Raw genomic sequence first — 51,821 nt, 5'->3', positions numbered from 1 at the left:
CACACTACCACATAAAATGAAACGATTACAAACACGAGTACACTAGAAACAGGGGAGCTTGATGAATGTGCTCCCACACTTCGCCCGCCCATCCTTGACCCTTAAGTCCTAACATAACCATAAATCATCATAAGGGCCCCACATCCCACAGACACTTACCTCACGACTGCCTACACTACCTTTCCTCTCTCACAAACAAAAATTAGAACATCATAATTATTCAATACAATCACACAAAGAACATATTTATTGAGGAATTAAACATATTTAAACCTAACGAATAATTAACTTGAAAACTTAACACCAACAATCACAATTATTTATTGAGTCAATTCTTAGATTACCATTTTTTTAACGTATAGCAACGCATATTTTAAGGCCAACCTGGGCCAATCCTAAATATTATTAAGACCTGCCTAATAGAGCTCTGTTAGTGGTTTTTGAGACTCATTTCTTTGTCTCTAGAAAAAAACCAAATTTATAGAAATTTAGGCTAAACGTTTTAAAGGGCAACCCTACACTCGCATTTAGAACAAATTGGCGTTAACTTCCCTCACAATCAATAAAAAGAATATAATTAGAATGAACACTTAGGACAACACAACTTAACCTAGTTATTTTTAGTTATGCATTATAAAAATTTTAGTTATCAATATTTTTGTATGTTAATTTTCCTTTTAATTAATTTCTGGTACTTATCAATTTTTTAAAACATCATTTTTTCAATTTCTTTCATTTCAGTGGCTCAGCCGTTGCACAGTTTTGCGGACACCTCACAAACAAATGGTAAAGATGGTTATGTACACGCCATAGACATCAGTGGTATTCATCTGACATCGTCACCCAATCGACATCAAAATTATTGCCGTCTTTCAAACATCAAAGGAGTTTTGGTTGAAATCAATTTACGGCCGTTATTAATAAATGAAGCTGACCCCCTCCTTTGTAACGGCTGAGGAGGTCAGTGAAGGTCTGGTTTGGCTGAGTGGCGTACACTTTAAATAAATAAAGAACACAAAAATACAACTATTTATACACAGTCACCGCATACAATATTCTCTAAACTTACAATTTTTATCACGCCCACAACAATTACAAAAACGAGACTTTCAAGTCTTTTAATAAAAAGGCACATCAATTGCAAAACAAAATGTCTGTGTTTTTTTTTTACTTCTTTCTAGTTTGTTGGTTATATTTTTAAATCACAAGTTTGGGGGTTTTAATTTGCCGGCACCACTTTGGAAATGAAAATGGTCTGAGTTTGGTCTTTTTCCCCTTTTATATCAAGAAAAAGGACGCTGAATCTCCCTCCTTTTCCTGATTTCCATAATTTTCCGACATTTCTTTTCGTTCGTTTTGGTTTTGTTCTGTCTAAACATCTGTTCGCTCTGTCATGAAGGCAGAGCTGTATTTTTTGAGTGCGTTACTTAAGCACTAACCTACATGCATTAATAATATTGGCAGCACTGTTTTCAGCCATGACCCTGAGTGCAAAACTGTTTCCGTTTTCACTCTTTTCATGGCCGGCAGCTACATTCAACATTTTTACGGCTTTAAAAGGCCGGCCCGAAATTACAGAAAATAAAAAAAACTCCTACAGATACACGCAACATGCTTAAGTGTTCCATACGTATATATATATATAATTGTTCCGCAAACATCCCAAGCGGGACAAGGGAGACTTCTCTCATATCAATGAATGCACCCCGATTCATATTAAGCTCAATGATATGGAACCTACAATTTATAGCCGAGTTCGAACGGCGTGTCCTAAGACACCACTTGTAGAGAAGATTTACATGGCTGAAATACTTCTGCGTGTAAGGCGGGTGTGCATACCATTGCACCACGGTGGCACCCTAGAATGTACTTGCAAAAAACACAGAAATATATGTTGGAATATAAAAGTTATAGAGAAATTTTTAAAAATTGAATTTTTGTCGAATTGTTTCATATCCACACTTATGACACAAATGTAAAATATAGTGTATCACATCCTAGCCAGCATTTTTTGAAAATTTTAATCAAATTCGAGTCTTTTTTGATCCGACTGCACGATTAAAAAGCTGGAATATGAGCTCATTTTCTGATCATAAATGACTCCTTTGTCGGGAGGAAAACGTAACCTCAGGCGACTCTTCTAAACAAACCACAAATGAGTCTTCCTCTGCATTAGTTTCGAGTCGTTTTTGCCCATTTTCTAATGGTATATAAAGTCTTTTTCGAGTCGTATTTCAATCATTTATTGGCGATTTGTTTAATCAACAATTGGGACTATTTTTCGAGTCATGTTTTTAATCGGTTATGAGTCTTTAGGGAGTCATTTATGAGTCTTTTTATTAGACGAAATAAATTAAAAGAATTTTTTATATTGTTTTTTTTTTTTTTTTTTTTGTTTCTTTCCTTTGTTTTGTAGTCTTTTCTGCTTTGTTATGTCTTTTAATTATCCTCTACAGCTTCTTCATTTCACTTGGCAAAACCTGAACATGTGTTGTGTTTGTCTAAACACTTAATATTATACGTTACATTTATATCAAAGTTTTATAGAAAGTGTATATGGGAACTATTTACAACCAAACAAAAATAAAACAAAACAATCAGTTTTTAATCACCTATCTGTTCAAAATATGAGCAGAAGATATATAATTATACAGGCATGTCACAGATTCCGATCGGAATGGTTTCAATTCCGTAATTTCATTTCGATCGTTTTTGCTTTAAAGCTGAAAGCACATACAACGTTTGAGTAAAGTTTTGCGTTGGGCATTGACAAAAAAACAACAACAACAGGGCGACGCCGACACTAAAGTCCGGCGTTGATGTGTTTGCCGGCATATATTTCAAATGAATTTGAATTTTTTGGCATCATGCCCAACAGTGTAAAAACGGCCAAAACGACACAAAACTTTACCCAAACGTTGTATCTGTTTACAGCTTAACTCTTCAGATTCCGATCGATTTTGTGAAATCGGAAAACTTAACTATTTAGTTTAAATATGAAATTAAATGTAAATTTGTTAATAAAACAACATTTTTATTATTTTTAAGTGCTTTTAGAGTGTTTTAAAGTGGCAAATTAAAAAAAAATTAAAATACAATTCCGTTTGCAAAATCAAAAGTGGTTTCATTCCGGAGTGGAATTAATTCCACTTTCGATCGGAATTCCTTTCTGTGACATGCCTGATAATCACTTTTCAAACACCTGCATGACCCGTTTTTGATTAAGCATTTTTCAATCTTCATGAAGATCAAAATGTGACAATAAATAACGAAAAAATAGCCACATTTTAAACGCCTCAAAGATTTATTTGTGATTGCTACACATTTGTTGTTGTATTTTAAATTGAACTCTTTTTATTCATTACAGGGAGTCACTTTCGAGTCCCTTTCTGATCATACAAGCGACTTAATCAATTTTTGATCACCAAAAGGAATCTAAAAAGACTCCGCAATGTGATTTTTGATAAAACAATCTTCCAAAAGCCAGCTGGGATGGAACAAAGTGACAAAAAAATTTTGCCATCTTTGCCTCAATAAATTCAAAACTTCTAAATCAAAAATTAAAGTTCTGATTTTTGAAATATGTTTTTAAACTTGTAAGTTATTACAATATTAATATAATTTCTGAAGAAACCGTCGAAACGTTGATATCGCGGAAACTAGAGCAAATAGAAACACGCCAATCAAAAATTCTGAAAGAGCATGCCGGAAAACCCTAGAAACCACCTGTATCTCAAAAAGTCAAAAATTGCGTATGGAACACTTAAGCATAAAAACGACGATATATTGTATGAAAATGACAACTTAAATCAACTGGATTTGTGAAATCCAGCATAGTCTAAATGGGCAATGAGTAAGGTATTCAAACCAAATGGATTAGGAAATAAATAAGTTTAAAGAAGAGTGCGAATTCTATTCTTGTTTTGCTCATCCGACAAAAGCTCTGTATGTAGGTTAGGGTGGGGTGATTTGAACGCCTTAAGTCCCGGTCGGCCCGCACTAGAGCGAAATTATGCGTCCATAGATCGAGTTCCATAGTAGAGTAATGTCATGAAATTACTGTATTGGGGATCTCGATCTAAGAACGCCTAGTTCCATGAAATCGCTTTTGTGTGGACCGGAACTAAGGGACGCTTCGCGTTCCTGATACTGAGCAAAAAAGTCCACTAGACCATACGTCAGTTTTGGCCTTGTGAAAGTGCAAATTTTTCTTGAAAATATAGATAAATTTACAAAATTTACACTTTAACAAGGCCAAAACTCCCTGAAAGAGTGTTCCAATGCTTTTGCCATGTACTAGGGAGTTATTAAATATTGTCTTGGCTACAATTTTTGTCTTAGTTTTAAATCCAGAATCTCAATGGTTTGATTGTTATAGACCAAAATATCCAAACAAATGTTCAGGGCAATCATGAAATGATGAAATTCTTTTTAAAATCAATGTTTTAAAATATTGAAAACTGCTAGAATCACTTAGTTATGGAATATTCTCGCCGAATCGACAAAAAATCGGGTATGTGATGGAAAACGATTCGACTCGTTTTGCCATAAATCAAAATCGTATATCTCTAATTTTGGTGAATATTTTAATGAAACTGAAAATGGAATTTTAGAATATTATTAAAATAAGGGCCTTTTGCGAAGCAATACTATATGTATCATCAACGGCACTCCGATTATATACCATTTCGATTCTGCAAATCGATTCGATTCGGTTTTCATCACATACCCGAATATTCCCTTTTTGACATAAATTTGGAAATTAAAAATTGTGAAATTGTTGAAAGGGAACAAATTCCACACAGAATTTTTATTCATGATAACAAGATAACAGTTAAGAAGTTTCCAGTACATCGCAAAAACATTGGAACGCTCTTTCAGACAGTTTTGGCCTTGTGAAAATGCAATTTTTTCGTGAAAATATTGATAAATTTACAAAATTTGCTTTTACAAGGCCAAAACTACATGAGAGTTCTTAACCATTGTCTTGGCTAAAATTGTTGTCTTAGTATTGGATCGAAAATCTCAATGTTTTGGCTGTTATAGGCCAAAATATTAAAAATGTGTTTCTACATTTCCGACTTTTTGATCATAAAAACGAAGGTTATTTTCTAAGTAATATGTTCAGAGAAATTGCAGACCGAGACAATAGGTACAACTTTACTTTTGAAAAAAATAAAAAAAAAATAGTTTACAAAATACGAGACCAAGAAAATTTTCAAAAAAAAAAAATAATAATAAAACAAAAATGGAAGTCAAAATGTAAAAGCTCGATTCTCACAGTACGCTCCCTCCAAGACTTTTTCATTCCATACTAATCGCCCCACCCTAATGTAGGTATAGTCGAGAAACGTATCATTTTACTTACCCTCATTTTCCATTAGAAAAATTAAAATATAAACCACAAAACAAAATATATATTTTTTTAGATAAGCTTCGAGTATAACCAAATATAGCTCACATTTATTTATAATATTTAGAATAATTACAAAATAAATTTTTGGTATAAAACTATATAAACTAAAAGCTGTTAATTATACAAAATAAACTAAAATAAAAAAACAGTGTCTTTTTGTTTATTGTTTTTAGGGGATAAAAATAAATTTAACTAAAAAATTAGTAAAAAAAAACAAATTATAATGAGAACTTATTTTATATAAGTACATTTAAATTGCAAAAAATATATAAGCTTTGAGCTACGGTAAACCGTCGTCAATACAAATTCGTTCATTTCTTAAATATTGCAAAAAAAACAGTTTTTTAAAAAATTTAACTTAAATATTTAAGTAACAATTATTTTTAATAAAAACTAAGAAATATTTTGGAAATATATTTATATGGCTATATATACTAAGAAATATATACATACAAATACATATACAGGTGTATATAAAAATGGCACTAAATTTTGTTTAAAAAATACTTGCTTTTCGATTTTGTTTAAACAATTGCATACAAAGCTTTGCAAACATTGGATGTTGGAGGAGGGAGATGCATAAATTATCCATCCATTCACTTTCCACAATCACTTTTTCGAGAACAATCGGTCAGTCAGTATTTACAATTTAACCTGCAGCTTCTTGATAAACTCCTGACCACCACACATCCAATGTTCTTTAAACCAAAATAAAAACTGGAAAAAATCAAGTCTTGTAAAATTTAAATTACTTGGTTTAAGTTTAAAGTTAAAGACGCATAACATTCCTGTAATGTATATACCTCTGTGTATGTTGTGTGTCTTTTATAAGTGTAAGATGGACGACAGTGAGTGAGGTGGGGTGTTAGGGCGTGGAAATAGTTGTTGTTGTTCGTTTTCTCATTGAAGCCTTAAAGAGAAAAATGTCGAGAATACATACTTGAAATCTAAAATATTGTAGATATTTTGTTGTTATGGTCTAGAGGGGCATTTTGTTTTATCAGTTGTTTTTTTTTAGCTAAATGCAATTAGCAGCAGTTTTCAAAATAGTATTTAAGACGGGGTTCAATGTGAGTATTATTATTTTTACGGGTTGAAGTTTTTTTCTTTTTTTTTTTAATTTCCATAATAATCTTAAATTTAATATGCGCTTATATTGTATTGGTTTTTGTTGTTGATTTCGTTATCGAAAAATTATGATTGATTTGTTCTTCTTCGTTTTGTTAGTTTGCTGTGGCTTAAAATGGCCTTTAACGGCTGGCTGGCGACCATTTAAAACACAACAAAGGAAATTTCTTTTTTATCAGTCTTTCATCTTTTTTTAAAAAAAGATAAATAGAAAACGTGAGCAATTTTCATTAATACTTTTTTTGTTTTGAATATAAAACTAAATCTCTGCTTCCTTCTTTTTGTTCATGGACAACGAATTCATTCATAATGAACTTGTTGTTGCCTTCCGTATTTGAAGTAGTTCGTAAATTGTATCTCAAAACGGCAAATGAAATTAAATAAATTCTATAAATGTTATTTAGTTTTTGTTTTATAAGCTGTTCTTTTGTTAGCTTTTTGAGCCAAAAATACATTTTTTCATGTTTTCTTGAAAGCCTCTTTTTGTTTGTTTGTCAATTGCAAAGCTTTATTCTGAAAGTTTATATTTATAATCTGATTTTTTTGTTTTGCCTAACTGCTGCCTATTAGAATACGCTATTATTTGTTATTTTTCGTTTGTTCTTCTAAGTTTGAGTAGTTTTTTTTTTTTCATCCTTTTTCTCTTAGTGAAAATTATACAAAATTAAGTTTTGTCTATTACTAATATTAATAATATAATTTCGTACGACCCTTAAAGCTTAATTTGAATAATTTATATTATTACTTTAGTATATATAGATTGAGAGTTTTAGATATAGATGGGCGTCTCTTGACCCGTTAATAAACGAAACATGGAAGTGGGCATTGTTTTCATTAAAATCTGTAAAGAGAAAGAATAAATAAATAAAAATTTCACTCTAAAACCTACATTAGGGTGGGGCGATTTGAACATCTTAAGGAGCGCTTCGCGTTCCTGATTCTTGCAATTATGTACTGTGTCAAAAAGTCCACTAGATCACACGTATGCGGTGAAAGTGGAGCTTCCACAATTTGACAAGCAGTTTTTTTTTTCTTTATTGGAAAATTTTCTTTGGCTCATATTTCGTAAAACATTTGAAATTTTGACTTATACCCCGGTTACACTTAACCGGATTAACCCAGTGGGTTTGGGTTTCAAATATCAATTCCATAGTGCAAACGTCAAATAAATCCCCATAAAGTGGGTTAACCCGGCAAATAACTCTGATGTAATCGTACTATTATTTTCAAAAGTAAAGTTGTAACTATTGTCTCGGGTTACAATTTCTCTGAACATAAAAACTTCGATTTCATGGTAAAAAATTGAAAATGTAGAATATTCACCAGTTTTTGTCAGGTTTTTGTTTTTGATATTTTGGCCTATAACAGCCAACATATTGATATTTTCGATTCAATACTGAGACAAAAATTGTAGCCAATAGTTAAGAACTCTCTAGCACATTGCAAAAGCATTGGAATCCATCGGCAGTTTTGGCCAAAGTGCAAATTTTGGTAATTTGTCAATACTTTACGAAAAATTTGCACTTTTACAATTCTGCCTGAAGGAGCGTTCCAATGCTTTTGCGATGTACTAGAGAGTTATTAATCACTATCTTGGCCACAATTGGATCGTATTGGATCGAAAATCTCACTGGTTTGGCCGTTATAGGACAACAAAAAAAACATGTCAAAATTTGTGAATTTTCTACATTTTCGACTTTTTTTAAGTAACACGTTCAAATAAATTGCAGTCCGAGGCAATAGCTACAACTTAACTTTTGAAAATAAGTCTACAGTTCAAATAGTTTACTAAATATGAGCCCAAGAAAATTTGTAAATTTTTTGCAAAACAAAAAAAGAAAAAAAACTGCAAGTCAAAATGTGAAAACTCGGTTTTCACCATAAATTTATGGTCTAGTGTAAATTTTGTTCAGTACAATCTCAAGAATCTGAATCATTAAGATTTAGTCCTTCCATACTAATCGCCCCACCCTCTAGGCCTATTCTGTAACTTTTGTCGATAGAAAAGTTGTTAACATTTCTTTTGTTTTTGTAACAACTACAAAACAAATGAAATTGTTGTAAAATAAACAATGAGTGAAGTTGTTAAAAAGTTACTGAATAGGGGGGCAGCCCCACATACATACTTGTAAATAAGTAAATAACATGTAATAAAGGATCAGTCGGCGTTGCCGACAGAGATACACCCTCGGCCTGCGTGAATTGAAATATTCATCTAAGGGCAGTTCGACTACCGGCTACACAACCAAAATACTGGCCTAGTTTCAGAGATCTGCTCAAACCTTCTTATGTTCGGGTAGCAGAAAGGACGTTCCGTGACATCATCACTGCTGCAGGCGGTTCGCCATATACCTACAGGCCGACCCTCCAAAGTGCGAATAAACTTTCGAGCAGAGGCGACAGGATTAGCAAATGAGCGTGATGATCTTCGTCGTGCCAACCCCAGTGACCCCCGAGTCACGGAGCTGACACTGGAAGTTAACAGGTTGGTCGGCGAGTATTAGCGGAACAACAAGTGGTTAAATCATCTGAAGAATTCCAACATTGGTGTTGGTATAAGTGAATTGTGGGCAACGGTTAAATCACTCTCGAAACCTCGCAAGAAGGATGACAGGACCTCAGTCACGTTTGGCAAAGATACGCTGACTGACCCGAAGAGGTGTGCAAGCCTAGCCCATGAGCGTGATGAGATTCGTCGTGCCAACCACAGGACCCCCGAGTCAGGGAACTGACACTAGAAGTTAACAGGTTAGGTTTAGGATGCGTAACTGTCGTGCTGGCAGCCACTCCACGCGGAGAGGTGCATTGTGATCATCCAGACTATTGAATTATGTGTATTGTAGAGAAGATGTTGTTGTGATGTGATGGTGTGTACATTGGGTTATTTGTTTGTAGTTAACAGGTTGGTCGGCGAGTATAAGCGGAACAAGTGGTTAAATCATCTGCAGAGTTGCAACATGGGAGCCGGTATAATTGAATTGTGGGCAACGGTTAAATTACTCTCGGACCCTCGAAAGGAGGAAGACAGGACCTCAGTCACGTTTGGCGACAATACGCTGACTGACCCGACGAATAGGTGAGCAAGTTATTTCAGTCGCCAGTTTGTCGAACACCCCGGGAGCGACAGGGCGAAGAGTACTACGTTCATATAGATCTCCCACTGCCGAGGATTAACCTCCACAATTTATAATGGATAATGTTGGGAATGTCGTCAGGAAAGCTAAGTAATCCAAAGCGTTGAGCCCTGATGGAATCTCCATGGTAATGTTGAAACAGCTGGATGTGCCGGGAGTCGAATATCTCACTTAAGTTTTCAAACTGTCGGTAGCCACCCACATCGTTCCTGAAGTCTGGGAAATGGGCAGGGTGGTCCCGCAACTGAAGCCGGCAAGGATGCCAGCAAAGGTGAATCGTACGGACCAATTTCGTTTTTTTTTTCGCCCGTAACAAACACTCTTGAGGCTTTAGTCCTCCCCAGCATTAGAAGTAACTATCCAGTTGCTGATCATCAGCATGGGTTCTGTAAGCAGGCAAGCACGACAATAGCGCTGCACGCCATCTCACACATATTCGTGGAGGGCTCAACCAGAGCATGCCGGATAATAGAACAGTGATGATGACGCTTGACTTATCAAAAGCCTTTAACACTGTCAAGCACTTCACTCTGTTTGAGCACATCGAGCAGACTAACTTCCGATCATGTTTGAAACGTTGATTAATCAATTATATGTGTGGAAGCCAGTCGTACGTGGAATTCAGGAACAAGAAACAAGAACAAGCCCGGTAGAGTGAAACAGGAAGTTCCCCAAGGTGTAGTGATATCTCCGGAACTGTTTAACATCTACCTCTCCTGTAATCCGCCCCCCAGACTGCATTGAGATCGTAACATATGCGAATGATTGTACGATCTTTGCGTCAGGTACCTTTCCTGATGTCGTTTGTGAAAGGCTGTACTCCTATTTGACCGATCTTACCAACTTTTTCCACGCGTGGAATTTTTATTTATTTATTCAATACAAAGAAAGCTACAATGCCAATTATACAATTGATATGCAAATATCCACCACATGGACGACAAAGGTGAGAACAGAGTTGAACGTCATGGTCGATGGTAGCGGATTCCGACCACAAACTAACCAAAGATGAGAGCCATCCTAAAATCCATATGGTGGATGGAATTTACTGATATAGAAAGAGTGGTCAAAGGTTACAAGAGGGAGGTTTTAATAGCATTAACATAGATGCAGTCGCAGATGCCATAAACAACCATCGGAGAACATCCTCCATTTATCGCAGTTGAGGAGTGTCTGCTGCCACGACAAACCAGAGCAGGTTTGGCACTGTGCAAAACTTCAGCGGCACAGGCCCCCACGACATCTTTTTAATTGCTTCTTTTGCTTTTGCAATTTTCGGAGGTTTGCGATGTCAGTGAATCATCCATATCATTGATGGATATTTCACTCTTGCCGTTCTCCTCCAGTGCTTTTTGCCTGATAACCAATGGTTTGTCGGATTTGTTCGATACTAAAATGTCTGGCCCAGTGGAATAAGTCGTTTCAGCAATCTTGCTCCCGGATTGGGTATCACTATCATGACTAGAGGTTGGGACATGGATCACTGTTGTGTCCATGTTATCTTTAGTCAGCGATAAATTCTCCAAGATATCATCAGGGATGCTCTCCTCCTTGAGAGTAAGGGGGATTATTTCCTCAATTAGGTTGAGGAGTAACCGACTCTGTCTGTTTAGACTGTCATTTATTTGGTCCTTTTCCCGTCTGCTTCTCTACAACACCAGAGATTGAGCTGCTGGCGATGGTATTGAGGGGTTCGTTGTCGGTGTCCATATTGATGGCCAGGGATAGAGAAGTTGATGCACTTGTCGGATTGAAGACTGAGGGTGACAAGAAATCCACTCCTACATCAGTCGAAAGTTTGTTTGTTGAGTTGTTGGTCTTTTTAATTAAACTTTGTATATCCATGAGTCATTGAGTGATGGAGGCGCTGAGGTCCACCTCGGCGTAGCCCACTTACGACGGCAAGATCTTGGCAACTAAACCTAATACTCGTTGAGTCGCCGAGGCTCCGTTCAAATACAGTTTGTTCCCTTTAAACACCGATAGGCACGTGGTCGGTGATAGGTGATCTCATTTAGGGTAGAAGATAACTACTTGAATCTATGTCGCTCGCCCAGAGATGCATTGTGGAATATCGTCTTGCGGCAATCCCTCCTCCTTTTTCAACCGGTCTTGGAACCGGTTTTGTCGGAGCATAGAAACATATCAAATACTGTTACAACAAAAACCACAAAACCACGCAGTGGAAATATTCAAACCTGCCACCTAATGACACCAGTAGAGCAACTTCATGAGGAGACGAACATTTTACAGATGCATCAGGTTGTTATTACCGCCATGAGCATCCCTGCTAGTGGATCTGGCTATACCGCAGTCATAAAGTCCTTCAGACCCAAAATTATGTTGTTTTTTTTTTTAACTTATATCAACTTACCTCACCCACGGACGATGACAAGAGCTTAACTATAGTGTCATGAGGCACAGCCACAACACTTTGATTGTTTATTTCAATAATACGATGACCAACACGAACTCCACCTCGTTCTGCTATGCCACCGCGTAAAAGGCTACAAATCTGCAAAAAGAGATTCAAATCGTTAAGACATTTTCAAAGACAAGACGACCTTCGTGATTACTTACCACACCATTTTGAACACTAAAACCCAATTGGAATAATGCTTTAGGACGCAATATTTTCACCTCCACGACGGGAGGACATGGTACAACAGTAAACTTAACAGCTGTTTGATTCTTAGCATTACGTATATAATTCTGACACGTGGACAAGGGAAGACCCACTAAACTAAGACCATTTATGGCTATCAATTGATCACCGATATTCAATTGGCCGCAACGTGCCGCTGCCCCGCCAGACATCAAATTTGCAATAACCACTGTGGGTAACATTGAACCCCAACCGGATTCAACAATGACTACACCCAAAATTTCACCTTTTGCCTTGGGTACAACAACCTCTTTTTGCAGCTCCTTTTTGGCGAATATTTCCAGTTCATCACCAAAAATTTCTTGACTATTCAATACCTCCTGATAGTCCATTTCTTTGGCTAGATTTTCATTTTCAATACCATTGGCTTTCAGGAATTCCATATAGGCCACTTGAAAGGCTTGACCAATGGATTGAGCTATAAATTGGGCCTCATCACTCTCAAAGACGTGGCATATCATTTTGGGCGTACGATTGTGTTTGTTGTTCGATGACGAAGAAATCGATGTTGATGATGTAGAGGTAGTATTTTCTTTGGAATCCTTGTCTTTGCCATTGGTGGTACCGCCACCACCATTGGTGCTTGCAATATCGGATGAATCTGCATTTGCACCTGAACCACCTCCACCACCAGTGGAATTACAAGGATCCGAATGGACAAATCTTCTGCGTGCCATTAATACAACTAAATCACCAATATCGGCAATGTAGGAAATGGTACGCAAAGCATGATCCATCATGATCTCTTTGAGATCAGTATTTAAAACCATTATCTTTTCGGTTGATATGAATAGATCCACTTCGGTGGAGGGTTGATTTTCACCCTCAGGGGCCTAAAAGATGATGAGAAAACCAAAGTCTTGTTTAATTTCTTGGCATTTACCATAGTTCTGGGGGAGAAGCAACACAACACAACAACATACAACATTCATGAATGTGAGAAGGTTTTGGGTTATTATTTTTCTGGGTTAGAGAAGAAAAGGTTGTTATATATTTTATATGAACTTACCAAAGCCTAATTCAATCAAGCAAATTCAAATTCAACAATGTTATAGCAGCATTTTTATAGAAGGGAAATTTTTAATAAAAAAACACATTTTTTATTATAAAGATTTGTCTATTATTTTTGGTTTGTTTTAGAGGCTAGCCGTGCATTAAAGAGGAATAGAAGAATGCAATGAACAGCTTTATTAGTCGGGGATGGGGCAAACAAAGGCCCCCATTATACTTACCTTTATGCGAGATACTGCCTCTTCGGCCTGCATCATACGTGTCGACTTTGTAGGTTGGCCTTCACACACCAATTGGGTTGAACCCAAGTATCGTGCACGAAAGAGAACACCTTCTATCAATACTGCCGGATCCAAAAAACAACCTAAGAATGGGCAAAAGAAATCAAAAATAAATCCATCAAAATTGAGGAAATCAATATAATTAGCCAAAGGAACTAACAAAAAAAGATTTTCCACGATCGACAAAAAGGAAACATTTTCTTGAAAAATTAAGATGATTGCAATGGATCATAAGGGTTCCTAGTGAAGTAGCTTTACCAAAATGTTTATTTAAAGTGATAAAAATCACAAATGCCAAAAAGACGTTACACTGACTGATCCGAAGAAGTGAGAACAATTCCACGGCAGCGGGTTCTTCCGTACCGGATTGACCCGATGCCATAGTGTTTCGGCCAGCGGCTGCCAACCCAGCATCAAACCTTTGTTTTCACGAAGATTTCTATGCTTCTACAACAACAAGTGCAACTACAGTTTGTCGAGCACCCCGGGAGTGACATGGCAAAGAGAAGTGTACTACGTCGCATTAGATCTCTTCTTGCCGAGGATGAACCATCACAATTTACAATGGATGTTGCGAAAGTAATCAGGAACGCTAAATCAACCAAGCTGTGGGCCCTGGTGGAATCGCCACCATGCAAGGATGCCAGCAAAGGTGAATCGTAAAGACCGATTTCGCTTGTGTTGCCCGTGACAAAGACCCTTGATGCTTCCACGCATCAGAAATAGCTATCCATTTATTGACCACCTGCATGGGTTCCGTAAGCAGCACAACACGACAACATGCATCTTCACATGTATTAGTCGAGGACTCAACCACAGGAAGTCGTGTGATAGAACAGTGATGGTAGCGCTAGACTTATCAAAAGACTTTGATATTGTCAAGCACCTCACGCTGTTTGAGGACATTGAGCACACAACCCTCCGGACTTGTTTGAAACGTTGGATAATCAATGATATGTGTGGACGCCATTCGTACTTGAAATTCAGAAACAAGAAGTCCAAGCACCGTAGATGGAAACAGGGAGTCCCCCAAGGTGGGGTAATATTTCCGGAACTGTTTGAGAGCGTAACGAATGCGGATGATTGTGAGATCTCGGGATCAGGTACCTTACCTGATGTAATTTGTGAAAGTCTGAACTCCTATTTGACTGATCTTACCACCTTTTTCCATGCGAGGTAAGTCAACGGCCACTCTGTGCAGAACAGAGGTGAGAATAGAGCTGAATGTCATGGTCTATGGTAGCAGAATTTCGACCAAAAACAACCTCAAAATTCTAGGGGTCACAATTTACAATGGATGATGCTGCGAAAGTCATCAGGAACCCTAAATCGACATGCATGTTCATGTCGTTTGCGCATGCTACAAATTTCTGCGACAGGTTGAAAGTAAGGGTGCTTTTATAGACCCTTTCTGAAAAATGGGTGCTTCTATAGACCCTTTCTGAAAGAAAGTGTGCTTCGATAGACCCTTTCTCAAAGAAACGATGCTTCTATAGACCTTTTCTGAAAGAAAGGGTTCTTCTATAGGCCCTTTCTGAAAGAAAGGTTGTTTCAATAGACACTTTCTGAAAGAAAGGGTGCTTCTATAGACCCTTTCTGAAAGAAAGGGGACTTCTATAGACCCCTTTTTCAAAGAAAGTGTGCTTCGATAGACCCTTTCTGAAAGAAAGTGTACTTCGATATACCCTTTCTGATAGAAAGAGTGCTTCTATAGACCCCTTTTTCAAAGAAAGGGTGCTACTATAGACCCCTTTTTTCAAAGAAACGTTGCTTCTATAGACCCCTATTTCAAAGAAAGGGTGCTTCTATAGACCCCGTTTTCGAAGAAATGGCGCTGCTATAGAATCTTTCTGAAATAAAGGCTGCTTCTATAGACCCTTTCTGAAATAAAGGCTGCTTGTATAGACCCTTTCTGAAATAAAGGCTGCTTCTATAGACCCTTTTTGAAAGAAAGGGTTTCTATATACCCTTTCTGAAAGAAAGAGTGCTGCTATTTCTTTCAGAAAGGGGCTTCTATAGACCCCTTTTTCAAAGAAAGTGTGCTTCGATAGACCCTTTCTGAAAGAAAGTGTGCTTCGATATACCCTTTCTGAAAGAAAGAGTGCTTCGATAGACCCTTTCTGAAAGAAAGTGTGCTTCGATATACCCTTTCTGAAAGAAAGAGTGCTTTGATATACCCCTTTTTTCAAAGAAAGGTTGCTTCTATAGACCCCTTTTTCAAAGAAAGGGTGCTTCTATAGACCCCTTTCTCAAAGAAAGGGTGCTTCTATAGACCCCTTTTTCAAAGAAAGGGTGCTTCTATAGGCCCCTTTTTCAAAGAAAGGGTGCTTCTATAGACCCCTTTTTCAAAGAAAGGGTGCTTCTATAGGCCCCTTTTTCAAAGAAAGGGTGCTTCTATAGACCCCTTTTTCAAAGAAAGGGTGCTTCTATAGACCCCTTTTTCAAAGAAAGGGTGCTTCTATAGACCCATTTTTCAAAGAAAGGGTGCTTCTATAGACCCCTTTTTCAAAGAAAGGGTGCTTCTATAGACCCCTTTTTCAAAGAAAAGTGCTTCTATCGACCCCTTTTTCAAAGAAAGGGTGCTTCTATAGACCCCATTTTCAAAGAAAGGGTGCTTCTATAGACCCCTTTTTCAAAGAAAGGGTGCTTCTATAGACCCCTTTTTCAAAGAAAGGGTGCTTCTATAGACCCCTTTTTCAAAGAAAGGGTGCTTCTATAGACCCCTTTTTCAAAGAAAGGGTGCTTCTATAGACCCCTTTTTCAAAGAAAATTTACTTCCGTAGACCCTATCGGAATGAACGGTTGCTTCCATAAACCCTTTCCGAATGAACGGTTGCTTCCCTTTCTGAAAAAATAGGTGCTTCTATAGACCCTTACTGAAAGAAAGGGTGTTCCTATAGAGCATTAATAAAATAAAGGGTGTTCCTATAGAGTCTTAATAAAATAAAGGGTGTTCCTATAGAGCCTTAATAAAATAAAGGGTGTTCCTATAGAGCCTTAATAAAATAAAGGGTGTTCCTATAGAGTCTTAATAAAAGAAAGGGTGTTCATATAGATCCTTTCTGAAAGTGAGCCCCAAAATATTGCCCAAAACCCTTGGAGATTTTCATTTTTAACTGGGTGCAAAGTCTATTAAACTGATGCCAACGGCTTTGCGAGATGAGTGCATTTTAGGAATTTTCTGCCGCAATAACAACTAAAGCAACAATAACAATGAAAAAAGTATCCCCTACACCTCGAGACTGATGATCTGCGACAAGAATAATGTGGTAAATCTTTGTAATTTGAAAACGGTTGTGACTTATATTCTATTGCCTAAACCAATCAAAAAAAAAATCAAAAAATAAAGGTGTGGGCAGTTAGAGGAAATCTAAGAGACACTTTGAATGCTTGTTGGATGGACATAAGGTGGATAAGGAACAACAAAAATGCTTTTATTTAAGAAGACTTACAAAAATATTCGTTCGTATCACACCACCACGACAATAAAAAGTGCGCATTTTTTATTGTTAGTAGAATGGCAATTTATGAAAGCGTGCAAAATGGAATAGAGAATCGAAACAGACACAAAACAATATACATACATATATGAAAGATAAGAATTCACATTAAATTAAAAACAATTCATTTCATATATTATTCTTTATCATTCACTTACCCTCTTTGTTACGAGATTTAGCTTTTTTATCACTATTAGCTGAATCCTTAAGGGATTTTATAGATCCCGTTGGACTTTTGGTATAGGTTATCTTTTCGGGTGTTGTCATTGGTATCTCAGTACCGCCTACCATTTGACAATGTTCGGGGGAATTGGTTGTCAACGATGTACCAATACCTTGACGTATGGTTGCTGATGAGAATTGTGGTTTAACATGGAGAGTTTTTGCAATATCCGAAGTGGTTGGTGAATGATCACTGGAATTAATGGCAGAACCAATACACGAAGTTTTAGGCCATATTGTCTGAAAATAAATGAAATAAAGAAAGAACATTTTTAGATAATGATTAATGAATTGAATTTAATTAATTGGGCTTTGAGTAAGAAGGCAATGCTATTTAACCACATTTCTTGTTCTTGTTCTCTTTATGCATAATTTAAATCGAAGCCTAACCGCAATGTAATGCAATTTTAGATCTCGATCAGGATTCATTACCTTCACCACAATGATTCAATTTGAGTAATTAAAATAAAGCCGCAGACTGACTACTGAAAGACCTATTGTCTGCGAGGTATACTCGTCTATCAAATATGGGTTTAATGGCTATGTCGATGAAGATAGTCACTGGTGGCATAAGGCACCCTGAATCTTTTTCCACTGCGTAGTGCTCACATTTGCACACCACAAAGCTACATTTGCATTTTAATAGCTCAACAAGGTTTCTGTCTCTGCTCCACCAGTGCTGCCGAAAAGCAACTTGAGAACCGTGTTCCTACTTTTAATCATGTCGCAAATAGCCTCTGATTCGCATCGTCATTTACCAGAACTCATGACGTGGATTGAAGTCTCCCAAAGCGAACTAAAACAGTGCACAACTATGGCCCGGTGTTTTTTTCTGTCCCGGACCGGACCAGAGGATCTCGGAACAGGCATTCCGGGAATATTTCGCCCATTATGAAAAATATACGAACACAAGCGCATATACAGTTTGTCAAGTAATTGTTTTCGAACCAAGAAAACTAACATTTTTCTGTATTAATTAATGAAAAAATTACTGATAATTGTGATAAAAATGTCGGGTTTTTTGCAAAAATTAGTTGGACGACTTATTTAAGACAAGATAGGATGTATAAATAAAAAATTAACCCACGTAGTCCAACAAAAAATAACGAAAAGCAATAACTATGTACATGTAATGCAAGTTGTCAAATAAATGTTTTCGAAATGTAATGGAGGTTCCAATATACCCCATATTTTCGGTAAATACTTGAAAATCAGGACAATTTATGAATTTTATTTTTAACAGGGAGTAACTACTAACAAGTATCAACAATATTAGTCATCGAATATCCGTACTAGGAGGGTTACCATATGGACCAAGGGAGTACCAGGTCATATTACATGTAAACAGGGTCCTGTAGGTTTCAAACCGGGAATATTTGAAAACTAAGACGTTTTATGAGTTTCTTTAGTTCACTAGGACGGATAGTCATCAACTAAAATAAATATTACCTTCAGAATAATTAAATCAGGAAGGTTGCCAGATGTACGAAAAAGGTACCAGGTAATATAAACAGTAAATGAGACCACCTGAATCCATAACCAGGGCTTAAGATTTGTTTATTTAACTCAAATTAAATTAATGGAAGAAACAATCCTCTAAAACAAATCAAAATATGACATAAAAGTACAAATATCGCTTAGAAATACATATGCAAGATATTGTCAGTCTATACTGATTTTATAATGGACATCCGATGTCCACTGTGTAGAGCCATTTCAGAGGAATTCTCTAAGTTTTTTGGCTTCCATGGTAAAATTGAAGCATTATTTTGCCTCCAGCTTTATTTTTCCCTTAAAAAATATGCTGAGTAGTATTGCAGAGTACACGAAATGAGTCCGATAGGTCGTAGTAGGCATTTCTGAAAATTGTCGAAATCTGTACCCCATACATTTCTAAGCAATATTAGTCTCTTACTGCGATATTTCCGATAGTTTCGTGAAATGTTATTACCTCTTAATTAATATTAAGTGAAACAACGAACTTCGTTGCCCTGTTTTGAGACACAGGTGGTCTCGTTTACTGTTTATATAACCTGGTACCTTTTTCGTACATCTGGCAACCCTCCTGATTTAATTATTCTGAAGGTAATATTTATTTTAGTTGATGACAATCCGCCCTAGTGAACTAAAGAAACTCATAAAACGTCTTAGTTTTCAAATATTCCCGGTTTAAAACCTACAGGACCCAATTTACATGTAATATGACCTGGTACTCCCTTGGTCCATATGGTAAACCTCCTAGTACGGATATTCGATGACTAATATTGTTGATACTTGTTAGTAGTTACTCCCTGTTAAAAATAAAATTCATAAATTGTCCTGATTTTCAAGTATTTACCGAAAATATGGGGTATATTGGAACCTCCATTACATTTCGAAAACATTTATTTGACAACTTGCATTACATGTAGTTATTGCTTTTCGTTATTTTTTGTTGGACCGCGTGGGTTAATTTTTTATTTATACATCCTATCTTGTCTTAAATAAGTCGTCCAACTAATTTTTGCAAAAAAACCCGACATTTTTATCACAATTATCAGTAATTTTTTCATTAATTAATACAGAAAAATGTTAGTTTTCTTGGTTCGAAAACAATTACTTGACAAACTGTATTTAATACCACGGATTTCGGGTACCAGTGTGGTCTAATTGTTAACATGCTCACCTTGCACACGGAATTGAAACCTTCAAAATACCGAAAATCGGGAGGTACCGTTTTATGGGAGCTATTATCAAACCTTGGACATGTACCGGCCATTTTCAACAGGAATGTTTTATACTCCCAACGGAGATTTAATACCAAATTTTAAGGTTCAAAATACCGAAAATCGGTGCGTACATTCCATGGAAGCTATATGAAAACGTAGACCTGTACCGACCATTCTCGGTGGAAATGTTTTAAACCCCCAAAGGGAGACTAAATACAACATTTTTGTAATATCTGTTGGATAATGTGGCTAAACACTTTAAAATTGCCAAAAATCGAGAGGGGTTGTTCTGTGGGAGCTATTTCCCAATCTGGACCTATACCGACAATTCTCTACAGGAATGCTTTACACCAAATTTCAGAGGCTAAAACTATCAAAAGTTCGAAAATCTAGGAGTATTTTTCTATTGGAGCTTTTTAAAATGTGAAACTATACCGACAATTTTCAGCAGAGATGTTTTAGATACCAAATTTTAGCCATTTCAGTTGAATTATGTGGCTAAAAGCTTCAAAATACCGATCATCGGGAGGTATCGCTCTATCTTAGCTTTTACCTCAGAAATGTTTAGAAATTAATTTCAATTTGCCTCTCACTTACCTTATCATCAAAGAAGTCCTGTTCATCATTACGCTGTTGACCCAATAAACGATCCGTTTCCAAATCTGTATCAGGTTCCTCATCATCACATTGAACTTTATTCGAATCCAATATTGAACCGCCAATAATATCTCCAGCATCTGAAGTGACGCCGCCGCCAACATTACATTCTTCATTATTTTTACGTGGTACCCATATGGGCGAATCTGGATCTGGTGGTAAAACTTCATCGCAGAATTTTAATTTTTCTGGTTGAGTTTTGGCTCGTTGTAATGCGGAACGTATTTCTTTCATGGCCTCTTGTATTTCAACTGATTCCGCACGTCCAGGGTGTTTGAGGTGACGCGATTGTTGCTGTTGTTGCTGAAGCTGTTGTAGCTGTGGACGGTGTGGTTGTGGTGCAGGAGGTGGTGGAGGTGATTGTTGATGCTGCTGTTGTGTCTGCAGTTGTTGTTGCTGCTGCTGAAGATGATGCTGTTTATTAACTGTGGCGTAAATCGGCTCATACAGAGATCGATCATTGTTACAGCAATTATTATCTGAGGTATTAATTAAGTCCAGACAGTGCGTTTGTTGTTGTTGGGGCTGATGTTTGTAATCACCATCTCCACTAAGACACAGGCCACTTAAACCACCAACAAGACCCCCAACACCAACACTACCAATTCCTCCACTACCACTATGACGTCCACCACCCATCATCATCTCATCTACGTTATCACCATCATCGACATCTACCAGATTGGTAATTAAATTATTAGCACTACAATTATTATCCATGCACTCTTGCTGCTTTAAGCTATTGTTGTATTTATTTTGTTCCAACAGTTCTTCTATTTGCTGTTGTTGTTGCAATTTTTCACTTAATTCCACACTTTCGTCGTGATGACTGCCGTCGTGACCACTGCCGTTATTGCTGTTACTGCCACCTTCACCACTTCCACCATTCGACGAATCGTATTTTTGACAATTATTTTCTGTATCGGATGCGTGACCACTTGATAGACCATCCTCTAATACTGGCATACTCGTATAAAGTTTGCCATAATCTGTGGTACAATTAATATCATTCGATAAACTATCTAAATCGCCACAATTCGAGTCGTAATCTGTTGTCTCCGGAGACAATGTGAAATTACGCGAATGATGTCGTAAATTTGCTTCCAATTCTGTATCGGCTAAATCACCACTGCTGCGGCTATTCGAATCGATATACAATTCAATGTCGTTGTTGTCATTGTACAGAATATTGTCACATGGCTGGTGGTGTTGATTGTGCTGCTGCAGCTGCTGCTGCTGATGATGTTGAGAATGTTGAGAATGCTGATGTTGCTCATTCTGCTGCTGCTGAGTCGTTGCCATTTGTTTCTGGAAATAAAATTAAATGATAAAAATAAAAACCATTGAAATGTTTCAAAAGAGAAACCAAAAAAGAAATGAAAGCAGAACGACGCACAAGTTCCTCTACCATTGGCTTTGTGGTCTAAAAATACATAAATAGTGCATTTCCAACGCTAATAGGCACCACAACCACAATAGCACTTGACAAATCATCCGAGCAAAGAAAAATGCACACATTTCAGAATAGGCAATGTATGTAAATTCTTTCTAGAATGGAACATTTTATTTGCTAGGAAGGTTAAGGGTGGACCAAAATAAAGTTTAGTGCTGTTTGTTATTTGGCCTTTGACACAAGTCAGCGAATTTGACATTGACAGAATACATTATATTTACACAAGATACATACATATGTATGTATTTTTATATATATTTACATACATATATTTTTGGAACCTGTTTTTCCTACTATGGCAAATTTCATAGTCCTTTAAATGTGCCTCAAAAGTCTTGGATAGTATTCTGATAAAAACTTTCAAATATCGACGAAGAGCTTTTAGAAAGTATCTTCGACAATTAATGGTGAGTTGTGGTGATGCTATGACTAATAACTGCAATGAATTAAAAACCGATACATATAGCAGAGCAATTCTAATATGACTAATTCTATAACCATACGATCGTGATAAACTGGACATTACTCTTATTTAGCCAATTGGAATTCTGTAGCCGGAAATGGCAACTCCATGAACACAGTCATAAAATTCATCTGCACCCCAGCACTTAACACCAGACGTTGCTGTTCCAATCCCTGAAAATGCATCATTTTTGCAATTCAATTGCAATGAACTCCGAGGTAAGATCAAGAAAATGGTCGATTTCATGAGTCGGAAGAAAATCATGGTCGCGGCGTTGAAAAAAACCAAGCTGAACAACAACTACATTAGCTGACCTAGTGCAGTTTTACCATCTGAGGAATGTGAAAATATCAGCCGCTAAATCAACTGCCACAGTGTTCACCACTTGGACGGCTGTAATGAGGCTGAACACTGAACATATTGGCCCATGGCGTCCTGATTCCGACCACTATTGGGTGTATCGTTCGATAGCATGTTTAAGTGGTCCAGGTATAGCTATTCGCTATAAGATCAGACGTAGGAATAATGTCCTCAAGTCGCTCGCCGGCAGCCCTTGGCTTGCTGACTAAGGAACCTTGTCGACCTCTTACAGGGCGGTATGCAAATGTTAGCGCTACGCATTGGCCTCTAACAGAATGCCGGCCTGAGGACTGCAACAGGGTTCCTCCTCATGACGCCAGTGGACCATCTTCATCAGCGTTCACATTGATGCCGTAGCGCAAGCAGTACGGAGATACAGTATGAATGCCGTACTTGAGGACCAGCCCTATCCATCGCATCAGAAGAACGCCAGTTAAGATTCGGACGGTGCAGTCGCCTCAGTTTATATTGGGCTGGAATTGATGGCATGATACCCAACACATTCCCTTCATATGGATTAGGACCGCACGAGACGCTGTTTTTTCCTTTTTTTGTTTAGCTGCCCAGCTAACCCCACTAACCTGTCTCTTGATTCCATATGGACGCAACCAGCATTTTTAAGTCTGGATAATGAAGAACCAGATAACTGAAATAATACACGAACATATTTGCGTCGCTACATTAACACGACTGCATCTTACAGCGTTATGATGGTTACGACGTACTGAGAAAGGATCGCACTATAAATGGAGTTGCGGGATTAGCTTTCCTATTGCACCAGTCTGTTCAATACAGACCTATCTAGCCTAGACATGCCTAGCAGTCAGGCGTGGAATGGCCGAGGTAGAGTTGCTGAACGTATACATACATCCTGCCGATAAATACCTGTACTCCAGGTTATAGGCCCAACATTAGCCCGCTTTCTGAAGGTCAGACGGTTAGTCTGGTCTTGAGGGACGTTAATGCTCATTACGAGTTGTGACAATCGGTCCTCGGCAATGACCAGAGATGTATAGTGCTGGCTGAGCAGATTGATAGCTCTAGCAGAGAGCTGTGACACTCTCGCCAGATATAACCCTCGTGTCTCCTGGTCTGACAAATGCTGTTACCTAGCTACTCGTCGCAAATCTCCTGATTTCATCACCTCTGAACGCGACACTTTCATCAATCATGGGAAAGCTAATTGGCCTAGTTTCAGAGAGTTCAGAAATCACTGCTTCAGAGATTTCCCAAACCCTACTGATGTTCGGGTAGTAGAACGGGCGTTCCTAGACATAATCAGTTCTCCGGCCGCTCGCCATATACCTGTTGGTCGAATACCCGAAGTGAGACCAAACTTACCAGCAGAGGCGACGGGATTAGGAAATGAGCTTGACGAGCTTCATCGTACCAAACCCAGTGACCCTAGAGTCAGGGAGCTATCCGAGGAGGTGCGCTGGTTATTTAAGGCGACAGTTTGTCGCGCAGTCCTGGCGTGACATGGCGAAGAGAAGAGTACTATGTCGCTTTAGATCTCTTCCTGCGGAGAAGGAACCACCACAATTTACAGTGGATGATATTGCGAATGTCATCAGGAACGCTAAATTATCCAACGCGTTGGGACCTGAAATAAACCTTGTTGACCACATATAACGCGATAGGTCGGTCTTCGAATATAGGTACATCGCGATGGAAAAAGTATTCAAACCTGTGAGAATGCCACACTGAGGACTGCAAATGCAACATGTCTTCTGTCGACCTTCTTCATGAGGAGACAAAGATTCATTCAGTACGACAATGGCATACTCTCGTTGCAGTACTTGCTTGGATTTTATCGTGAGAACCATCCTAAAAACCATATGGTAGATATAACCATCAGCTGCCACTAAAAACCAGAGTTTTGGCTCAACTACGCTCGGAATTGTGCAGCATTTGAATTCCTAAAGGGCAAGGATTGAGGAAACCTTGCAAAACATCTGCCCAGCATAAGGCACAAACCCGCACAACACACTGCACATTTCAACTGCAGTACCTTTGCCGTTACAGCCCATCGAAGAACCAGATTAGAACAAGTAAAAAAGTATCAGTCAGCTGTGCTGACAGAGATATACCCTCAGTAAACACAATACTTCTAACGTCTACAGTGGTTTTTTGAGTTTTTGGACCAATTTCTCAGATGGTTGGACTTGCTCACGAAACTAGGGTCGCATACACAACATGTTGCCAAAAATGTAAAAACGATACCGGGCGAGTCCTTAAACTGCGGTCTTTCAAAATTTTGTGTGGGGGTTACCCGAATAAGTAGTCCAATGTAGTCAATATTCGGCCATAATCCGAATCAGTAAGAAATAAAACGATGTACAACGTTTGGACAAAATCGGTTTTCCCTTCGAGGGCTATCTTACGTACTACCCAGTTTAGCTGATTCCGGCAGACTTTTTTAAAGCTTTTTGGCCTTTATCTCAGGAAGTATAGACATGCCCCCTTGTAAGAAGGACTTGATGCAAAAAAAATTCAAAAGGATCCGAGACAAGCTGTTTTTCTGCACTTTTTCAAAATATTGTGTGTGAGGTGCGCGAAGGAGTATACAAAATTATGAGCAATTCTGTTGCTCCCTTGGGCAGATATAGTGCGCACCATTTTAGCAAAAAATTTTAAACTTTTGTGGGGGTGGGTGTGCCGCCGGTAGGAGTGGACCGATATGACCTATCTTCGTACTTAAACTAAGTCTGGACAAAATATGAACCAAATCGATTGATCCGTTCTAATTCTCTCGTGCGCAACATCCGGCTAGACAGACATACGGACGGACGGACATGCCTAAATCAACTACAAATTGTCTGAAACGGATTTCGTCCAAACATACTTGGGGTCTAAAACCATTAGTTCGGTGAGGCACACTTTTGGGCGTATCTTTAGTTTAAAGGCTGAGGGTATAACAACACTAACAAGTTACAACAATTTGACACAGTAACTGCAAATAAAATAACACGGTGTCAAATCGCTGGCCATACACTAAATTATCCAAAGGCGGCAGACAGTTCCAAAGGCAAAAGCAATTGATTGATTTTGAAATATTAATTCGTATTATTTAAATTCAAAATTTAGAGGGCAGAATATCTACTGAAGACTGTATATTTGTTGTTTACATTGCTCTAACCACATACCTGTTGCTTCTTGGGTGAACGGTGTACCATATATAATTCTTCTTTGGGTATTCTAGCTAAACGTTGTCCAATATATGATTGTTCGATATGTAACTCCTCGTCTGTTGTCTGACCAAATTGGCTGGTATATTCATGATGGGTATCCTGTAATTGAACAAGAAGAACATTTTAACAATCTCACCATTATTCTGTCTCTCCACAACAAATGACAACTTACACAACTAATATCATCACCACTTTCAGTGAAATCCGTAAAACGTTTCTCGTCATCGTTGTTGCCTTTAAAGAAATCTTCTAGAACTTTACGTGTCTCCGAGAATTCATATAGATAATCGAATGTTGGTGTTTTTACTTTAGATTTTGACGAATCATGGCTGGAACTTTGTGATTGATTTGTGGACGACGTAATCATATCACCACCATCACCGTCGATATCTATGAGGTTACCGGTTGACTTGTTATTGGCTGTATCGTTGTTGAAAAATGAAGCATTACTGCAACTACCGCTGCTAGTGGCTTGAGCATAGAATTGATGTTGCTGTTGCATTTGTTGATGCCGAGCATGGGCGGCTTCCTGATGTTGCTGCTGTTGTTGTTGTGGTGTTAACACAGCCATTGGTGAAACACGTTGTGGAAAACCAGGTGGCCTTTTTGGTAAAATACTTCCTCCACTAGTTATATTTGATGTAACAACACCACCACTAGACTTTTGGGTCCCTCCTCCTCCACCACCTCCTTGTTGCTGATTGCCAAAACGTCGTGGTGATCCTTCATATTCGGCTATAGGCAATTGACCTATCATTTTGGTGACTTTCAGTATATCTTCATTGGCATGAAATGAATCACCACGATGATGTTGACCACTGGAATGATTTGATGAATAGGAATTATTCGATTTATTCATCCAATTTGTGTCGATATCATCGAAGACAACAATTTCACCATCGCGTAAACAGTGCCCGTCGGCTTTGCCGACATCTGTTGGAGAACCGGGTGAGGCTAGACCCTGTAAAGAAAGATGGAAATGAAATGATATATTTGAAGAGCATAGAAAGAATAACAAGTAAAAAGTCGTTAAGTTAAGTACCATAAAATAGTCTTAATTAAAATGGAATAATTAGTTTCCTTTCATAATTTTATGTGGAACAATTTTTCGACCTCGGATACCCCAAATGCCTAAATTATATAATTTAATCTACTAAATGTGTTCAGCTAGGTGGAAGGTACCACCTAAGGGACTATATTAAAGTGTGGAACTACCTTTACAATTTTTGGTGGAAAAGTTTTATAACTACAGGGGATCTCAAAAGTCAAATTACGGGTAGTTCCGTCAAACAATGTAGATAAGACCCTCAAAGTATCGAAAATCGGGAGTTACCTTATACGGGAGCTATACCAAAACATGGACCTATCTTTACAACTTTTGATATGGAACTCAAACGTCAAGTTACGGGTAGTTCCGCAAACAATGTAGCTAAGATCTTCAAAGTATCGAAAATCGGGAGCTACCATTATATGGGAGCTATACGAAAACATGGACCTATTGGCGTTTTTTGTTGAAGAAGTTTCGTGTCCACTGAAAACTTAAAATGTCAAATTACAGCTAGTCCGATTTTTAGTGAAGAAGTTTCGTGACCACTGAGAACCTCAAATGTCAAATTACAGCTAGTTCGGTTAAAAATTGTAGCTAAAAGCCTCAAAATACCAAAAATCGAGAGGTTCCGTTATACGGGGGCTATACCAAAACATGGACCTATGTTGACGATTTTTGGGGGAGTTTCGTGACCGTAGAGAATATCAAATGTCAAATTACAGTTAGTTCGGTTAAAAATTATAGCTAAAAGCCTCGAAATACCAAAAATCGGGAGGTTCCGTTATACGGGAGCTATACCAAAACATGGACCTATGTTGACGATTTTTGGTGAAGTTTCGTGCCCGCAGAGAATATAAAATGTCAAATTACAGATAGTTCGGTTAAAAATTATAGCTAAAATCATCAAAATACCGAAAATCGATAGGTACCGTTATATGGCGCTATACCAAAACATGGACCTATGCCCATCGTTTTTACAATATACATGCTTTCGTTGCAATGTCCATTAAGAAAAATGCGTATTTCGTAGCGAAGACACAAATCATTCTAGCGGAGACACAAAGCGCTCTGTTAACGCTTTTGCTAACAGCGCATTAGCAGAGCACTGTTAATGTTAACAGAGCTATTCAAAAATGGGTTTCTTTGTAAAAAATATCTTTATTTAGAGTCTTTACGGAAAATTTTGCCAGGAAAACATGGGTACCATAAGAAAGCTTATCGAGACAGCTATCCACTGCGCTAATAAAATCTTTAAAAAAAAATGCCCGATGTCGCGATATATACTGTTTTGGGATAAACCCTGCAATAAGGATAATTATTTTGACCACAGATCCTTTATGGAAAATTCTGCCAGCACAACATGGGTACCATTTGAAAGCTTATCGAGACAGCTATCCTCTGGGCTAATAAAATATTTAAAAAATATTGCCAGATGTCGTGATATTTACAGGTTGTTGGAGGTGACCCTGCCATCGAACAATTATTTCGGCCACAGATCTTAAAAAAGATATTTTTACAAAGAAACCCATTTTTGAATAGCTCTGTTAACATTAACAGTGCTCTGCCAAAGAAGTAGTTGAATCATGAGTGCAAGTGATTTCGGACTACATCTTTTTACGTGAAAGAAGTCATGATTTTTACAAGGGCATGGTGCAGTGAAGGTACTGTCTAATTTGCTTCTTAAGCACATATTTTGCGAAAATATTCCCTCCAACTGAAAAAAACTGGTTGCTGAGAAATAGCCAGTTCGTCAATTGAGATTCGCAACTTCAGTTGAAGGTTGCCATACATAAAGTAATTTTGACAACTGACCACTCCACTCAACGATAATTGCTATCGATAATCGACCCCCAATATGATTTCTTGTGTTCTTAAGGATTTTATTTGCAAAAGGTTATTATAAATGTAAACATTGCTAAAATGTGAAAATTTTATGAAATGGATTCAAATCAGACATTATCAAAATGTGCAGAACGGAATGCATTTTTCATGACTCTGCGTGGACTGCTTCTAAAAAGGCTATTCAATCACTACTTCACATAGAAGAACTTCAAATAAATTTTGCCGGGTAACATAACGCTTTGTGTCTCCGCTATAGCGATTTGTGCCTTCGCTAGAGTGATTTGTGTCTTCGCTAATTAAATACGAATTTATCTTAATGGACATTGCAACGAAAGCATGCCATTGTGTTGCTGTACTGGAAGAATCTTTACTGAATACATAAGCAGGCGCCATGTTGCAGTTCTCAATGCGGCATTCTGAGAGGTTTGAATATTTTTCCATCGCGTTACACTTATGTTCGCAAACCACACTGACGCCGCATACCAACCTATCGCGTTATATGTAGGCAACAAGGTCTATTTATCTGCATCCCAAGTGCTGTTGGCGAGGAAGTTCAGGACCTTCCTACATCTCAGCTTGTCGCAGCTGTGGCATGCATGTACGACGTGAACATGCTGTCGAATGTGAACCCTAGAATCTTGGGGTAATTGGTGGTCGGAATTCTGTTACCATCGAACATGACATTCTACTCAGTGCTCACCTCTGGAGACCATGTGGCGAGCAGAATGGCTGCCGGTAGATTTAGTGGCTGATGTTTGCATATTAATCTCGTAGAAAATGCTGGTATTGTCGTGCTGTGCTGCTCACGAAACCCATGCTGATGATCGGCAACTGGATAGCTATTTCTGACGCTGGGGAGGACTAAACAAGGATATTTGCAACGGCTACAAAAGCGAAATCGGCCTTTACGATTCACCTTTGCGGGATACTTGCCTGGCTTCGGTAGCGCGACCATCTTGCCCATTTTCCAGACATCGGGAACGATGTGGGTGGCTAAACACATGTTGAGTACATTAGTGAGATGATGCTCGACTTCCGTCACATCCAGCTGTTTGAGCATTGCCATGGAGATTCTATCAGCGTCCAACGCTTTGGACGATTTAGCGTTCCTGCTGACTTTCCCAATATCATCCATTGTAAATTGTGGTAGTAGTACTCTTCTCTTCGTCCTGTCACTCCCGGGGTGCTCGACAAACTCTTCGTATCAATCAACGTAACATCGCCATACGTAACTGAGGTCCAATCTTTCTTCTTTCCAGGTTTCGAGAGTGACTTAACCGTTGCCCACAATTCACTTATTCTGGCTCCAATGTTGCAACCCTTCAGATGATTTAACCACTTGTTCCGCTTATGTTCATCGACCCACCAATTAACTTCCAGTGTCAGCTCCCTGATTTTGTTCCGATTTCGAAGAGAATAAGTCTGCCTGGTTACCCACAAAAAGACAGCAAAAGAGAGCGATTCGAGAGAGACATTTGGACAGTTCTTTCACAGAGAGTTTGCAAATTCTTGCTGGACAAATTTCTTCTAGCAAGCACTAGCAACTCTTCTTCTTCTTGAAAACAATCACACATATGTTTTTATTATACCCTACACCACCTTGTGGTAAGGGGTATTATGTATTTGTGCATTAGTTTGTAACATGAAAAAGGAAACGAGATAGACCCATAGTTCCTTTTAGGGATATACATAGAATCACTTTCTGAGTCGATTTACGCATGTCCGCATGTCTGTCCGTCTGTCCATGTATTTATGTAAACAAAGTACAGGTCGCATTTATTGTCCGATTCGCATGAAAATTGGGGAAGATAGTTTTTTGGCCAAAGGACGAACGCTATTTATTTTGGTAAAAATCGGCTCAGATTTGGATATAGCCGATTTAAGGCATTTGGTGCACGAAACACACTATATATGTCCGATTTCAATGTGCGACGGAATTTAGTCTAGAAATAAGTGTGCGAAATTATATAGAAATCGGTTCAGATTTGGATATAGCCTCCATATATATTTTCGCCCGATTTAAGGAATTTGGTGCACGAAACATGCTATATATGTCCGATTTCAATTAAATTTGGAATGTGCGACAGTATTTAGTCTAGAAATAAGTGTCCCAAATTATAAAGAAATCGGTTCAAATTTGGCTATAACTCCTATATATATTCTCGGCCGATTTTTGGTATTTGATGCACGAAACGCGATATATATGTACGATTTCAATAAAATTTTGAATGTTTGCCGGGATTTGGCCTAGAAATAAGTGTGCCAAATTATATCGAAATCGGTTCAGATTTGGATATAACTCTCATATACACTCCACGTCAGTAGAATAGAACACCTAAATTTTTGTTAATGTTAGCCTATTTATCCCAAAACGAATGAATCTGCGTTTTTGATCTTGTGGGGATTTAAAGTCTATGATGTTCCGTATCAAACACAGAAAAAATTATGTTTCTAGCTTTTCGCGAAATGATTTTCTGATCATTTTTCCGATAGTACTATGAAAAATAGGCATTTATTTTTGGTCATCAGGATAGAACAGTCACTTTATTTTCGCGAATTTTTGTGATATTAAAGCCGAATTTTCTTTCAGTCGATAAAGCAAGGCTTTCTAATTATTTTTCACCGAAGAAAACCTATAAATAATTCCGCGAACACCGAAATAACAGCGTAAAAGGGTTTAAAATGACAGATAATTGAAACATCTCGGAATATCAATTGGAGTCGCGCAGTAATGTCATATTTCTGCACTATAAGATAGAATATGACACAGACAACCTCCACGGATACAATCGAGTGCATTGGATGCTGATAATATGGAATATTTTCAAGATAATTATGAAAAACTTCAACATTTCTTATAAAAATCTAGATGTTTTATTCAATAAAATGATTTTTCCGCGAACAAGTCCGCCGTTTAAAGGTTTGGAAATATGCTCCAGATTTAGAGGAAGATAATCTGGCATGAAAACAACCGCTATTTTAATACACTGAGGGAAATTTTAGCACATTTTTCAAATTGAACACAACTTTTGGACTTTGAATTTTATATGTGTTCTTATTTCGGTGTCCGCGATTGTTCTCAACAGTGTTATGTTACAATATAAATGGACTAGGTTATGCTCTCCATACAGGATTTTACGATTTAGTAGTTTTTTAACTGAATTCTCATATGTAAAACCCCCGTTTTCGCGGGAAAACACAGTCATGGAAATTGAGATTTTAGGTTTCGTATGTTGCTTTCAAAAGGTACTTAAATTTCCCTCAGTGTAATAAAATAGCGGTTGTTTTCATATCAGATTGTCTTCCTCTAAATCTGGAGCATATTTCCAAACCTTTAAACGGCGGACTTGTTCGCGGACCAAACCGAAATGACCAAAAATAAATGCCTATTTTTCATAGTAATATCGAAAAATTGATCAGAAAACCATTTCGCGAAGAGCTAGAAACATAATTTTTTCTGTGTTTGATACGGAACATCATAGACTTTCAATCCCCACAAGATTAAAAACGCAGATTCATTCGTTTTTGGATAAATAGGCTAACATTAACAAAAATTTAGGTGTTCTATTTTACTGACGTGGAGTGTATATATTTTAGGCAGATTTGAGGTATTTGATGTACGAAACACGCTATATATGTCCAATTTTGATTAAATTTGGACTATGTGACGGAATTTGGTCTACAAATAAATGTGAAAAATTATATCAAAATCTGTTCTGTTCTGATCTGTTTTTTGTTGATTTATGTTTGTGAAAATTAAAAACAATTTTATTGTGGAAATAGCAAGCCAAATTGTATTGCTTTTTTGGAGAACAAAGTTGCATAGTGGGAAAAATCCTTTTTGGGTCATTTTCTTTTTTATTTTTAATAAACTACAACATTTTTGCTTCCTTTGGTTCCTTCATTGGCGGACAAATTGTTCTGTTTTGGCAAGTCAGCTGATTACTTGCTGTTTTTTTTGCTGGGAAGGTGTCTGTTTACTTTTTACAAATTTCTAGCAAAAGAGAATAAAAACTCCTTACTCTCTGAGAAAGTTCTTGATGGACAATTCTTGCCGGGAAAGTAACCAGACAGACCTAATGTCGGAAGTAAAGATGTCGGCACGTTTGGTTTGCTGGGTACATTCACATACATACAAACATACACATGTTTGTATGAACTCAGCAAATCAATCGTACAGGCATCGGAATGAAATTCGGATGCTATGTCCGATGTCGGATCCGAAATCGTAACGATTTCATAATGAAAGTTGTATGAAGCGGTTCACATAATTTCGGAACGAAATGTCGGAGCGAAATCGTATCGATTTCGAAACGAAACCTGAAGAAAATTCTTGGGAAATTCGGAAGGCCAATTTTTTCTTCTAACCATCGTACAGATTTCTGAACGGTTTCGGAAAAGTATCGTATGAAAAATCGGAGTTACCTTCGTAAAGGTTTCTGAACGATTTCGGAATAATATCGTATGAATGTCAAACGAAAATATTTTTTCTCTGACGCCTTTTTTATTGATCAATTTTTCTTTGTTAGTCCCAATTTACATTAGGCGAGTTTACTTGCGGCAATTGTCAGTTTGATGGAGAGAGAGGTGAGGTATATGGTAACCCTTTGCCTCTCAACACCCTCTCTCACCCACAAACTGACAATTGCCGCAAGTAAACTCGCCTAATGTAAATTGGGACTTATGTTTTTTATATTGTAATTGTATTTTCAAACGTTTCTAATGATTTTCTCTGTTGTTATCATATAAACTTTGTGTATGAATATGCTGAGTCTATCACCACTACCTTCAGTTATTATGGGTCATTGTTATATGTTTCCTTTTACTATTGGATGGATTTGAAAACGCGGAAACCCCAATTTTGAGGTCCTCCCTTAAATTTAATGATCACTTTTAACTTTAAGTTAACCGTAACACTATAAATTTGTTCCGATAATCGAAACTATAACAAAAATAGGCTTGTAAATTTTTCAGATGTGTCGGACATCCGACATTTAGTTTGCTGGAAATATATCATTCTGTTTGCCGATAAGGACTGCCTGCCTTCAGTCAACTCTAAGGACTCTCTTTGCTTATAATGTAAATTATAATTATATTATAAATAAAGTCCCTCTTCAGCTCGTCCGTAAATATTCCCTTTCACATCGTCTATAGAGACTCGCTTTCAGCTCATCTATAAAGACTACCCTTCACTTTGTCTATAAAAATATCTTTCAACTTGCCCATAAAGATTTTTCTCTATAAAGTACGCTTTCAGCTCGTCTATAAAGACTCAATTTAGGTCGTATTTAAGACTTCAGCTTCCCAATAAAGTCTTCTTTCAGGTTGTCTCCAAAAATTCTTTCAGCTCGTCTATAAAGATTCAGCTTTGCAATAATGACTCCCCTTCAGTTGTCTATAAAACTGGAAGTCTATAAGGACTCCCTTCGCTCTCGTATATAAAGACTCCCTTTCAGACCGTCTACATAGACATCCATTACATCACCCCCATTTAGGTCGTGCTTAAAACCCCCTTTAGCCCCATAATAAAAACCCCTACCTAGTCCTGCAGTTGGTCTATAAAGACATGTCTCCCGCCTACTTCACTTTGTTTATAAACCTATCCTTTTGGCTGACCACAATGACCCATATTGGGATCCTCTTAAAATGCCTCCTTCTAATATTTTATAGCAACTTCGGATATTTCATAAAAACTCCACTCAGCAGGTCTAGACTCCTCTCAGTTGAATCCTTTCTGTTCACCCATTAATACTCTCTACTGGTGGTATATTAGTAATCAGCCCCCCTATTCTGTAACTTTCTAACAACTTTACTCATTGTTTACTTTACAACAATTTCATTTGTTTGTTTTGTAGTTGTTACAAAAACAAAAGAAATTTTAACAACTTTTCAATCGATAAAAGTTACAGAATAGGCCTACTGGTCTGGTTGAAAAGAAAATTGTGTAGTTATCTATAAAAATTTTTCATGGTTCCCTACAACTTTTCTACAAAAACTCTCTTCAGTAGTGGGATTCTGTAACTCATTTTTGCTGTTATCGATAATTGTCGGTAAAATTAAAATGCTTATAATTTCGATAATTAACGAAATTTTTCGGTATGTTAACGATGAATAAAAATTAGTCGCTAGCCTCTACCGACACAAACAGTGATGCAAATTTTTCTTTATGTTTTTAGTCATAATTTTGCGATTTAATTCTACCGATTTTTGTCGGTAACAGCAAAAATTAGTTACAGAATCCCACTACTGGCCTTTGAAAACAACTATATTTACAGCGTCTATAAAGTTTCGCTTCAGTACTACAACAAAGGTTCACTTCTAGTCTGATTTTTTATCGCAACAAAACCATCCCATATTGTGGTGCTAAAAATAGTTTGAACTTTTATTAGAATGTGAACATAATAATTAAGGATAATAAGGCCAAACCACACGCAAACGTAAAAAAGAAACAAAGCATCCTTTCCAAAAAAAAAAAACTTACCATAATGCAATAATAAAAGTTACAAACAAAATTTGTATGTTCACCCACCTGTGGCAGTATATTATGCTGTTCAAATTGACTTCCCGGACTGCGACCAACACGTATTTGTTGCAACTGTCTCTGATGAGGATGTATGCTGTACTGCATATCGGTATTAAGATCTGGTGAATTGAGCACGGTGCTGGCTGGTGTTACATTTGGACTGCGCGCACGCATTTCCCATACATAACGTTCTTGAGGCTTGGAAAAGCCGCTGCCAACAGTTGGATTACCACCAGTAAGAACAACAGGGCCTCCACCGCCACTCATTGCAATACAACCACCGCCACCAACATTGCCACTACCACTACCATTATTTAGTGACTGCCTGTTATCATAATCGTGTATGCTGCTACTAGTGGTTGTGGCGCTGCTAGTAGTGCCACCACTGGTATTATTGATTGTTGTACCCATGACATTCGTTGTGTTTGTACTACTTGGTGGTATTGTAGTGTTGTTGACACTGCCACCACCTCCAGCACTACCATCAACTGTTGCTGTCATTTTGTTAATTGAAGCAAAAGTGTTGTTGCCGATGTTGCTGTTATTCGTTGTTGTTGCCGCTGTCGTTGCAATGCCTACTGCCGATATAGAAGAAGACGACGACCCAGAACCGGCATGATGATACAGCAGGTCACTGGGTGGAGTGGGTGCATTATTGTTGCGTTGATGTTGAGAATGATGATGATGAAGGGAATGGTACTGATGGTGCTGCTGTTGAGCTTGTGTAGAAAATGTTTGGCTACTTTTCAATTCATTCAATGCTGCTGGTGCTGTTGATGTGGGTGCTAGTGCTGCTCCTGATGTAGTGGTGGTGGTTGTACTATCACTATTGCTGCTATTCATTTTTGTTACTCTGCTAATCCTTATTTACTGTCTGTCTGTATAACTCTCCGCTACCAAAGAGCTGTCCAAAATGATTGATTTCCGCCCTTACCCTCTTGCTGTAGCTTCAGTTTTCTTCTTATTGACCTTTTAGCAGTTCAAACTTGGATTATTTCCTGGTTAATGTCTTTGCCTTGTGGTATTTTGCGAAAGTTTTGCAAATGTGTGGCTGGGGGTGGTGGCGGAATTGACTTTTTATTTCTCTTTTACTAATCTTGAAGTTTACGTTGTTGTTGGTGGCTCTGTGTGTTGTCATTGGGTGCCAGCCAGCGAGATTAGTTTATAAAGGAGCTGATTGGTTGACCACCGACCGGGGTCATCAAATGTTTGTTTTCACTTCCAACTTCCTCTACAAAAGAGAACAAAATCAAAAAATTAATTGATTTTTATGATGTTCTTTATGAGCGTATTGTTTTTGTTGTTTTGTTTTCAACATGTTTGCTCCATCTTGTTTCTTTTGTGTTATCAAACGTTGGTCGTCCTTTCACCTTTCACATTTGTATTGCTAATTGATTTTTCATTTTCGCACAGTCGTACACACATACACAGACAAGCTCAGACAGATCCTTTATCCTTTTGCACAGGTCAAATTAAATTTTGTATTTGATTTGAACGCTAAAGAGAAAACAAAGGAAAAGAAAGAAAAGATAAAGGACAATTGTAAATTTAATTAAACGATGTCATGTTTACAAAGGATCCTATTACTAAAAAGTGGATTTAATGGGGGATTGTAAATTTATATTGATTTTCGAAATTGGTTTCGTTGTATTATTTTTAGCCAACAATGAGTCACAGTTTCATATCCCAAAGTTTTAAAAACCCATGACTTAGCTTACAACACCTGAGAAAGAAATAACCTTCAAATTATTTCCCTTTTAGAATAAACAAAATGACACAGTTGATGTCTTGTCTTCATTAAGGATTCCTCACGACCAAATTTTTGACAGTCCGAATTCGTGTGTGAATTTATTTATTGAGCTTTAGATCAAATCCCATTCAAAGTAGGATCCGAAAACGTCTCAAATGTTATTCTCAGCAATTTAGTTGAATTGGTTCCACAAACTTCCTAGAAGGGACAAGGGAGACTTCTGTCATATCAATGACACGCCGCAGCGATTTTTAAAAAAATCGCGATTCAAGTTTACATTTTTAGGGGTTGTTTAGGTTTTCACGATTTTGCTTAGAAACAGCAAGTCCTATAAAAATGAGACTGAAGAATTCTCTGCAAGATTGACCTTTATGGTATTTTCGTAGGTTTTACCATTTTTGAGATATTGAAGTTCAAATTGGGACAATGCACTGACTGTATCGCCCCTTATAAAACAATGTCTTGAAGGGTGCGCCTTAACAACTTTTAATGAAAACCGCTTACACAGGGGAAGTTTTTGTGAATTCTGAAACAGCAATGTTCATAGATGAGAAAAATCCATAAACAAGAAGAGATCGCTGTAGGGATTTTTAAATAAATCGCGGTCAAAATTCACATTTTTAGGTGTTCTTTAGGTTTTCACGATTTTGCTTGGAAACCGCAAGTCCAATCGAAATGGAGCTAAAGAAAATGTTGTAGCTGTGAAAATTCTCTACAGGATTGACGTTTATGATTTGTTCTCAGGCTGTACGATTTTTGAGATAAAGAAGCTCAGTTTACATTTTTAGGTTTTTTTGTTAGGGTTTCGCGATTTTGCTTGAATACGGCTGGTCTTATCGACATGGGGCCTGAGAAAATCTTATAGCTGTGAAAATTCTCTACAAGACTGGCTTATGTAATTTTTCCTAGGTTTTACCATTTTTTAGATATATAAGTTTAAGTTGGGAAATTGCAGTCATGACATTGTTTTATAAGGAGACGATACAGAATTGAATTGAATTTGAATTGTCCCAATTTCAACTTCTATATCTCAAAAGTTGTAAAACCTACGAAAATATCATTAAGGTCAATCTTGTAGAGAATTTTGATAGCTACAACATTTTCTTTATTCCTATTTTGAAAGGACTTGCGGTTGCCAAGCAAAATCGCAAAAACCTAAACAACCCCTAAAAATGTCAACTTGAATCGCCATTTATTTAAAAAGCGCTCCTGCGATTTTTCTCATCTATGAACATTGTAGTTTCAGAATCCGCAAAAACTTCCCAGGCACCGTGATGAGTGTTATAAAATTAAAATATTGCGAACATTTTAGCGGTAACTCACGATAAGAAAATTTCCCAATGGAGTGCTCTTGGAGTACATGTCGAAATCTTAGCTGGAGATAGGAAGACAACATCGAACCCATTTGGTAGATGAAGCAAAAACGGTTCAGCTTGGATTAAATGGAGAGCGGAGGAAAGACGCATGGTTGCGATTGAATTCCATGGAGAATTTTCATAATTTGTGTTAATGTAATAAAGTTCTTAATATTTTTGTTTTGCACAAATAATAAATGCATTTTATTTGTTCTGGGATATTTTGCAATGGCTTGCACACATTCCGCAGAATGCCTGTATCAAAACACGTGCTTTGGTCGGCATCTTATTCTACCCCAAAGGGTTAGTTAAAATACAGTGCCAAAAGGTCAGTTAGAACGCAGTGCCAAATGTTAGTTAAAATGTAGTGCAATGGAGTGCCTCTTTCCGGGGTCACGCTCTTGTAAAAATAATGAGTGAAAATGCATAATTTGATGCACATGTACAAATGATTTAACTGCCTCTTTGGAGGCAAACTTTTTGCTGAAGAGACAAGGGAGACTTCTCTCATCATATAAACGCTCAATGATATGGGCCTACTTTTTAAGAATGGTTGAACATATAGATCTCGCCGATATAGGCCCAACATAAGAAGTCTTATTAAAGGTCGAAATCTTCCGGCTTTGGGGGGGCTTTAATGCTCATCATGAGTTATGGAATTCGGTCTTCGTAAACGACCAAAGGGGTATAGTGCTGGCTCAGCAGATTGATAGCTCAACGTTTTGCAGGGCCAATGAGAATTAGCGGAGAGTGTCAGAGTTCGCCAGATATAACCATCGTGTCACCTGGTCTGACAAAGGACGTCACCTGGTATAACCCGCCGTTTCTCTTGGATCACACCATCTCCCCAACATTGTCTCCATCAGCAGAGCGTTCACTAATCACTGCTTCAAAGATCTGCCCAATACTTCTGATGTTCGGGTAGCAGAAAGGACGTTCCGAGACATCTTCACAGCTGCAGCTGCTCGCCGTGTGAATAACCCCGTAGTCAGGTAGCTGACACTGGAAGTTAACTGGTTGGTCGGTGAACATAAGCAAAACAAGTGGTTAAATCATCTGAAGAGTTGCAAGAGTTGCAACATTGGAGCCGGAATAAGTGTATTGTGGGCAACGGTTAAGTCACTCTCAAACCCTGTAAAGAAGTAAGACATGACCTAAGTCGCGTTTGGCGACGTTACGCTAACTGATCCTAAGAGGTGCGCAAGTTATTTAAATCGACAGTTTGTCTAGCATCATCGGGAGTGACATGACTAAGAGAAGAATACCTACGCATTAGATCTTTTCGTGCCGAGAACAAACCACGACTATTTATAATGGATGATGTTGCGAATGTCATCATCCAAAGCGTTGGACCCTGATGGAATCTCCATGACAATGCTGAAACAGCTGGATGCATCTCACTAATGTTCTCAACCTGCCGCTAACCACCCACATCGTTCCCGAAGTCTGGAAAGTGGTCCCGCTACTGAAGAACGTAGGAAAGACCCTTGAGGCTTTACTCCTCCCTAGTGTCAAAAAAGCTACCCGTTGCCTATCATCAACATGGGTTGCGTTAGCAGCACATCACTATAACAGCGCCGCACGCTATCTCCACACACATATTAGTCGAAGATTCAGCCAGAGCAAGCCGTGTGATAGAATAGTGATAGTTGCGCTCGACTTATCAGAAGGCTTTGATACTGCGCTCCACACTGTTTGAGGATATCGAACAGACTACCCTCTGGCCAAGTTTGAAACGTTTGATAATCAATTTTTTGTGTGGACCCCAGTCGTACGTGGAGTTTAGGAACAAATAGTCCAAGCTCGCAGAATGAAACAGGGAGTTCCCCAAGGGTGGGACGACATTGAGATCATAACGTATGCGGGTGATTGGACGATCTTGGCGGCAGGTACCTTCCCTGATGTCATTTTTGATTGGCTGAACTCCTATTTGACTGATCTTACCATCTTTTTCCACACGAGAAATATGCAAATATTCGACACTCTGTTCACCACATGAACGGCCGAGGTGAGAACAGAGTTTATGTCATGGTCGATGGTAGCAGAATTCTGAAGTGCATATAAAGAAACCTTGATGACAATATATAACGAGTCTTTGGTAAGCCTTGCGGGGCCCAGTGCGGTCCGCGGTTGTTTCCGTGAGAGCCACCCTAAACTGAGAGGTACAACGATACAAAAGCGAACCCCTAGATCGTTGAGCCCACCAAGCAGGTTTAAATAACATTCACACAGATACAGTCGCAGATACCATACGATCCCTGTAGGAAGCATGGGGACATGTGTCGACATGTCACCACTTTGTCTACTATTACGGTGACAAAGTCAACACTTTGTCAACAGGTTGTCAACAATTGATACTTTTACCTTAATAAGAAGAAGCATTGTTTATATTCACCCTTATTACGGTTGGCGTTGCGTATCCAAAATTGCAAACTGGCGTATCGTAACGTCTAATTGGTATTATGTACATATCGCACCTGTTCATCAAAAGGGTAGCAACTCGAAATCTCCAAGTTTTCAGTAGAGACAAAAAACTATTTATGTTAATATTAAAGGTATATTATACAAAAAACCTATGCCATCGTAAGGCTATATTGTTCACTATACTACAGCATTATATTTATTTTTATTTCGTTAAGTATTAAATTATATTTCTAACCAATTTTCGAGTTACTACCATTTTGTTGAAAAAATTCTTGATTTTAGCAGGGAATTATTTCGACTTATGCCCGTTTAGCTGAAAAAATGGGCGGCGATTGATAACACAAAGAGGGAACAATTCGAAATACTACTCTTTTGTTGAAAAAATGGCGATGTAAATGCCTGATATACGTGGGTGCAACTAGAAATACCACTGTTTTCTTGATACATAGTTGTTACTTCGAAGACATGAAGAATTACTTAAGAGTATTTTTCGACGGAAGATTAGACAAAACAATACGAGATTTTTACAGTAGGTAGAGTTGATCATGATGTATCGTTTTTTTTTTTTTTTGATAAAAAGTAAAAAATCAAAATTTTCAGTTACTACCCTTTTGTTGAACAGGTGCGATATGTATGTATTTGTACAAAAAAGCAAAAAATTAAATGTTTAAAGAATTCTTTTGGTAACAAAAATTAATAGATCATTTTTAAACTATTAATTCAGAAGAACAACTAACCCTATAGTTTTTACAATCAAAATAAGTGTTCGGCGTTGACGTTTTTGTGTCGTTGGCATAATCGTTGTCGTAGGAATATTTTTTGGTACCACGTAACATTTACGACAACGACAATTTTTTTCTCATACAAAATTAAAAAATATATTGTATATTTGTTTAATTGTAAAACAATTCGTTTGAAATCATTTCTTGAATGAAAGTAAGTAGTAAAGTTTATATTTACTATAGTTATTTTCCAATATATTTTAATAATCATTGCCAAAAAATCTTTTGAAATTGATATGTTTCTATTTTTATATGCTGTCGTTTACAAAATCGGTCAGGACTCTTTCCTCGTATTTCAACGCCATACGTAATACCCATTTGTTGTATTACGCCATAAGTAATACCGATTTGTCGTATCAAAAAAATAAATAAATTTTATATTTAAAACGAGAAATCCGTTCTGGGAATTACGAATGTATATCTTTCGATATGTTAAGGATATAACATGCTATAAAAGACAAATATTGTCGTTGTATATCATTTTTCATCACATAAAAAGTTTTACTTATGACTACGCCTACGACAACGTCTACGTCACTTGAACGTCTACGACTACGCCAACCGTAATAAGGGTGATTGAAAACTAATAGCCCAACCAAGAAACTTCTTATTTTTTCTTCATTTTCTTAATTGTTTGGCGTAAAATAATTTTGGCGGTTCGTTAAAAAAAGTGTTTTTGTGAAAATTCAATCAAATATATAATTTTAATAACAACAAGTAAAAAAGTATAAGTCGGCATTGCCGACCCCTTCGTGATGTTTGCTCTAGAAGTATGGACTTGCCCCTGAAAAACCGTTTACTATCGTAATTGAGGCAGTGAATGCAAGTTGCTTCAAGAAAAAAAGCTGCCTTAGTATTTGTAATAAAGCATTGAAAAATAGGGTTACCAGCCAAGTCGGACTATAGGAAAGGTTTGGAATTAAATGGCTAACATTAAAATAAATAAATAATTCGAATATACAAATTTCGAATGATTTGTGATATAAATGCTAGTCTCCAAGCTTAGCCTTCGTCCACCCACTAAAAAACACCATTCAATATGCCTGATGATCGGTCTAACCACCCGTGAAACGTAGCATAGTGGTTGAATGTGTGGGACTTCGGTGGATTCCCAATTTTTCAATGTACCTATTAGGTCTAAATAGCTCAACTCGAAAGAGAATTAATTCAAAACATCACTCTAAAAATGACCTTCGCCTTAATAAGGCAAAACAAAAAAATGATTTCAGCATGAGCCAGGCTGGGATTCGAACCTGGGACCCCAACAACCAAGTGACACGGTTGCAGGCGTCTTAGCGTTCTAAGCCACCATCAACTTGTCATTCCGATGACAAATATTGATGATCAAAATCTTCTGATACAGAAGAACAAATAAAATAAAGGTGGAAAAAAGCTGCCTTAGTATTTGTAATAAAGCATTGAAAAATAGGGTTACCAGCCAAGTCGGACTATAGGAAAGGTTTGGAATTAAATGACTAACATTAAAATAAATAAATAATTCGAATATACAAATTTCGAATGATTTGTGATATAAATGCTAGTCTCCAAGCTTAGCCTTCGTCCACCCACTAAAAAACACCATTCAATATGCCTGATGATCGGTCTAACCACCCGTGAAACGTAGCATAGTGGTTGAATGTGTGGGACTTCGGTGGATTCCCAATTTTTCAATGTACCTATTAGGTCTAAATAGCTCAACTCGAAAGAGAATTAATTCAAAAAATGTTTGGACAAAATATTACTAAGGCCAAATTTTGGAACGAATCGGCAGATCCGTTCTAGATTCATCTTGCGCTCCAACCACCTCACACGGTATCATAGGGGTTTTTTTGCAACTTTCAGGCTATTTTCTCAGGAAGTATGGACTTGCCCCTAATGAAACTTGTACCATCGTATGGAGGGCAGTGAATACAAGTTGCTAAAAGAAAAATTATAGCGATTCGAGAGATGGCCCTAAACTGAACTTTTCCTCAGCAACTACTGACATACTAGTTCCAATGTCAGTACTGACTTTCGAATGACAAGTTCATACACAATGTGTATAGGAAATTAAATAAGTTGTCTACAATTTGTCAGTAGTACTGTTGACAATGTCAGTAGTAAGTCAGTATAGATTCACTATTGACATTTCTTACAGGGATGTGAATTCGGTCCTCTACACCACTTGTTCCACTTGTGCTCACCGACCAACCTCTTAACTTCCAGTGTCAGCTCATTGACTCTAGGGTCACTGGGATTGGCACAACGAAGCTCATTTGCTAATTCCGTCGCCTCTGCTGGAAGTTTGGTCTCACTTCGGGTGTTCGGCCAGCAGGTATATGGCGAGCGGCTGCAGCAGAGAGATGTATCGGAACGTCCTTTCTGCTACCCGAACATCAGAAGTGTTCTGAAGATCTCTGAAGCGGTGATTAGTGAACCCTCTGAAACTCAGTATTATAGCCCGCCATTATGACAACTATACATTATTGATAAATAAAAAATGTTCTTATTTCCTGACTCATTACATTACAACTTTAGCAGCAAAATGATTTGGTGTGATTGTTAGTTATGTTTATAGATTCCACAGAGAAATTTAAAACCATCTAATTTTTTATTAAATCACACACTGAACACATATAAAGTATATGTATATCGTAATAGTTGCATCTTAGAGAGTCATTCGGGTATGAGTAATCCATTCTAGGACGCGTCAGAATTAAGAAAGAAATATATTCACTTCAAAGAGAAAATGGACATTTTCAGCAACTTTGACAGTCATTTTTAATTCAGTCAGCTTTACCGACAAAGAAATGACTGTAAAAACAATAACAGGAATGGCAGAAGGCGAACCTAAACGTGCTAAAAACAGATTCCTAATAAAAAAATAATTGTGTCGTAAGTGACAAAAGAAGTTTTGGAAGTTTTCAGCTTAAATTTTTAGGACTTTGTAGTGGAGGTATTATAAACAGTGGAAATCAAAGTCATAACAGAAAAAATATAGCTATTAAAACCTTTGGTGTAGGAGATATTTGAAGGAGGTCTAGTCATTTCTTTCGATAGTTATCGTTTCAAATAGTAATTTTGGTTAATCACCGTTGGATTCTTTTTTTGTGATTTTGGGTCAATATGCCATGAAACATGAACTTTCTCATGAAAAAGAATTATATCGCCTTTATCAGAATCACATGAACTACTTTCTTGAAATAAAATATTTAAACAACGCCTGACTATTTTTTACTCTGGTTTGCCGTGGCAGCTGACACTCTTCAGCTGCGATGGATGTGGGATGTACTCCGAGGACTTTATTCACACTATATTTGCATATAGCCTTAGCAACTGCGTCCGTGTGAATGCTATTTATACCTGTTGATCTAGGGGTTCTCTCCTGTATCGTTGGACCTCCCTCTCTAGAACGTGATATGCTTGCGTGTGTCGGGCCTATCAACCAGATGGTGATTGGGATGACTCTCACGGTAACACCTATGCTAGTACTTCAACGAAAGCATATCATTGCGTGCGTTGTTGTATTGGAAGAATCGTTGCTTCCTCATGTAGATGGTCCACTGAAGACATGAGGAGGCACCCTGTTGCTTTTCTCAGGGCGACATTCTGACAAGTGTGAATCTTTCGCATAAACTCGCGGACCAAACTGGCGCAGCATAGCTTACCACAGACCGACTTATAGCGTTATATGTAGTCAAAAAGATTTCTTTATCTGCACCCAAGTGCTGCCGGCTAGGGATTTGAGGTCCTTGTTCCTACTTTTCCGTTTGTAGCAGATAGCTGCCGCATGCGCGGTCGACGTGAACATGCTGTCGAATATGACCCCTAGAACTTTTGTGGGGGAATGTAATGGAAGAAGTGGACTAATGCGGATCATCTTCGAAGTTCTTTTACATTGGGGCAAAATATTAAGAGTAAAGAATTTTGGGACAAAATCGGTTGATCCGGTTATCGTGCGCTTCATTCAGAAATACATACGGACAGAACTAAATCGATTCCATATTGTCTGAAACGAATTTTGTAAAATCCTACTTGGGTCTAAAATCATTATTTAGATGAGACACAATCAGGCGTGTACTGACCCAGAATTGGCCGAGCGGCCGCACAGTCATTGTGGCTCTTTAGCTATCGAAGGCCTTTGATCCCGTCATACCATGCCATGCAGTTCAAGGACATAGAGAAGACTTCCCTCCACTTTTGAAACGTTGGATAATCCAATATTTGTGTAGACGCCTGTTGTTTGTAGAATTCAGAAATAAGAAGTCCAAACCCCGTGGAGTAAACCATGGAGTTCCGCAAGGTGGGGTGATATCTCCGGAACTGTTTAACCTCTACCTTTCAGAAATTCCACACTCTCCAGACGTCATCGAGATTGTAATGTATGCGGATGATGCTACGATATTGGCATCGGGTCATATCGTCGATGACATATGTGATAGGTTAAATGTCCACATAGCTGACTTAGCGCAGTTCTTCCATCTAAGGAATATATGAAAATATCGGAACAAATTTACTATTCTCCCAGCTGGCGGAAAAATCTGTTGTTTTTTTTTTTAATTGTAAATTGTTTCTAAGTATCTGGCCTTCAGCCGGGGATTTAAGACTTTCTCCTATGGACAGGTGCAAATCTCGCGCACGGGAACAAACTTTTCTTTGAACTAACTTTATATTTTTTGTAATCAGGACGAAAAGATCTACCTATAGCGAATATTTGAGCTTTTTCCGCCAGGTTGGAGAATAGTAAATTTATGCCAAAATATCCGCCGCTAAATCTACTGCCACACTGTTAATCACCTGAACGGCTGAAATAAGGCTTCTTTCCCTAAACATATTGTTCGATGGAGTCCTATACCAATAGCTTGTTTAAGTAGTCCCTACAAAACACAACTATATGCGACAGATCAGAAGTAGAAACAAAGTCCCCAAGTTCCTGACCAGCAGTACTTGGGGTACACTCAAAGAAACCTTGTCGACCTCTGGAAAATATTGAAACCTGCCAAAAAGCTGGCCTAAGGACTGCAACAGGTTTCCTCCTCATGACACCACTGGATCATCTTCATGAGGAGACGAAGATTTTGCCGTTGCCTCTGCACAACAAGATGTGGTCGATGCAGTACCTGGGATTGGATGCTATCGCCGTGAAAGAAAGGAATAGGACGGTATGTGGGAAGCTATGCGGCGCCAGTGTGTTATGTAAATGGTAGCGCTACGCAACGGAAAAATATTTAAACCTGCCAATATGCCGGTCTAAGGACTGGACCTTCATGAGGATACGACGATTTTGCTTACATGCTTATGAGTTATGCCCGTAAGCTTCCCTACCACAATCTGGTGGACAGGGTTCTCCCACCCAGGCACGTAAGGAGAGATCTTGATGATCTAGAGAGAGGGGTCCAAAGGTACAAACGAAAAGCTCTAGATCAACGAGCCTATCAGTAGTGGGATTCTCTAACGCATTTTTTCGACAACAATCGTTAAAATTGAAATTCTTATAATTTCGTTAATTAACAAAGTTTGTCGGTAAGTTAGCAACCAAAATAAAGTAATCGCTAAGTACTACCGATAGCAACAGTGTTGTCAACTTTCATTTGTACCTTTCATTCATAATTTTGCACTACAGATAGACTTGGACAGTTTTCACACTAATCCAGTTACGCAGGCAAAGGTAAATACAATGTGAATGCCGTACTCGGAGATATCCTCCTATTATCCCTCGCAGCATAAAAACGTCTGGCGAAAAAGTAAACACGAGGTGTTTTTACACTTTAAAGATCTGAACGATGGAGCCGCCTCAATTCATATTGGGCCCGAATTGATGGTCCGGTACTCAACACATACCCTGCACTTCCACTCACTTGTCCTTGATTCGTTATGTACTTAGCTAGTCCAGGTTGCAGAAGTTTTGAATCTAGACACGGAGAAACCAGAACCAGATACAACAACAACCTCTGTAACGGTTATGAAACTTAATTCTCTCTTTGTACCTATTCGGTGAATTGCTTTTTGTATTTGCAAAGTTGGATTCATCAAAACAACTAAATTGCTGACATGGCATTAGACAGTATAACAAATATGCTAATTATCCACTTTCCGAATATAAACATTAACCAGCCTTTTTTCCTCATTTATTGTTTAAGCTTTGCTCTTTGTGGTGGGGGTCAAGAACAAAGAAAAACAACCTTTTATGTACTTAAAGCTCAAGAGGGCATCAATAAGTAGATGGCGAAGATGAAGAGGAAGATGGCAACAAAACGGAAGGAGCAACAATGTGGATGTGGTCGGTGGTGGTGGTAATGGAATTGGGAAAAATTTTAGCAAAAAGTGGTATTCAATAATGCACTCGTCGTAAACTTGGCCTTTAAAAGTGTTGCTGCAGGCAGCAGTAGAATCATCATAAAAACAATACCAACAACATCAGAAACAGATGACTGCTATATCCACCACCACCTTTCGTACTGGTGGCACACACATAACCACAACGAGGAAGAAAAACAAAGAAGATGAATAAAAAGGAATCTTCAACAGCAGCAGCAGTTATTGGCATAAACATCAAAAACCACAAAGTCAGCAAGATGAAAAAAAAACAAAAGATCTTAAAATAAGAGTTTGCACAAAATTCCCATAATATAAATCCAGTCACTCAGTTGGCCTGACTGTCTGATAACCAACCAACCACCTACAAAAAATTAGCAGTCAAGCATCCACATCCATTCACATATGAGATAAAAAGTGGAAAATGAATGTCTGCTGATGTATTACCAACAAACAACAAGGGCAAGGTGGTCAGGATGAAGAAACAAAAACATGTTAATGTTTTCGAGGTAATCACCATGGACCGACTAAGTTTGGTGGTTATGGCTCGTTACATATAAGGAAATGCAATGGCAAACAACAAGTTTACACACGAATGCATTCATAATCATCATTAGTTGCAAGGAGTTGCGTAGTTAGGTCCATCATCAAAGCCAGTCATGTAGTAGGGTGGCTTTAGGCAATCATGCCTCACTGTTATATGTGTATATCCTCTAATGTACACACAAAAAGCTGCTGCTGCTACTACACCTTTTTCCGAGATTTTCAACTATGCCATGCCCCCCAAAGAGGCCCCTCTTAGTCCTAAAACCTAAAGAAACAAGGGGAGGCGGTGGTATAAGCAAAAAGGACTGCTTGACTTTGATTCCGTAATACAAGGAAAAAAATAATATATGTTCATTGTTCGTCTCTCTACTCTCTCTTGGTCTACTGATGTACTGCCACCCCACAAATTTCCACCCAACCGCCGCACCAAAATGCAAGGTGGAAAATGAAAACAGCAAAAGAACGAAAAACCAAGGAGATGATGATGACAAGGCGAACAAAAGAGTCTGGCTGCAGCCTCGCCTTTGCTAGCTGACTTAAAAAAACATTTCATTGACGGCAACAATCAAGCAGGATTAAAAAAGAAGCTTTGTTGAGTTTTGCAACTTCATTATTCTCTTCATTGCCACCCACCACCATTAAACACTAAACATTTTCCGAATAGACAGACCACTTGTTAATTGAAGTCATATTTGCAATATTTATCTATAAAATAGTACAGATTTTTATTTAATTTTTCTTTCATTTACATAAAATATGCGTGAAGAAAAAAATCGATAAATCACTACCAACCACTTCCTTCCTGTACTTCATTCACCACTTTACACAATTTTCACTCCGTTTTTCTTTTCATTCAGCATTCAACTTTTTTTTCTTCAGAAAAAACACTTTTTCACAGACTTTCATTGAAGTTTCCTTCCAATATGCGTGGCATTTATTGCCACTTTTTATTATTAAACAATTTTTACCATTTTCTTGGCTTTTATTTGATAATTTTTCCTCTTTTTTCTAGTTTAATATTCAAATCCAACTTTTTTTACTCCGTTTTTCGTTGCACTCGCAAAACTTTTCTACGTCCGTCTCAACCGTTTTCACAAATTTATCTGACTAGTTATGTTTTGTTTTGCATTGACGTTCTTCGTTATGCAAAGTAAATTGGTAGACTTTTATCGATTGAGAGAGGGAGAGAGAACAACACATTCACTTTGCATTGATAACACGCCACGCAATACAATAGTTGTGTCTTTTTACTTTTTCAGTAATAATTATTCAGTAACTTCTTTTCAGAGAGTAAGAAAGATTTTACTCTTTGATACGAAAATAGAGAAAAAAGTAAAAAGACAGCATTTAGTAAACTTTAGCAAGATAACAGTTGATAATCAAAACAAAAACATTGGCGCCAATGCATGAAAGAAAAACTAACTCCAAAGCAATGAAAAAGCTCTTCAATTTTAAGCAAAATAAATAAAATATAGGTAATATATTAATAAATTAATCAATAAATATAGCTGAATCGTAATATTTATAGTATTTTTCCACAAAAATCAGATAAACATTGAGCAGCTGACCATTAGCAGATGATTAAAAAACAGCTGACCGAACTTGCTAAATGTTGCTGGGAAAAATTCTTTCAGCAACTTTTAGCAATTTCTCAGCAAACAACTGTCAAAATTGTTCTCTCACTTCGCTCTCTTTTACTGAACTTTTGTGTAAAAAGACAGCGTTTAGTAACATTTCGTAATAATTATTACAAATTATCACGTAAAAAGACACACCTATTAACAAAGGCGATCACACTTCAACATTAGTTGGCGATATATCGATTAAGAGGAATTATAGTAAGTTTACATATACACATATGTATAAGTGGATTTAATTTTTTAATTGTTATAGCACGGTTTCACTAGAGTTTTTGCCGGGTTAACCCACTTCATGTGCATTTGGATTTTTTGAAACCCAAACTCACTGGGTTAATCCGGTTAAGTGTAACCGGGGTATTAATTCCATAGCATATATGTACGTCAAATAAATCCTCATAAAAACAGGCTATTATACTATGTTTACATTAACGAAATCCACTCGATTTTAAAACGATAAAACTGAGATTAATGGCACATTTAGAGTGCCGAAATCTACTCGATTTCAAATGTCAATTCCATAGCATATACGTCAAAGGATTTATTTGACGTATATGCTATGAAATTGACATTGGAAATTGAGTGAATTTATTTAACATTTACATCTAACATGAAACCTGTTATTAAGTTGTCAATTCCATTGAATATCTGTCAATGAAATGCCCGCATTTGCCCCAAGTGAAGTTCACAATGGTTAGTATGGGCGCGAAATATATTAAGGTATGAAAGGGAGAGCCGATCTTCGGGCTGGGGTGGCTGCGGTTCCACATCCCGCAGTTGCAATATGGAAGGTAGGCAGCAGGGTCTTCGCTTGGTGCAAATAAACCTGCACTATTAAAAAGCAGCTGGTGCCAAACTCCTTCTCCCTCCCTTACAATATCACAAATAGACATCGCTTTAGTTCGAAATAAGGTTTCTGTACTATAAGATGGGCGATACACCCTATTCTACACTTCAAATGGGGAGAAGATAAGAACTTGTATCGTAGCAAAGAAAAGTCTAAATCTTATTCAACTCTATAATTACACTGATCGCGATACAATGCTAGTGGGGCTGGAAATAGGCTCGAGACGGTCTTTGTTGCTATATCGAGTCGTGCCGCATGAAGTACCCGACCCACCAAATCAATTGGTGCGCAAACTAGCGGAAGAGACTTTGGACAATTGCAGTTCCACTGGGAAGCAGTGACACCAATACAAAAGGTTATACCCCGCTTGCACATAGCCGTATATAATAAACCCGCTGGGTTTCAAATGTCAATTCCATAGCGCAAATTTCAAATAAGGCCCATACCTATATATGGACGTACTACTTTTTTCACGACACATGCCCTGGGTAGTGTGGTGAAAAAAGTAGAACACATGTATTCTTATGAGAACTACCGAAATACGTCGAGGGTATACCTTTTGTTGGTTGAAAAAGTTTAACTTT

The 51,821-nt window shown here is 37.8% G+C and overlaps 1 protein-coding gene and 1 long non-coding RNA gene across 9 annotated transcripts; both read right to left on the bottom strand.

Moving 5' to 3' along the window:
* Nucleotides 1–219: 219 nt before the first annotated feature.
* Nucleotides 220–1,410, bottom strand: LOC141397536 (uncharacterized). The gene is made up of 2 exons (XR_012411422.1): nucleotides 1,070–1,410; nucleotides 220–995 (listed from the first exon to the last, which is right to left on the bottom strand). It is a non-coding gene; the product is annotated as an uncharacterized lncRNA (long non-coding RNA).
* A 4,441-nt stretch (nucleotides 1,411–5,851) lies between these two features.
* X11L lies at nucleotides 5,852–49,868 on the bottom strand. Of its 8 annotated transcripts, none has more exons than XM_073973881.1 (11): nucleotides 49,546–49,868; nucleotides 36,973–37,099; nucleotides 35,609–36,833; nucleotides 26,362–27,150; nucleotides 26,145–26,288; nucleotides 20,663–22,030; nucleotides 17,294–17,597; nucleotides 13,576–13,697; nucleotides 12,259–13,176; nucleotides 12,053–12,193; nucleotides 5,852–7,385 (listed from the first exon to the last, which is right to left on the bottom strand). In XM_073973881.1, exons 3-11 carry the CDS (start codon nucleotides 36,443–36,445, stop codon nucleotides 7,314–7,316), a joined length of 4,695 nt encoding a protein of 1,564 aa, XP_073829982.1. In that variant the 5' UTR covers nucleotides 36,446–36,833; nucleotides 36,973–37,099; nucleotides 49,546–49,868; the 3' UTR covers nucleotides 5,852–7,313. The 8 variants fall into 8 exon arrangements, with proteins under 8 accessions (XP_073829982.1, XP_073829974.1, XP_073829981.1 ...); XM_073973873.1 differs by having other exon boundaries at nucleotides 13,576–13,718; nucleotides 49,722–49,868; XM_073973880.1 differs by having other exon boundaries at nucleotides 49,722–49,868.
* Between the last annotated feature and the right edge of the window lie 1,953 nt (nucleotides 49,869–51,821).

The sequence above is a fragment of the Musca autumnalis genome, unplaced genomic scaffold, assembly GCF_047663935.1.
Source record: "Musca autumnalis isolate F117 unplaced genomic scaffold, ASM4766393v1 scaffold_3, whole genome shotgun sequence".
In the NCBI taxonomy this organism is placed as follows: domain Eukaryota; kingdom Metazoa; phylum Arthropoda; class Insecta; order Diptera; family Muscidae; genus Musca; species Musca autumnalis.
Note: the sequence above shows the minus strand (reverse complement) of the source record. Positions and strands in the feature narration are given on the sequence as shown.

Bases quoted from the DNA above. Each gene is read 5' to 3' on its own strand.
- X11L (XM_073973873.1), bottom strand. From the start codon at position 36,445: ATGAATAGCAGCAATAGTGATAGTACAACCACCACCACTACATCAGGA. The intron at 13,719-17,293 runs GTAAGTGAATGA...GCCCATTCTTAG, and splicing joins TAAATCTCGTAACAAAGAGG to GTTGTTTTTTGGATCCGGCA. The intron at 12,194-12,258 runs GTAAGTAATCAC...CTCTTTTTGCAG, and splicing joins TTAGTGTTCAAAATGGTGTG to ATTTGTAGCCTTTTACGCGG.